This window comes from Mytilus trossulus, chromosome 11, assembly GCF_036588685.1.
Source record: "Mytilus trossulus isolate FHL-02 chromosome 11, PNRI_Mtr1.1.1.hap1, whole genome shotgun sequence".
Lineage (NCBI taxonomy): Eukaryota > Metazoa > Mollusca > Bivalvia > Mytilida > Mytilidae > Mytilus > Mytilus trossulus.
In genome coordinates, this window is record NC_086383.1 from 8,698,700 (window position 1) to 8,770,788 (window position 72,089).

The 72,089-nt window shown below is 35.2% G+C and overlaps 7 protein-coding genes across 7 annotated transcripts in view; 2 read left to right on the forward strand and 5 right to left on the reverse strand.

Moving 5' to 3' along the window:
* Window positions 1–6,403: 6,403 nt before the first annotated feature.
* On the reverse strand, window positions 6,404–9,642 carry LOC134689691 (uncharacterized PE-PGRS family protein PE_PGRS54-like). Its single transcript, XM_063549656.1, has 10 exons — window positions 9,626–9,642; window positions 9,587–9,591; window positions 9,124–9,537; window positions 8,854–9,027; window positions 8,476–8,808; window positions 7,990–8,430; window positions 7,801–7,947; window positions 7,315–7,515; window positions 6,697–6,891; window positions 6,404–6,621 (listed from the first exon to the last, which is right to left on the reverse strand). The coding sequence occupies exons 1-10, from the start codon at window positions 9,640–9,642 to the stop codon at window positions 6,404–6,406; spliced, it is 2,145 nt and encodes a 714-aa protein (XP_063405726.1).
* Window positions 9,643–9,716: 74 nt separating this feature from the next.
* LOC134689692 (mucin-2-like) lies at window positions 9,717–11,928 on the forward strand (the record flags this gene model as incomplete). The annotated part of the gene is made up of 4 exons (XM_063549658.1): window positions 9,717–10,010; window positions 10,066–10,153; window positions 10,309–11,306; window positions 11,902–11,928. Coding segments are annotated over 4 exons (1,407 nt in total), but the record flags the coding sequence as incomplete, so codon positions are not given.
* Window positions 11,929–11,943: 15 nt separating this feature from the next.
* On the reverse strand, window positions 11,944–14,205 carry LOC134689693 (uncharacterized PE-PGRS family protein PE_PGRS54-like). Its single transcript, XM_063549659.1, has 9 exons — window positions 14,189–14,205; window positions 14,150–14,154; window positions 13,822–14,100; window positions 13,579–13,776; window positions 13,147–13,536; window positions 12,904–13,101; window positions 12,580–12,861; window positions 12,089–12,348; window positions 11,944–11,967 (listed from the first exon to the last, which is right to left on the reverse strand). The coding sequence occupies exons 1-9, from the start codon at window positions 14,203–14,205 to the stop codon at window positions 11,944–11,946; spliced, it is 1,653 nt and encodes a 550-aa protein (XP_063405729.1).
* An 11-nt stretch (window positions 14,206–14,216) lies between these two features.
* On the forward strand, window positions 14,217–14,558 carry LOC134689694 (integumentary mucin A.1-like; the record flags this gene model as incomplete). Its single annotated transcript, XM_063549660.1, has 1 exon — window positions 14,217–14,558. A coding segment is annotated over one exon (342 nt), but the record flags the coding sequence as incomplete, so codon positions are not given.
* A 28-nt stretch (window positions 14,559–14,586) lies between these two features.
* On the reverse strand, window positions 14,587–23,179 carry LOC134689695 (uncharacterized PE-PGRS family protein PE_PGRS54-like). Its single transcript, XM_063549661.1, has 17 exons — window positions 23,153–23,179; window positions 21,166–21,634; window positions 20,842–21,015; window positions 20,275–20,664; window positions 20,032–20,229; window positions 19,654–19,989; window positions 19,222–19,611; window positions 18,979–19,176; window positions 18,655–18,936; window positions 18,223–18,315; window positions 17,494–18,018; window positions 17,197–17,289; window positions 16,846–16,992; window positions 16,333–16,425; window positions 15,361–16,041; window positions 14,780–15,156; window positions 14,587–14,613 (listed from the first exon to the last, which is right to left on the reverse strand). The coding sequence occupies exons 1-17, from the start codon at window positions 23,177–23,179 to the stop codon at window positions 14,587–14,589; spliced, it is 4,500 nt and encodes a 1,499-aa protein (XP_063405731.1).
* A 15,612-nt stretch (window positions 23,180–38,791) lies between these two features.
* Window positions 38,792–48,183, reverse strand: LOC134689696 (uncharacterized). The gene is made up of 9 exons (XM_063549662.1): window positions 48,099–48,183; window positions 47,111–47,572; window positions 46,695–46,894; window positions 44,993–45,190; window positions 43,998–44,073; window positions 41,483–41,524; window positions 40,243–40,755; window positions 39,844–39,900; window positions 38,792–38,878 (listed from the first exon to the last, which is right to left on the reverse strand). Exons 1-9 carry the CDS (start codon window positions 48,181–48,183, stop codon window positions 38,814–38,816), a joined length of 1,698 nt encoding a protein of 565 aa, XP_063405732.1. The 3' UTR covers window positions 38,792–38,813.
* Window positions 48,184–71,792: 23,609 nt separating this feature from the next.
* LOC134689697 (collagen alpha-1(I) chain-like) overlaps window positions 71,793–72,089 on the reverse strand; it is a 4,510-nt gene continuing 4,213 nt past the window's right edge. The window contains exon 5 of the mRNA XM_063549663.1: window positions 71,793–71,860. Coding sequence (XP_063405733.1) covers window positions 71,793–71,860 — 68 coding nt within the window. The remainder of the gene's footprint in view (window positions 71,861–72,089) is intronic.

The following is a 72,089-nucleotide window of genomic DNA, read 5'->3' on the forward strand; positions in this document are numbered from 1 at the left end:
TATGCAACTTACATAATAATTGATAAGGGTTTATATTCGAGGACAACCAGAGTTTAGGACAACATGAGAGGGTCATATAAAACGATTTCCTATAATCTTTTCACTCCTTTAAGCTATGAAAAGCATGCTTTTAATGTTATCAAATCTTACTTTTTTTTAATGATTTTCAACTAAATTTGAATATCGAACCGACTGCAGAAGCGGGTTGAAATATCGAATATCGAATAACGAACCGGCTGCTAACTGTACATCCATTAAAAAAATGCAATGATCCACAAATCTTACGATTGCAAAGCGTCTTCCTGATTGGTTAAACACAATGCAACGATCCACAAACCCTAAGATTGCGAAGCGTCTTCCTTTTGGTTAAAAAAAATGCAATGATCCACAAACCTTAAGATTGCGAAGCGTCTTTCTGATTGGTTTAAAACAATATAATGATCCACAAACCTTAAGATTGCGAAGCGTCTTTCTGATTGGTTAAAAACAATACAATGATCCACAAACTTTAAGATTGCGAAGCGACTTATTCATGAATGGCCTCTAATATTATTTTTTTAAAAATATCGATTTATACTTTTCATGATCTATAGAATAAATATTCCTTTCGAAAACAGGTTGTAGACCGAGTAAAAAGATACGACTACACAGACTATGTTTATGTGGATCTCGGACAAGGACATATCCAAGGTAAATTAATTAAGTTATATAACATTCCGTGTACTTTGGGATACATTTTTATGATGTGTTTCAAAATTGCAAGGACATACGTTTCCCAGAAAATGAAACACTCAAGGAAAGAACATTTTTTTTTATCTGTGTGTAATCTGTAATTTTGTCAACAAATAATTTAATTTTATTTCAGATGAACACTATTTTTCAGTAAAGGAATTTGTTTTAAACCTGTTTACATCACTTTTAATAAAATGAGTAAACAGAAGGTGGATTATTTTTTTGTTTATTTTTACAGATGAAATTTATGACGTCGTTGGTAAGTTATTTAACACCTCTCTAGTTCACACACTGTATATGTTGGTAAGTTATTGAAAATCTATCTAGTTCACATACTGTATATTCAATGCTAAACAATATTTTTATTGTTATTTATCTGGCAAGTTTAGCCTTTTTTTACTGACTTGTATAGTTCTTTCTTATGTTGTACTATAACACCACTGTCCAAGGTTAGGGGGGATCCCGCTTAAATGTTTAACCTCGCCACATTATGTATGTATGTATTTGCATATCCCAGGTAAGGAGCCTGTAATTCAGGGGTTGTCGTATGTTTATGTGTTACATATTTATTCATCGTTTATGTTTTTTTACATAAATTAGGCCGTTAGTTTTCTCATTTGAATAGTTTTACATTGTCATTTCGGGGCCTTTTAAAGCTGACTATGTGGTATAGGCTTTGTTGAAGGCCGTACGGTGACGTGACCTATAGTTGTTAATTTCTGTGTCATATTGTCTCTTATGGAGAGTTGTCTCATAGGCACTCATACCACATCTTCTTTTTTTTAGTACCAAATTCGCTGTTCAATAAACTAATACAAGGCTTATTCTAAAATGAATAAAGCAAATTTTATTCCGAAGTAGAATTATTATCGTTGTTTCTTCATCTCCATTTAACATTGACAAGACCTTTATCAACATCGAGTTTGGTTGTTTTCATTGTGGTCTCATGTTAGCGTTTTTGCATTTAACGCTGGTGATCATGGGTTAGGTCTCTGATGACATCAAACCAACGCCTTAATGTAATTTGTTAAAACATCCATTTCACAAACTTATGAATGGCTATAGTAAAACGTGGTATTGACTAAAAATATAACTATAGACTATGGTATACATGGACCAAAACACTGCGTGGTCAATCGAGGACAATTTTTATCATGAAAACATTTATGATGAAAAAAAGATCGTTTACACATAATTGGCAAATACAAGGTGAAATTTAAATCGCATGTGAATATAAGTTCTATTTTGTGCTATTTTGAACTTCTTTGAAGCGGACTCTGTTTTAAATATTTGATCTTATTTGAAATTTATAAATCTTGCATGTTTGGGTCGAGTTTTTAATCTAAATAACGTTTGTACTGTTTAACGAGTATCATCATAATATGAAATGGTCTATGCTGTCTTTAATGCGCATTTTGAAGAAATAATAGTCGGGTAATGCAGAGTGGTTAATGATCATGCAGGTGAATTTAAGCACCTATTAAATTGCATGGTCAATATCCTCTTTGAGTTTTTTGCACTCATAATATGAAATGGTGAATGGTAGTGCAAAATTATAAGCATGATATCTTTGATGATTTATTTTACCTTATAACAATTTAGTGGTATATTGTTTCTGGTTTTTGGTACTATGAACTGGTATTATTCCACTGTTTATACATGTTGACAGTTTTAATCAATATTTGATAGGTTTAGACTATCCCACGTGAAGGCACAGGAAATAAATAAATAATGTTCTAAACTAGCACCAAGATCATATATAGTGCAAATAGTTATTCTACAGAATTTGGGAGGATTTTGGACGAATTTTCAGAATGGAGAATGATGAGTTAAGTCTTTAGAAAAATAAACATTGAAAATTTATGAAAGAAAAAGACGTTAACAATCCAATAAAAAGAAATGATAATGCTGGTGATAAATAGTAAAAATAATACCAGAATTGCCATTGCAAGCAATAGCGTATGTCACCCTTCCCCTATTGCCACTAAGTGGCAGCCATTTCAAAAGCTTTTGACAGTCAATGCAGATCTATGAATTGCGGTATATCTTTCTGTAAATTTTCAGTACATTTAGAGCTTTGTTAAAAGTTTCATGTTTCTGCTGTTTTCATTGCAACGGCAGCCAGTTTGAAAATTCCAAAGACAACAGTTTCATCTTTACATGCCAGTTAACAATAAGAGTAAGTTTCATTAAGCTTGGAGCATTTTGAACATATTTGACATTTTTGCAGTGTCCATGGCAACGGTGGCCATTTTACAAATTCTAACTACAAAAGTCTCATGCAGACTTGACAGTCAACAATCATATTAAGTTTCATCAATTTTGGAGCATTTTGAAAGTTTTGAAATTTTGGCTGGTTTTTATTGTAACAGAGACCATTCCAAGATTTTTAATGACAAATGCGGCTTTGTTACATGGGAGGGAACATACCATCAAAGTTTCAATGGATTTGACCTACCATTTTAAAAAGGTAAATGCCCCTTTGAAGTGTTTGAATCATTGTGACCACTTTTGCATTGTTTCCATGGTAACAGCAGACATTTTTGAAATTCCAACGCTAAAAAGCACATCTACCGATGTTGCTCATCGTTACTGTGAAGTGTTATTAAATTTTGATATTTTTGAAATTTTGGTGTAGTTTCCATGGCAACATGATATTTCCAATGATTGCTAAATCATCCAAAACCAGTAATAGTGGGCACCTACATTGTATCAAAATATAGTGATTCTAATTTAAAGCATATCCAAATAATTCACCAAAACCAATAAGTGGAATTTTTCACATTTGTTCCATTTCCATGGTAACGGCTGCCATTTTTAATGGTCTTGAGACCTACTGCAACCCGAAATTTTGTATTCCTCATTATACTTAACTATCATTAGGATTGGTTCCATTGCTTCCGAGAAAACTGCAGGACAAAATAGGTGGAAGTATAATAATAATAATACAGAAAAAGAAACAGAGGAAAAGCAATATGTCACCCGACATTGTCGAGCGGGTGATATAATAAACCAAAAATATCTGAAATAACGGTATCAAATAGAGGACAATTATCGAAAAGAATGAAAGATATATAAATAGAAAATACATAATCCCAACTCAATCTAACACTTCTCATATACATACACAAATAAAATATAGGGGAAAAATCGCCGTTTAAAATTCTAATGTTCTTTGTACTATTTTGTATTTTTCAAAAGCGTTTAGCAAAACGTTTTTTGTTGGTAAATTTAACCCTTTACAACGGAAAGCCTTATAATGTCGTGATGTCATGTTCATGTGTCAGATAGAGGAAAGTACTAATAAAAGGTTAGAGTCTAAAAATACATACAGACTGCATATAAAATGATAATTCTAAATGTAAACCAATATAAAAAGTAGCACTCTGGGTAATTGAACAATGAACTCCCTTGTAAAGATTCACATTCTTTGAAAATGCACTATTTTTACTTTTACACCGTACCTGGTATACAACATCATGGGGATTATCTCAGCGCACGTTATAGTATTTCAAATAATCATTTAAAGTAAAGTAAAAAATGGGCAATACTATAGAGAAAAGAGGGCCAAAAATATAGAAAAGAGAAACAGGGTATGCATAAATATAAGGAATATCAATAGGCAGTTAAGGAAAACAGGGGGAACAAACATATGTCTCGTGTTGCCGTTCATTTGTGTGTAAGATTTCTAAATTCTATATATTCTCCTTTGCATTCGAGGCAAAAAAATCTTCCAATTAAAAAGATGTTTATTGTCAGTGTCAACAAAGTCAAGATGGCATACTTTCATATAACGAATATCTAATTCTACATCACCACTTATAATATGAATGTGCAAATTTTTAAACAATATGGATGATCATTTCAATAAGGAATAACAGAACAATAAAAATACATTTTTAATTGCCTATTTTCAGGAATAGAAGTACCTGGTCCTCCTGGGAAACAGGGTGTTGAAGGTAAGACGTACTGTAGATTTATTGATAATAATCAACGGGAACCACGAATTCCAATGTCAAACGAATATACAAGTTTTTGACCGTTATGGAATAACAATTCACAAATGATATCGGATATGTTCCTCACTTCGTTACTACAATCCCCTTCCTTTCATGAATGTGATCTACCGAATAAGACTATTTACCGGATTTGTTATCACATAAGCAACACAACGAGTGCCACATGTGGTGCAGGATCTGCTTACCCTTTTTGGTGGGGTTCGTGTTGTTTATCCTTTAGTTTTCTATGTTGTGTCATGTGAACTATTGTTTGTCTGTTTGTCTTTTTCATTTTTAGCCATGTTGTTGTCAGTTTATTTTTGATCTATAAGTTGACTGCCCCCTTTGGTATCTCTCGTTAATCTTTTAAAGATTCGTGATTTGATAGTTATAGATATGTATGGCAAAATAACGTCGAATTTCGAATTATTCATTCACTACATATATGTATGTATTATCATCAAAATTTTAAATGCTGCATGAAAGTATTCAAATGTTTTTAAATACAAACAAATAAGCAATCCAAGTAACCGGTATGTCCTTAATCTTAGCTACTGTTTTCATTCTATTTACTCGAATGTTTGACATTTTGTAGGAAAGAGAGGATATCCTGGCCGAGCTGGATCTCCAGGATCAAAAGGAGTCAAAGGAGACCCTGGAAAAACAGGACGTGCTGGACCCCGAGGGTTCAGGGGGTTTCTAGGGGCATATGGTCAGATGGGAGATTCTGGCAAAACTGGTAAGACTGGAAGAAAAGGACCCGCTGGACCCTCTGGACCAACCGGACCTTTAGGACACTCTGGTCCCCCCGGAATGGATGGAACACAGGGACCACCCGGTTATGATGGTGTCCAGGGAGAACAAGGAGAAAGAGGACCTGCCGGAGAAACCGGATCCGCTGGAGCAACTGGACCTTCTGGACCGTCTGGTCCGACTGGACCTCGTGGACCAAAAGGACATAAGGGATTGAGAGGACACAAGGGAACAAAGGGATATGCTGGTCGAACAGGAGATCGAGGAAACAGTGGACGTCGTGGAGAATCTGGACATTCAGGGCCACCTGGACCCACTGGTCCTAAGGGAGATACTGGTCTGACAGGATGTAGTGGTATTTAAAATTTAGAATATTTGTAGTTCGGTATGCAAGGGTATTTAATTGTATAATGTTATCATATAATTCTGTTATTACAAAATATTTTTATCTTATGATTACTAAATTTGTTTCGATTGTTTTACCCAAGTATATGTTGTTGTTCTGATATTAAAGTAATATGTCGCGATATCTTAAACTCTATCATAATTAATGTTTGTTTTAATGATGCTTTTTCCAACAAAAGTTTTAAAAGAAATAAACGTCCGGATTTTAACGACTAGTCACTTCACAATTCTACTTTAAACGTCAACATCTTTTTATTGTAAATTGAAATTGTTAAGTATATCTAGCTAATAATTAAATATATCGTTTCTTTCATTAAACAATATTGATTTTATTTCTTTTTTTTCAATAAAGCCGTGGTTTTACATTTTTCTTTACCATCTGAGAAGTTATAAAAATCAGATAACAAGCCCTTTTCCAGACTGTTATAGATAGAAAGATTAAAATATTTTAAAAAAAAGGTTCCAGATATAAACCATTTAAAATTTTGCCGAAAATATTTCGCTGTCGTGTTTTCTTACATTAAACACTGGCATTTTTTTTGTTTAACTTTTCCTTTAGAACTACCTGCTGAAACAACATCGTCTGAACAACCTGCTGCTACAACACTATCCGTACCTACAACAGCTACTACACCATCAATACCACTATCTGCTACAACACCATCAGTATCACCATCTACTACTACACCAACAGTACCACCATCGACTACTTCACCACCAATACCACCATCTACTACAACACCATCAGTACCACCATCTACTACTACACCATCAGTACCACCATCTACCACTACACCATCAGTATCACCATCTACTACTACACCAACAGGACCAACGTCTGCTACTACACCATCAGTACCACCATCTACTACTACACCAACAGAACCACCATTTATTACTACATCAACAGGACCAACGTCTGCTACTACACCAACAGGATCAACGTCTGCTACTACACCAACAGGACCACCATCTACTACCACACCATCAATACCACCATCTACTACAACACCATCAGTACCACCATCTACTACTACACCATCAGTACCAACAGCTGCTACAACACCAACAGGACCAACGTCTGCTATTACAACATCAGTACCACCATCTGCTACTACACCATCAGTACCACCATCAACTACTACACCATCAATACCACCATCTACTACTACACCATCAGTACCACCATCTACTACTACACCATCAGTACCACCATCTACTACTACACCATCAGTACCACCATCTACCACTACACCATCAATACCAGCATCTACTACTACAACATCAGTACCAACATCTACTACTACACAATCAGTACCACCATCTACTACTACACCATCAGTACCACTATCTACTACTACACCATCAGTACCAACATCTACTACTACACCATCAGTACCACCATCTACTACTACACCATCAATACCACCATCTACTACTACACCAACAGTATCAACATCTACAACTACACCATCAATACCACCATCTACTACTACACCATCAGTACCACCATCTACCACTACACCATCATTACCACCATCTACTACAACACCAACAGGACCAACGTCTGCTACTACACCATCAATACCACCATCTACTACTACACCGACAGTATCAACATCTACTACTACACCATCAATACCACCATCTACTACTACACCAACAGTACCACCATCTACTACTACACCATCAATACCACCATCTACTACTACACCGACAGTATCAACATCTACTACTACACCATCAATACCACCATCTACTACTACACCAACAGTACCACCATCTACTACTACACCATCAATACCACCATCTACTACTACACCAACAGTACCACCATCTACTACTACACCAACAGTACCACCATCTACTACTACACCATCAGTACCACCATCTACTACTACACCATCAGTACCACCATCTGCTACAACACCAACAGGACCACCATCTTCTACAACACCAAAAGGACCAACGTCTGCTACTACAACATCAGTACCACCATCTGCTACTACACCAACAGTACCACCATCTATTACTACACCATCAATACCACCATCTACTACTACACCAACAGTACCACCATCTACTACTACACCATCAGTACCACCATCTGCTACTACACCAACAGGACCAACGTCTACTACTACACCATCAGTACCACCATCTGCTACTACACCAACAGGACCAACGTCTGCTACTACACCATCAGTACCAACATCTACTACTACACCATCAGTACCACTATCTGCTACTACACCAACAGGACCAACGTCTGCTACTACACCATCAGTACCAACATCTACTACTACATCATCAGTACCACCATCTACTACTACACCAACAGGACCAACGTCTGCTACTACACGAACAGTACCACCATCTGCTACTACACAATCAGTACCACCATCTGCTACTACACCATCAGTACCACCATCAACTACTATACCATCAATACCACCATCTACTACTACACCATCAGTTCCACCATCTGATACAACACCAACAGGACCAACGTCTGCTACTACAACATCAGCACCACCATCGACTACTTCACCATCAATACCACCATCTACTACTACACCATCAATACCACCATCTACTACTACACCAACAGGACCAACGTCTGCTACTACACCATCAATACCACCATCAACTACTACACCAACAGTACCAACATCTACTACTACACCATCAGTACCACTATCTGCTACTACACCATCAATACCACCATCTGCTACTACAACAACAGTACCACCATCTACTACTACAACATCAGTACCACCATCAACTACTATACCATCAATACCACCATCTACTACTACACCATCAGTTCCACCATCTGATACAACACCAACAGGACCAACGTCTGCTACTACAACATCAGCACCACCATCGACTACTTCACCATCAATACCACCATCTACTACAACACCATCAGTACCACCATCTACTACTACACCATCAGTACCACCATCTACCACTACACCATCAGTATCACCATCTACTACAACACCAACAGGACCAACGTCTGCTACTACACCATCAGTATCACCATCTACTACAACACCAACAGGACCAACGTCTGCTACTACAACATCAGCACCACCATCGACTACTTCACCATCAATACCACCATCTACTACTACACCATCAAGACCACCATCTACTACTACACCATCAGTACCACCATCTACTACAACACCATCAGTACCACCATCTACTACTACACCATCAGTACCACCATCTACCACTACACCATCAGTATCACCATCTACTACAATACCAACAGGACCAACGTCTGCTACTACACCATCAGTATCACCATCTACTACAACACCAACAGGACCAACGTCTGCTACTAAACCATCAGTACCACCATCTACTACTACACCAACAGAACCACCATCTATTACTACATCAACAGGACCAACGTCTGCTACTACACCAACAGGATCAACGTCTGCTACTACACCAACAGGACCACCATCTACTACCACACCATCAATACCACCATCAACTACTACACCATCAGTACCACCATCTACTACAACACCAAGAGTACCAACAGCTGCTACAACACCAACAGGATCAACGTCTGCTACAACACCAACAGGACCACCATCTACTACCACACCATCAATACCACCATCTACTACAACACCATCAGTACCACCATCTACTACAACACCAAGAGTACCAACAGCTGCTACAACACCAACAGGACCAACGTCTGCTATTACAACATCAGTACCACCATCTGCTACTACACCATCAGTACCACCATCAACTACTACACCATCAATACCACCATCTACTACTACACCATCAATACCACCATCTACTACTACACCAACAGTATCAACATCTACAACTACACCATCAATACCACCATCTACAACTACACCATCAATACCACCATCTACTACTACACCAACAGTATCAACATCTACAACTACACCATCAATACCACCATCTACTACTACACCATCAATACCAGCATCTACTACTACACCATCAGTACCAACATCTACTACTGCACCATCAGTACCACCATCTGCTACTACACCAACAGGATCAACATCTGCTACTACACCAACAGTACCATCATCTACTACTACACCAACAGTACCACCATCTACTACTACACCAACAGTACCACCATCTACTACTCCACCAACAGTACCACCATCTTCTACTACACCATCAGTACCACCATCTGCTACAACACCAACAGGACCACCATCTGCTACAACACCAACAGGACCAACGTCTGCTACTACAACATCAGCACCACCATCGACTACTTCACCATCAATACCACCATCTACTACTACACCAACAGTACCAACATCTGCTACTACACCAACAATACCACCATCTACTACTACACCAACAGTACCACCATCTACTACTACACCATCAGTACCACCATCTGCTACAACACCAACAGGACCACCATCTGCTACAACACCAACAGGACCAACGTCTGCTACTACAACATCAGCACCACCATCGACTACTTCACCATCAATACCACCATCTACTACTACACCAACAGTACCAACATCTGCTACTACACCAACAGTACCAACATCTGCTACTACACCAACAGTACCACCATCTACTACTACACCATCAGTACCACCATCTGCTACAACACCAACAGGACCACCATCTGCTACAACACCAACAGGACCAACGTCTGCTACTACAACATCAGCACCACCATCGACTACTTCACCATCAATACCATCATCTACTACAACACCATCAGTACCACCATCTACTACTACACCATCAGTACCACCATCTACTACTACACCAACAGGACCAACGTCTGCTACTACACCATCAGTACCACCATCTACCACTACACCATCAGTATCACCATCTACTACAACACCAACAGGACCAACGTCTGCTACTACACCATCAGTATCACCATCTACTACAACACCAAAAGGACCAACGTCTGCTACTACACCATCAGTACCACCATCTACTACTACACCAACAGAACCACCATCTACGACTAAAACATCAGTATCACCATCTATTACTACATCAACAGGACCAACGTCTGCTACTACACCAACAGGATCGACGTCTGCTACTACACCAACAGGACCACCATCTACTACCACACCATCAATACCACCATCTACTACAACACCATCAGGACCACCATCTACTACAACACCAACAGTACCAACAGCTGCTTCAACACCAACAGGACCAACGTCTGCTATTACAACATCAGTATCACCATCTACTACAACACCAACAGGACCACCATCAACTACTACACCATCAATACCACCATCTGCTACTACACCAACAGGACCACCATCTGCTACTACAACATCAGTACCACCATCTACTACTACACCATCAATACGACCATCTGCTACTACACCATCAGTACCACCATCTACTACTACAACAACAGTACCACCATCTACTACTACACCATCAGTACCACCATCTACTACAACACCATCAGTACCACCATCAACTACTACACCATCAATACCACCATCTACTACTACACCATCAATACCACCATCTACTACTACACCAACAGTATCAACATCTACAACTACACCATCAATACCACCATCTACTACTACACCATCAATACCACCATCTACTACTACACCATCAGTACCAACATCTACTACTGCACCATCAGTACCACCATCTGCTACTACAACAACAGGATCAACATCTGCTACTACACCAACAGTACCATCATCTACTACTACACCAACAGTACCACCATCTACTACTACACCAACAGTACCACCATCTACTACTACACCATCAGTACCACCATCTACTACTACACCATCAGTACCACCATCTGCTACAACACCAACAGGACCACCATCTGCTACAACACCAAAAGGACCAACGTCGACTACTACACCAACAGGACCACCATCTGCTACTACACCAACAGTACCACCATCTACTACTACACCATCAATACCACCATCTACTACTACACTATCAGTACCAACATCTACTACTAAACCATTAGTACCACCATCTGCTACTACACCAACAGGAGCAACGTCTGCTACTACAACATCAGTACCACCATCTGCTACTACACCATCAGTACCACCATCTACTACTACACCATCAATACCACCATCTACTACTACGCCATCAGTACCACCATCTACTACTACACCAACAGGACCAACATCTGCTACTACAACATCAGTACCAACATCTACTACTACACCAACAGGACCAACATCTGCTACTACAACATCAGTACCAACATCTACTACTACACAATCAGTACCACCATCTACTACTACACCAACAGGACCAACATCTGCTACTACAACATCAGTACCACCATCTACTACTACACCATCAGTACCACCATCTACCACTACACCATCAGTATCACCATCTACTACAACACCAACAGGACCACCATCTGCTACTACACCATCAGTACCACCATCTACTACTACACCATCAAGACCACCATCTACTACTACACCATCAGTACCACCATCTACTACTACACCATCAGTACCACCATCTACTACTACACCAACAGTACCACCATCTACTACTACAACAACAGTACCACCATCTACTACTACACCAACAGTACCATCATCTACTACTACACCATCAGTACCACCATCTACTACTACACCATCAGTACCACCATCTGCTACAACACCAACAGGACCACCATCTGCTACAACACTAACAGGACCAACGTCTGCTACCACAACATCATTACCACCATCTGCTACTACACCAACAGTACCACCATCTACTATTACACCATCAATACCACCATCTACTACTACACCATCAGTACCACCATCTGCTACTACACCAACAGGATCAACATCTGCTACTACACCAACAGTACCATCATCTACTACTACACCAACAGTACCACCATCTACTACTACACCAACAGTACCACCATATACTACTACACCATCAGTACCACCATCTACTACTACACCATCAGTACCACCATCTGCTACAACACCAACAGGACCACCATCTGCTACAACACCAAAAGGACCACCATCAACAACTATACCATCAATACCACCATCTACTACTACACCATCAGTTCCACCATCTGATACAACACCAACAGGACCAACGTCTGCTACTACAACATCAGCACCACCATCGACTACTTCACCATCAATACCACCATCTACTACAACACCATCAGTACCACCATCTACTACTACACCATCAGTACCACCATCTACCACTACACCATCAGTATCACCATCTACTACAACACCAACAGGACCCACGTCTGCTACTACACCATCAGTATCACCATCTACTACAACACCAACAGGACCAACGTCTGCTACTACACCATCAGTACCACCATCTACTACTACACCAACAGAACCACCATCTATTACTACATCAACAGGACCAACGTCTGATACTACACCAACAGGATCAACGTCTTCTTCTACACCAACAGGACCACCATCTACTACAACACCAACAGTACCAACAGCTGCTACAACACCAACAGGACCAACGTCTGCTATTACAACATCAGTACCACCATCTGCTACTACACCATCAGTACCACCATCAACTACTACACCATTAATACCACTATCTACTACTACACCATCAGTACCATCATCTACTACTACACCATCAGTACCACCATCTGCTACAACACCAACAGGACCACCATCTGCTACAACACCAAAAGGACCACCATCAACAACTATACCATCAATACCACCATCTACTACTACACCATCAGTTCCACCATCTGATACAACACCAACAGGACCAACGTCTGCTACTACAACATCAGCACCACCATCGACTACTTCACCATCAATACCACCATCTACTACAACACCATCAGTACCACCATCTACTACTACACCATCAGTACCACCATCTACCACTACACCATCAGTATCACCATCTACTACAACACCAACAGGACCCACGTCTGCTACTACACCATCAGTATCACCATCTACTACAACACCAACAGGACCAACGTCTGCTACTACACCATCAGTACCACCATCTACTACTACACCAACAGAACCACCATCTATTACTACATCAACAGGACCAACGTCTGCTACTACACCAACAGGATCAACGTCTGCTACTACACCAACAGGACCACCATCTACTACCACACCATCAATACCACCATCTACTACAACACCATCAGTACCACCATCTACTACAACACCAAGAGTACCAACAGCTGCTACAACACCAACAGGACCAACGTCTGCTATTACAACATCAGTACCACCATCTGCTACTACACCATCAGTACCACCATCAACTACTACACCATCAATACCACCATCTACTACTACACCATCAATACCACCATCTACTACTACACCAACAGTATCAACATCTACAACTACACCATCAATACCACCATCTACTACTACACCATCAATACCAGCATCTACTACTACACCATCAGTACCAACATCTACTACTGCACCATCAGTACCACCATCTGCTACTACACCAACAGGATCAACATCTGCTACTACACCAACAGTACCATCATCTACTACTACACCAACAGTACCACCATCTACTACTACACCAACAGTACCACCATCTACTACTCCACCAACAGTACCACCATCTTCTACTACACCATCAGTACCACCATCTGCTACAACACCAACAGGACCACCATCTGCTACAACACCAACAGGACCAACGTCTGCTACTACAACATCAGCACCACCATCGACTACTTCACCATCAATACCACCATCTACTACTACACCAACAGTACCAACATCTGCTACTACACCAACAGTACCACCATCTACTACTACACCAACAGTACCACCATCTACTACTACACCATCAGTACCACCATCTGCTACAACACCAACAGGACCACCATCTGCTACAACACCAACAGGACCAACGTCTGCTACTACAACATCAGCACCACCATCGACTACTTCACCATCAATACCACCATCTACTACTACACCAACAGTACCAACATCTGCTACTACACCAACAGTACCAACATCTGCTACTACACCAACAGTACCACCATCTACTACTACACCATCAGTACCACCATCTGCTACAACACCAACAGGACCACCATCTGCTACAACACCAACAGGACCAACGTCTGCTACTACAACATCAGCACCACCATCGACTACTTCACCATCAATACCATCATCTACTACAACACCATCAGTACCACCATCTACTACTACACCATCAGTACCACCATCTACCACTACACCATCAGTACCACCATCAACTACTACACCATCAATACCACCATCTACTACTACACCATCAGGACCAACATCTACTACTACACCATCAGGACCACCATCTACCACTACACCATCAGTACCACCATCAACTACTACACCATCAGTACCACCATCTACTACTACACCATCAGTACCACCATCTACTACTACACCAACAGGACCAACGTCTGCTACTACACCATCAGTACCACCATCTACCACTACACCATCAGTATCACCATCTACTACAACACCAACAGGACCAACGTCTGCTACTACACCATCAGTATCACCATCTACTACAACACCAAAAGGACCAACGTCTGCTACTATACCATCAGTACCACCATCTACTACTACACCAACAGAACCACCATCTACGACTAAAACATCAGTATCACCATCTATTACTACATCAACAGAACCAACGTCTGCTACTACACCAACAGGATCGACGTCTGCTACTACACCAACAGGACCACCATCTACTACCACACCATCAATACCACCATCTACTACAACACCATCAGGACCACCATCTACTACAACACCAACAGTACCAACAGCTGCTTCAACACCAACAGGACCAACGTCTGCTATTACAACATCAGTATCACCATCTACTACAACACCAACAGGACCACCATCAACTACTACACCATCAATACCACCATCTGCTACTACACCAACAGGACCACCATCTGCTACTACAACATCAGTACCACCATCTACTACTACACCATCAATACCACCATCTACCACTACACCATCAGTACCACCATCTACTACTACACCACCAATACCACCATCTGCTACTACACCATCAGTACCACCATCTACTACTACAACAACAGTACCACCATCTACTACTACACCATCAGTACCACCATCAACTACTACACCATCAATACCACCATCTACTACTACACCATCAGTACCACCATCTACTACAACACCATCAGTACCACCATCAACTACTACACCATCAATACCACCATCTACTACTACACCATCAATACCACCATCTACTACTACACCAACAGTATCAACATCTACAACTACACCATCAATACCACCATCTACTACTACACCATCAAAACCACCATCTACTACTACACCATCAGTACCAACATCTACTACTGCACCAGCAATACCACCATCTGCTACTACACCAACAGGATCAACATCTGCTACTACACCAACAGTACCATCATCTACTACTACACCAACAGTACCACCATCTACTACTACACCAACAGTACCACCATCTACTACTACACCATCAGTACCACCATCAACTACTACACCATCAATACCACCATCTGCTACTACACCATCAGTACCACCATCTACTACTACAACAACAGTACCACCATCTACTACTACACCATCAGTACCACCATCAACTACTACACCATCAATACCACCATCTACTACTACACCATCAGTACCACCATCTACTACAACACCATCAGTACCACCATCAACTACTACACCATCAATACCACCATCTACTACTACACCATCAATACCACCATCTACTACTACACCAACAGTATCAACATCTACAACTACACCATCAATACCACCATCTACTACTACACCATCAATACCACCATCTACTACTACACCATCAGTACCAACATCTACTACTGCACCATCAGTACCACCATCTGCTACAACACCAACAGGACCACCATCTGCTACAACACCAAAAGGACCAACGTCGACTACTACACCAACAGGACCACCATCTGCTACTACACCAACAGTACCACCATCTACTACTACACCATCAATACTACCATCTACTACTACACTATCAGTACCAACATCTACTACTAAACCATCAGTACCACCATCTGCTACTACACCAACAGGAGCAACGTCTGCTACTACAACATCAGTACCACCATCTGCTACTACACCATCAGTACCACCATCTACTACTACACCATCAATACCACCATCTACTACTACGCCATCAGTACCACCATCTACTACTACACCAACAGGACCAACATCTGCTACTACAACATCAGTACCAACATCTACTACTACACCAACAGGACCAACATCTGCTACTACAACATCAGTACCAACATCTACTACTACACCATCAGTACCACCATCTACTACTACACCATCAGTACCACCATCTACTACTACACCAACAGTACCACCATCTACTACTACAACAACAGTACCACCATCTACTACTACACCAACAGTACCATCATCTACTACTACACCATCAGTACCACCATCTACTACTACACCATCAGTACCACCATCTGCTACAACACCAACAGGACCACCATCTGCTACAACACTAACAGGACCAACGTCTGCTACCACAACATCATTACCACCATCTGCTACTACACCAACAGTACCACCATCTACTATTACACCATCAATACCACCATCTACTACTACACCATCAGTACCACCATCTGCTACTACACCAACAGGATCAACATCTGCTACTACACCAACAGTACCATCATCTACTACTACACCAACAGTACCACCATCTACTACTACACCAACAGTACCACCATATACTACTACACCATCAGTACCACCATCTACTACTACACCATCAGTACAACCATCTGCTACAACACCAACAGGACCACCATCTGCTACAACACCAAAAGGACCACCATCAACAACTATACCATCAATACCACCATCTACTACTACACCATCAGTTCCACCATCTGCTACAACACCAAAAGGACCAACGTCGACTACTACACCAACAGGACCACCATCTGCTACTACACCAACAGTACCACCATCTACTACTACACCATCAATACCACCATCTACTACTACACTATCAGTACCAACATCTACTACTAAACCATCAGTACCACCATCTGCTACTACACCAACAGGAGCAACGTCTGCTACTACAACATCAGTACCACCATCTGCTACTACACCATCAGTACCACCATCTACTACTACACCATCAATACCACCATCTACTACTACGCCATCAGTACCACCATCTACTACTACACCAACAGGACCAACATCTGCTACTACAACATCAGTACCAACATCTACTACTACACCAACAGGACCAACATCTGCTACTACAACATCAGTACCAACATCTACTACTACACCATCAGTACCACCATCTACTACTACAACAACAGTACCACCATCTACTACTACAACAACAGTACCACCATCTACTACTACACCATCAATACCACCATCTACTACTACGCCATCAGTACCACCATCTACTACTACACCAACAGGACCAACATCTGCTACTACAACATCAGTACCAACATCTACTACTACACCAACAGTACCACCATCTACTACTACAACAACAGTACCACCATCTACTACTACACCAACAGTACCATCATCTACTACTACACCATCAGTACCACCATCTACTACTACACCATCAGTACCACCATCTGCTACAACACCAACAGGACCACCATCTGCTACAACACTAACAGGACCAACGTCTGCTACCACAACATCATTACCACCATCTGCTACTACACCAACAGTACCACCATCTACTATTACACCATCAATACCACCATCTACTACTACACCATCAGTACCACCATCTGCTACTACACCAACAGGATCAACATCTGCTACTACACCAACAGTACCATCATCTACTACTACACCAACAGTACCACCATCTACTACTACACCAACAGTACCACCATATACTACTACACCATCAGTACCACCATCTACTACTACACCATCAGTACCACCATCTGCTACAACACCAACAGGACCACCATCTGCTACAACACCAAAAGGACCACCATCAACAACTATACCATCAATACCACCATCTACTACTACACCATCAGTTCCACCATCTGATACAACACCAACAGGACCAACGTCTGCTACTACAACATCAGCACCACCATCGACTACTTCACCATCAATACCACCATCTACTACAACACCATCAGTACCACCATCTACTACTACACCATCAGTACCACCATCTACCACTACACCATCAGTATCACCATCTACTACAACACCAACAGGACCCACGTCTGCTACTACACCATCAGTATCACCATCTACTACAACACCAACAGGACCAACGTCTGCTACTACACCATCAGTACCACCATCTACTACTACACCAACAGAACCACCATCTATTACTACATCAACAGGACCAACGTCTGATACTACACCAACAGGATCAACGTCTTCTTCTACACCAACAGGACCACCATCTACTACAACACCAACAGTACCAACAGCTGCTACAACACCAACAGGACCAACGTCTGCTATTACAACATCAGTACCACCATCTGCTACTACACCATCAGTACCACCATCAACTACTACACCATTAATACCACTATCTACTACTACACCATCAGTACCACCATCTACTACTACACCATCAGTACCACCATCTGCTACAACACCAACAGGACCACCATCTGCTACAACACCAAAAGGACCACCATCAACAACTATACCATCAGTACCACCATCTACTACTACACCAACAGAACCACCATCTATTACTACATCAACAGGACCAACGTCTGATACTACACCAACAGGATCAACGTCTTCTTCTACACCAACAGGACCACCATCTACTACAACACCAACAGTACCAACAGCTGCTACAACACCAACAGGACCAACGTCTGCTATTACAACATCAGTACCACCATCTGCTACTACACCATCAGTACCACCATCAACTACTACACCATTAATACCACTATCTACTACTACACCATCAGTACCACCATCTACTACTACACCATCAGTACCACCATCTGCTACAACACCAACAGGACCACCATCTGCTACAACACCAAAAGGACCACCATCAACAACTATACCATCAATACCACCATCTACTACTACACCATCAGTTCCACCATCTGATACAACACCAACAGGACCAACGTCTGCTACTACAACATCAGCACCACCATCGACTACTTCACCATCAATACCACCATCTACTACAACACCATCAGTACCACCATCTACTACTACACCATCAGTACCACCATCTACCACTACACCATCAGTATCACCATCTACTACAACACCAACAGGACCCACGTCTGCTACTACACCATCAGTATCACCATCTACTACAACACCAACAGGACCAACGTCTGCTACTACACCATCAGTACCACCATCTACTACTACACCAACAGAACCACCATCTATTACTACATCAACAGGACCAACGTCTGATACTGCACCAACAGGATCAACGTCTTCTTCTACACCAACAGGACCACCATCTACTACAACACCAACAGTACCAACAGCTGCTACAACACCAACAGGACCAACGTCTGCTATTACAACATCAGTACCACCATCTGCTACTACACCATCAGTACCACCATCAACTACTACACCATTAATACCACTATCTACTACTACACCATCAGTACCACCATCTACTACTACACCATCAGTACCACCATCTACTACTACACCATCAGTACCACCATCTACTACTACACCATCAGTACCACCATCTACTACTACACCATCAGTACCACCATCTACCACTACACCATCAGTACCACCATCTACTACTACAACATCAGTACCACCATCTACCACTACACCATCAATACCACCATCTGCTACAACACCAACAGGACCACCATCTGCTACTACACCATCAATACCAGCATCTACTACTACACCATCAGTACCACCATCTGCTACTACACCAACAGGATCAACATCTGCTACTACACCAACAGTACCACCATCTACTACTACACCATCAGTACCACCATCTACTACTACACCATCAATACCACCATCTACTACTACACCAACAGTACCACCATCTACTACTACACCAACAGTACCACCATCTACTACTACACCATCAGTACCACCATCTACTACTACACCATCAGTACCACCATCTGCTACAACACCAACAGGACCACCATCTGCTACAACAACAAAAGGACCAACGTCTGCTACTACAACATCAGTACCACCATCTGCTACTACACCGTCAGGACCACCATCTGTAACTACACAATCGGGACCACCATCTACTACTACACCGTCAGGACCATCTGATAAATCAGAGGAATCAGAAGAATCAGCAGAATCGGAAAAATCAGAGGAATCAAAAGAATCGGAAGAATCAGAAGACTCAGAATTATCAGAAGAATCGGAAATATCAGAAGAATCGGAAGCATCAAAAAATTCAGAAGAATCAGAAAAATCGAAAGAATCGGAAGAATCGAAAAAATCAGATATATCAGAAGAATCGGAAGAATCGGAAGGATCAGAAGAATCGGACGAATCGAAGAAATCAGAAGAATCAGAAAAATCAGAAGAATAGAAAAAATAAAAAGAATGAAAAATCGGAAGAATCTGAAGAATCAGAAAAATCAGAAGGATCGAAAAAATCAGGATAATCTGTAGATTTATTTTGAAATGTAGATTAAACGAATTCTTCTGAAAGATATATTTTAGTTTAAACATATTTTATTTGCGTAAATGTGCAAAAGGATTGAGACACAAGTTAATCAAACTTATATAGTCATCTCCCAGAAAGATATGTTCTGACGGTATATATTGATGTAGAATAAGAATAGAATAATAGCACGCCTTAATGCTTTACTTGATTGTCTATCAATGTTTATTTTTTTTATAGTGTTGTCTGTGTTTTCTACATTTGAAAACCCCAGTACCAAATCAGGAGTTTGATGTGTGTTGTCATTTGATCGGGGACCAGTCTGATTAAAACCAGCCCCCACTATCCACTTGCGTTTGTAGGTAGTTTTACTTTTTTAAATTTTTGCAATCTTGTTTTTTAAAGCTTTAAAATAACTGTCTAAAAGCATTCCTAATGAAGGTTAATTCTGGAAAGCGCTAAGAGTACATGAAATTTATTATATCTTGTTTTCTTTTTTTATCTACTTATATTTACACACCATGATATAAAGTATCAGTTGCATAAGTATGAAAACAAATAATCGTTGCTATAGCAAGAAAATACTACAACCCTAACCGCTGATATTACAGACATTATATACAAACAGAGTTGAGTATTTCGAAAGCTAAAAAGCAAACCAAGGACCGTGACCAAACCAATTAGTACTTGTAATTTTCGAAAAGGGAATCTCGTGAACTATTCGATTATCTTATATACATGACAAAGAAAGCGGTTGTCAAATATCCGTAATGCATTGGCGGATCTAAGGGGGTCCGGGGGATTTGAACCCCCCCTTTTTGAACGATCAATGCATTTGAATGGGAGCATATAGTTGGAACCTGACCCCTTTTACTCTGGGTTGGGACCCCACCCCCCTTTTCAAAATGGCTTGATCCGCCCCTGGTAATGTTATGTATAAAACGTATCGTCTTTGTAATAGTGCGAATTCGTTTATGAAATATTATTTCATTCATTCATTCAACCTTTGTGTTCCTAGATATATATACCATTACCTTAATCAGATATAAGAAGATGCGATATGCGTGCAAATGAGACAACTTTCTATCCAAGTCATAAGTTGTAAAGTAAACAATTATTGGTCAAATTATGGTTGTTAATATTAAAAAGAAGATGTGGTATGATTGTCAATGAGACGATCCTCCACAAGAGACAAAATGACACAGAAATTAACAACTGTAGATCATCGAACGGCTTTCAACAATGAGCAAAGCCCTTACCGCACAGTCAGATATTAAAGACTGTAATGACAATGTAAAACAATTCAACCTAGAAAACTAACGGTATAATTCATGTACAAGAAATGAACGAAAAACACATATGTAACACATAAAGAAACGACTAACACTGAATTCATACTTGTTTACACAAATACCTAATTTTGCGATAAATAAAACCAACAGAAGCGCCATTTCTTTTTCTTTTTGTCTTTTTACTTGACATGTGATCTCTTTATACCACATTTTAACATGGAATGACGTCACAAGAACAGTGCATGTCAATCGACATGACCTGTTTTTACTACTTTTCTAAGATAAAACAAATGCCAAATGCTGAAAACAGACAACGATATATTTGAGAGGCTTAGCGCCATAAACCAGGTTCAATCCACCATTTTCTACATTTGAAAATGCCGGTACCAAGTCAGGAATATGGCAGTTCTTGTCCATTCGTGTTTGATGTGTTTTGTCATTTGATTTTGCCATGTGATTAAGGACTTTCCGATTTGATTTTTCTCTGAGTTCAGTATTTTTGTGATTTTACTCTTCTTTTTTTTTTTTTTTTTTTAAATCTGAGCATGTAAAATGAAGATAAGGGTCCATATTTTATCATTCGTCCGTTTTTCAATTACACTTATGAAATTCGATTGTAAAAATACACAAATGTTGATTCAAGATTTATAAGGAAAAATGGCGTTTCAACCTAATTCAACATGTTTAGATTGATAGTAGACTCAATGCATTTTAGTATCTTGTGTCGATAGTAAGTTTCTCATGAATATATTTATATTTTATTTCAGGAAGTTACTATTAAAAGATTTCTAGCGTCGAATTTTTATTGATAACAATTTTTTTCATTGTGCGTTAAACCATCCGTTATCATTATCTTTATGTGGGTTTTTTGTCAAGTACTAGTAAATCCCGTGATGTATATTATGTAAATAAGCAGATGGAGATCTATAACATGTTGTGCTTTCATGTTCTTAGCATTAGTTATACACATGAAAAACATACCAAGAAGGCAAACTACGTCCACTCTTTGTTTTTGTTAGATTTATTATTACTTGTATACCATCTGATGAGTTGAGCCTTTTTTAACTGATTTTAATAGTTCGTTCCTATGGTGTAGTGTTACATAACTGTCCAATATTAGGATATTGTTGGGACCCGCTTACATGTTTAACCCCGTCAAATTCTGTATGTGCCTGTCCAAAGCCAGGAGCATGTTATTTCATGGTTGCTGTTTGTTGCTTGGTTTCCTATTTTTTTCGTCATTATTTATGCCGTTTGTTTTCTCGATTGAATTGTTTTAACATTTGTCATTTGTCATTTCGGGGCCTTTCATAGCGGAATATTCGGTATTGGCTTTGCTCATTGTTGAAGACTGAGCGGTATTCTATAGTTGTTAATTTCTATGCATTTGGTATATTGTAAAAGGTTTTCTCAATTGCAATTATATCACACTTTTTTTTTATTCTCAAGACTAATTAAAAGATTGGCCATATCAGATCTCGGCACATTGGTACATGCCTATAGAAATTGCGATCGACTACATAAAAAAGCATACACTTGGATTCAATGGAAAAAAAACACAAAATACAACATAGATGTGGACAACCTAATAAAGAAAATAACGGGGATTCATTAATATTCGTTGGATACCAATTTTCGTAGATTCCGTTGGAACAGGGGAACCACGAATTTCAATATCCACGAAAATGCAAGTTTTCATAAATCCACGAAAATAAAAGGGTCCACAGTAGTAGGATAAAGATGAGGGTATGGTTGTGCTGTGAAAGATAAAAAAAACAAACCAAGAAGAATATGAAAGAAGCTTGATCATTTGTTTCCAACATAACTGATACCGTTATGATTTCCTCTCCATTAATAACTCGAACGTTCATACGTGGGTCCCATAAAGATATACAATTTAACTAGAGATTGAAGGAATCACAAACTTAAACACGCCGTGAGCTATATCACAAACTTAAACACGCCGTGAGCTATATCACAACAAAGTAAAGCCAAATCGATATAATGTAAACTTTGCAAAATGAAATTGGTTATGTCTGAAAATATCATTACGGTGCATTTTCAATGCAATTCAAGCATAAAACATGTAAAACCGTTAGATTGTTTTTACATAAAATGCACAGTTATGATTTAAGAAACTTAGACAAAACTTCCTATGGGAATTGGTTAAAGAGGGTTTTTAATGCCACGACGTAAAAAAAATTAAAAAAAAAAAAAAAAAAAAAAAAACACACCCACACAGAAATTTACCAAATACCACACAAACCAAGTTTGAACAATAAGAACCCAAATATTTCACGATTTACAAATGATAACTGTATGAACAGAAAAACGAAACTCCTAGGTCAATCCATAAAAACTGACAAATCAAAATCAGCTACACACACAACGAAACAGCTAATAAACAACTATCATATTCATGATACATGTATGTTACAGGCAATTTTAGAAGAATGTGATAGAAAAGAAATTGAAGATGAAAATGTAAATGGAGAATATGTCAAAGAAACAACATTTCAACCAAAGAGATTCAGTCATGGTTTAAGTGTTAATAAAAGAAAAATAATAATCGAAGTATCGGTTTAGACAATATGTAAATATCAATCAAAAGTATTGAATTTGTGATCATTTATAACTTTAAAAATTAAAGTAATTCAAATGATAGAAATTACGTTGATGTTACCTAAATGTTCTCTATACAACATAGCCCGAAAATTAGGATATGCTATTGTGTGATACATCTGTGTGCTAAATAAAACGAAATAAAAAACAAACAAACAAACAAAAAACAGGCAGACAGCCAGCTATTTTTATTCATAAAAGATATATAGGTGTAATACCACCATTGATTTTCCCCTATTAGTCTTTGTTCAATTTGCGCTTTTCAAAAAAATCTGTAGAATTTATCTTTGTTTCAAATAAAGAAATGCTTGGCATGAGTAAAGTTTTATCCTGTCCAGTACTATAGAAAAAAAATCACATAACATTTCATTGCAGATAAGAAAATAATCATCACTTGAAGTTCACCAATCAAATTTCTTTCCTTATTTTATCTGTGTACAAGGTTTTGTCACTATGTGACCTCAAGATTACAAAATATTCTATAGAAATCCCAAATAAAAAAATAATGGTGCTTTGAAATACCCAAGATATATGTTTATGACACAGAAATCTTTTACTGCAATGAAATGAAGGATTAATTACATACAACTGTCAAATTCAAAGGAATATTTTTTTTCGACCTATTTTCGTCCCAACCGGATGTGACGTACCATGATTTGGTGGTATTACACCTATAAGTACAAAAAAGACTTATATAAATGTTCTATACACAACATACCCCGAAAAAATGAGGATATTCTATTGTGTGATACATATGTGAGCTTATTCAAACGAAATAATAAAACCAGCAAACAAAAAACAGGCAGACAGCCAGTATTTTTATCCATAAAAGGTATCTAAGTACAAAAAGACAGATGGATGCTACCAAAGGTGTATGAAAATGTATTAAGTCATAATCTATGTATGGTTGCCGGTGATCTCAAAAGATGATTGGATTAGTTTAAGGGTCATAACCTTTATCAGCTCATTGGATGTAGTTCAGTTTTTCTATTAAAACAGTTTTTGGAACACAATTCATGGTTCTACACATGTCTAAGATAGGTCCTTAAATGTTTTGCTTCGCACAAGTCCCCCCCCCCCCCTTAACCTATGCCAAGACAGGAATATGACAGTTTCTATCAATTCGTTTGTTGTGTTTGATGTTTTCATTTAGCCATTTGATAAGGTATATATGGACATGCTTGAAACCATTGTTTATGCTTAAGTACGTACAGCCAATCACAATGTATATAGGTTCTCAAACCACGCCCTTTAGGATAGATATGTAATATTCATAGATACTCTACGTTTCATCACATAAAGACATAACTGTTGAACGTTACCAGTAAATTTACATAATAATACAGTCAAATTGAAATATATGGAAAACCTATCGTCAAGGTAGGGCTAGTACAGAATTTATAGTGCAAGTTCTAACTCTTAAAAGTTCGAGGCAACTGAGGAAATTGTAAACAGGATTTATTTGGAAAAAAAAAGTATTTATTAAAAAAAATAAAGTTCAGGCATATAAACGTTGAAAATATACCACACAGCACTATATGGAGACCTGTAAAATAAAAATTATTGTATGTGAACTTTACACACTAGGATATATATTTTTTTTAACAAATTATCATAGCATTAATGATGCAGTTTAAGCCGTTAAAAAGAGTTCCTATAGAAAGTTATTTACAGAAATACAAATTAAAAGGATGAAAGTGTTGACCAAGTTCTAATATAAACCATCCTTTAAATTGTCTCTGTAAAATATAATTCTCCAAGAAAATGTACCAATCAGATTGAATAAATATTCATAAAAAGTGAAATAACAAAAATAAAACAGGTAAGATAAAATTCAAAACGGAAAGTCATTTATCATATGGCAAAATCAAAACATTAATAACATAAAACTAATGATAAACAACTGTCATATTCATGTCTTGGTACAGGTAAAAGGAAAATCATAATAAGAGGGACGATAGATACCAATTACACATGCAAACACGTAGAAATTTAAAGACTAAGAAAACACAAACCACCACATCAAAAGGTGGATCTCAGGTGCTCTGGAAAGGTAAGAACATTCTGCTCTACATGTGGCACCCTCGTGTAGCTCATGTTAGTTCAACCCCGGTAGCAAGTCTTTATTCTGTATATCACATTGGTAGAAAAGGGGCGGGATTGTAGTTATGTCGTTAGGAACATATCTGCTTTCATTTGTAAAAACAGATATTTCATAACGGTCAACCAACTCGTGATGGCGTCCGTAATATTTACGAAGAGGGATGATTTCAACTTCAACATTTGGAACTCTTGGTTTAATAGCTTTCTTGTCTGATACTTCCGCTTTCGGCAGCATGGCGGAATTATGTCAGCTCTAAAAATAATGGACTAAGTGAACAGAATCCTGTCATAAATCAGTAATATAATACAATATAAACATCCCAAAATGTCCCGAAAAAACTTTTACAATGTTGCCAAAGGTACAAATACTGGCATATTTACTTTATGGAACAAATGTGAGGCAAGCGTTCACAAATTTCACAACGCTGTTTTTAAAGGTTTTCATTATATTGACCACGCTATTGTCTTTTAATTGGCAGATGGAACTTATAAATCATGCAATTCCATATCAGTATAAGACGAAACAACTACCGCCAAATCCCCTAAGGATTATGGCCACAATTGCGATAGTAAATTATGTAATACAGAAAATCTTGATTTATCAATATTGAAAGAAGACTCCGACATGTGTAGTAATGGTGATCCTTCTATTAACGACGAAAATGAAACTGCAGTAAAACAAACTGCACACTTATGGTGTAACACCACTAATTCAGGCCCGGCCAGAAAGCACATACCAGAAAGTAGTACATATCTAACACAAAATAGTTCCTAAGCATGAGTGTAACTTTCAAAATATGTAGAATATTTAGGTATTTTTGGTATCAAATGAAAGCTGAAGGCCTGGTGATCATTGTAGAACACTTTTGGACTTTTAATTTTGAATATTAAAAAAACTGCACCAAATTTTAAAAAGAGGGTACATTTTGTCTGTTTGTCAGATCTGAAGTACCTGTTTTGGTACATCTGAGGTTCCGGGAACCAGTTCTTTCTTATATGCCATGTAAGGTATGTTGATTTTTTCAGTAAAAGACACCATAAAGTGTTGCTTTGAAATGCAATGATTGCCACTTTATTTGAACTTTAAATAAAAGAGGTGTGCCTGCTTGAAACGGAGGAATTTAACATAGAAAGCAATGGGACCATGAATTAGTGGTGTACTTCCTTATCCTCAAACACTGATACGTGTACCACTGATATGCAGTCTCAATCAAATTCTGATGAGACACAACAGCTGTCCAATAACAATGACCCTAAAGTTGAATCTAAACAGAAAGCTACGGCTAACAAAACTACATGTACCCAATCCTGCAAGTATGAAACTTATGAACATATGATGCAGTGTAATAGGTGCCAGGGATGGACACATTATGTCTGTACAAAGCTCCCTGTCTACCAACTTTACTTACTAGTCCATACCTCCCGTAGATATACTTGTGTGACTTGTTCTAATATAACGACTTCTTTCTATGAAAAATGGACAAACAAAGGAGGAGTAGAACCATCCGATAACCCAAACTTGAGTTACAAGACCCTCTAAATTGTTTCTCGAAAAGAAAATAGTGTAGTGCAAGCAATAACATCACTCAATCAATCAAATCAAGATGAGAAAATCAACAACTTGCAACATGAACTTCAAATCACGAAATCAAACTCTAAATCAATTGAAGGTGTTGAAAAAAAGTTACAAGATTTGACACAAATAATGCACGAGAGTAAATATTTGATCTCTACAAGATGCACATCTGAAGAAGTAACAAAGATCAGTGAACAAATTAAAAAAGACAAAGTAGCAGTCATTAATCACCTAAAACCATTACAGGAAAACATGAGCACTGAACTAGAAAGCATAAATAAAAATTTAGAACAGACTTACAAATCAATTGCAAAAAGTGTTACGTCAAACTTTAACATCACGAAGAACATAAACCAGATTTCTTCACAACTTCAAAAGTCCATACAGAAGAATCACTACAATTGGCGAATCAGCAATCTCAGCACTTTGAACTTGAGACTTCCAACCGCTTTACACAACTATCAGATGATAAGTTTCATATGAAGAATATTCTTCGGGTTACTGAAACACTAAAAATGAGACAGCAGGCGTCAAAACCTGAAAGAGGGCTTAAGCAAACAGACATGAACGGTCATGCTCAAAACAAAATTATAGTGCATTTCAGAAAGCTAATGACCAATCACCTATGTCCACCTTTTTCACCTTTTTCATGTATCCGTGCGGACCAGGATATAATTATAACCAAATGATGTATCCCCCTCAAATGAATGACTTTCATAGAAAATGGTAAATATACATGTATATTTCCTAAATTTAGGACTTTATGATTTTATATATCATGTTGATAATTTAAGTAAAAAGAATCCTTGAATATTGATCATGAGTTTAGTGTTGTGTGTTATAATATTTGGACATTTTGGGTACCAATAAATCGTACGTTATAAAGGTAAAAAAATGTATAATTTTATTAGAAAAAGTTACATCTATACTGATTATATATATGTATATATATATTTACATATAAATTGCACTCTTGTACATGTATGGTATTGTTATAAAAATTTGAAAACTTTATTGTCATATCAATTTATTTAAACAATATATGTAAAGTTAGTTTAGAAAGTTAGTGAAAACTGTTTCTTCTAGATTTTTTATCAGAAACATTTAGATTATTATTCATGATAATAAGAACCAAGTGATGGTAGGGAGTAATACAGTTACAAGACCACCCCCAGTTTCTTTTCATTGTTATTATTATTAAAAATCTTTTTTTTTTTATATAGAAACATGATAAGCTATAGTTTTTAAATTTTGATTATCTCCCTTATACCATGCATACCAGGGATTGGTGGTGTGTAGTCTTATTTTTCATTATTCAATTATTATGCAAGTATATGTAAAACAAATAGTTTATATGTGCCAGGTTCTGTTCCATTTGTTTTGTTCATTATTCATATTGACTCAAATGTGTTCAAAAATAGCAAAAAAATCACAATTACACATTGGTTGTTGGAATATAAATGGTCATAAAAACAAGGGCTTTGACAAATACAGTGACCCAATATTTGTAAATGAAATATGTCATAAAGATAGTATTTATTTAATTCAAACTCATTGCTCTCTAGAAGAATCCCGTTCACTTGATGGTTTTACACCAGTTCATCTTACTACACCTAAATCTAAAGGCACTTATAAACGTTCAGGAGGAATCTCAATATTTGTTAAATCAAAGTTACGACCAGGGGTAAAATTTTTGGAACATGTAAAATAATGATTACATATGGCTGCAATTGTGCAGTAACTTTTTTAGATTGAAAGATGATATTTTTATTTGTTATATCTATAATTCTCCAGAAAATTCTTCATTATAAAATCTCTACAAGAAAATATTTTTGTCCTTATTGAGAAAGACATTCCAAATACTCTGATACTGGAAAAATTCAATTAGCAGGGGATCTAAATGCTAGAACTGGTACCCAGGTCTTAGCCTTTATAAATAATGATGAATCACTTGATTATATACCAGTTTTTGATAACATTTCTCCAGATCTTAACCTTCCTGTACGTTACAGTATGGATGAGGTATTGTCCACACGTGGCAAAAGTTTAAATAAGATTTGTATTCAATCTGGATTGAGAATATTAAATGGTCGTACCCCTGGTGACTTGACTGGCCAACTCACTTGTTATACACCAAATGGTAGCAGTGTTGTTGACTATTTTATAGCCTCTGAGAACCTAATGGAAAATATCTTATTTTTTAAAGTGCATAAATTTTTGGGCGAGCTTTCAGATTACTGCCAAATTTCAGTAATGCTAAAAATAGATTGTAAAATTAAGAATAATGTTGATGAAAAGACACAAATCCCCCCATCAACTTATATTGGATGAAACTTCACCTCAAGAATTTCAAACTGCCTTATCATCAAATAAAATACGAAATAAAATAAAATAAGTTAATGATAATGTTTATGATAATATTGATAATTTTGTTTCTGATTTAAATTCCATCATAACAGAAGCAGCTGACATCTCCCTTAAACTTAAACGTCCAAAAAAGAAAACCCAAAATTTTAAATAATATAAGATAACCTTAATGGTTTGATATTTCACTTACAGGCTTAAGACGACAATTAGATAGTAAGGAAAAACTCATTAAAAAGTTTAGGAAAGATCCTATTTTTAGGACATCTTATTTTTCTCCATTAAAACTGTACAGAAAACTAGAAAACAGAAATTAAAGGAATTTAGACGAAGTGTTATGGATGAACTTGACAACCTTCATGAAAATAACCCTAATACATACTGGAATTTACTAAAGGATTTATCTAAAGATACAAACAAATCTACATCTCCAGACATTCCATGTAATACATGGTTTGATTATTTTAAAGAGCTATATAAAAGTGAAAATAATACAATCGATAATAATTTTCGATTTAAGCAATTGGAAAAGGAAAAAATATTCTCAGAACTTGACTTCCAAATTAGTGATAAAGAAGTAATTACAGCTATATACACATTAAAAAATAAGAGGTCAAGTGGCTTTGACATGATCCTAAATGAAATGCTAAAATGTAGCCAGTCATTTGTATTAACAAGTTTAAAAAAAATATTTAATCATATTCTTTTAACTGGCTCCTTCCCTACTATGTGGGCAAAAGGATTTATAGTGCCAATATTTAAAAGTGGTTCTACTGATGACCCCTCAAATTATAGGGGTATAACCATTTGAAGTGCACTAGGAAAACTATTTGCAAAAGAATTAAACATAAGGCTAGAGAATTTTTTATCAAAGAGAAATATAATATGTAAAGAACAGATTGGTTTTTGCAAGAAAAAAAGAACAAGTGACCATATGTTTGTTCTCAAAACATTAATAGAAAAATGAACTCAAATGGGCCCTAAGCTTCTCTTTTCTTGTTTTGTCGATTTCAAAAAGGCATTTGATACAGTTTGGCATATGGGTCTCTTTTATAAACTAAGACAATATGGCATCAGTGATTTATATTATAATGTTATTAAAAGCATGTATAAAAAGACTGAGTTGAATGTGAGAATTTAGCAAATCTCAAATGACAGACTCCTTTACATATAATATAGGGGTTCGCCAACGGGATAATCTCAGCTCTAACCTTTTTAAATTATTCATTAATGACCTCCCTGAAATATTTGATAAAACTTGTGACCAAGTTCAACTTGATTCAATTCAGTTGAACTGCTTATTATATGCTGATGATGTAGTTTTGTTATCTGAAACTGCAGAAGGCTTACAAAATAGTTTAGATAAGTTGTGCGCCTGTACTGTAATAAATGGGGATTAGAAATTAACCTTAAGAAAACAGAAAGTTTGGTTTTCAACTGTACAGGAAAAATTAATCCTTTATCTTTTTAATTAAATAATTGTCCTATTGACAAAGCTAGACAGTATACATATTTAGGGATACGCTTCAGTGCCTCTGGAAGCTTTACAGAGGCTACACATGATCTATTATAAAAGAGGACTAAAAGCTCTTTTTTTTAAATTTATAAAATATTTAAAGGTCATAAACCCAAAATTAAAACTTTACTTCATATATTTGACCACACAGTTAAACCAATTTTAACTTATGGAAGTGAAATTTGGGTTGCTTTAGATTCAAAAAAGTTAACTGAAAAAGGAGATTGTTATTTTGAAAATTATGTCAAGAACTGCAAACTGAATCAATTCATTCTAAAATCTGTAAATTTTCACTGGGAGTAGGAAAGAGAAGCACAAATATGGCAGTGATAGGTGAGCTTGTGAGATATCCTTTATTTATTGAAGTTATAGTTAATATGTTTTCGTACTTCAGATGACAAAATTCAGAAGTAGTAATCAAGATTTAGAAATAGAGAGAGGCAGATACAGGGGACTTCAGGCAATGGATAGAATTTGAAATCTTTGTAAAAAAGAAGTGGAAGATGAACTTTTTACTTAAATGTTCATCTTTGGAAAGTGAGAGAGTTTCCATTATTTCCAATTAGTTAAAAGTTACAAAAACACAGATTATTTGGCTAATGTCCAATGCAGATAGTCACGTTTTTAATCAAGTAAGCAATTTAATTAATAATCTAAATGTTGTTCGAAAACAACTATTAGAAACGTAGTGAGTTTATATATTTTACTGTAAAAAGACAGAGGCATAATTTAGAAATTTAGATATTTATAAAGCTTCTCATTTTAAAAGTTGAAACATGATACATTTTATAAATACACATTAGTGTGTCTTTCTTGTCTTTTCGTTGTAATCATTGATTTAATTGTATTCAAATAATTGTAATCATTTTGTATTCATTGTACCACATTTACCTTGTGATTATTCTGCCTGTAATGGGCGTCTTTAATTGACAATAACATATATTTGATTTGATTTTGATTTGTGAGCAGCAACCCTCTATCAAGAACATCATGATAGGAAATACAAGCACAAGAATATCGTATCAATTGGGAGATATATACCCCGTATGCAGGTGCTGCTGGAATGTAGCTACTAAAAAATAGAAAGTTCACAATTGGAAAGCTGAAATCTTCTCTTTTGTCGTAAAGTTTTGTTTTCAACCGACCCTCAATATCATTTGCTATGTGTAAGTCAAGATATTAGGCTCACTTAACTGTATCTGTTGTATTCTTTATCTCTAGTTCGATTGGATAGATGCGTTCAACATAGTCACCAAATTTTGAATTATTTAGTGAGAGAACATAGTTATCATGCCTAATCTATCATGCCTAACATATCACGTGGTGTGTTACAACTCTATATTCTACTGACGCGGAAAGGTAACACTAGGCAAAAGAATGTTGAATGTAAACGTTGTTCAGTCTATGTAGTGGAGTGGTCTAAAGCGATGGACACAGTGCCGGTGGTGTTGTCTCGATATCCCAATCGCATTCCATGATTGAAATTGTCACCAGGAGAAATAAGATATCAATCATTGTTATAAGAAATACTACATTCCTTTTACTCAATTCCAAACAATAATGATAATCAAACTATTTACCAAGTTTGGAATAATATGAGCAAAACGACGGGTGCCACATGTGGAGCATGATCTGCTACCCTTCTGGAGCAATTGAGATCACCCCCAGTTTTTGGTTTGGTTCGTGATGTTTGGTCTTTAGTTTTCTATGTTGTGTCTTGTCTTCTATGATTTGAATATCACTCTCGGATTTTTTTTGTCCTCTTTTATCTGAAGTATTTAGCCTTAATAATGACAAAAGAAGGTCAGAAAATTACTTAATATGCTATAAGTCATAAGAATGATTTGAGAGTGCATTTACCACGTTTACGGACATTTGACAACCGCTTTCTTCATTATTTTAACGAGTTAATTTACAAGTCCAGGAGCTTTTCTTTAGGAAATCTGAATGCAAGTACAAATACTACTCGTTTTGGTCGCGGTCCGCTGTTTCGCTAGCGAAAAACAAAACTTTGTCGTTTTTTAGCCATAATTTATATGAGTGGTGATGGTTTGAGTATTGCAAACACTATTATTTTTACAATAGCAACACTCATTTGCTTATCTGAGCATCTAACTGATACTTTATACCTGTAACACTCTTAAATAATTATAATCACACCAGACGTAAAGCTGAGATGAAATCGTCTTACTGTAATCTGTAATAAATTGTGTAGTATGTTTCCTGTCATAAATGCAACCTACCGAATTAGACCATTTACCGGATTTGTTATCTCATAAGCAACACGACGGGTGCCACACGTGGAGCAGGATCTGCTTACCCTTATGGAGCACCTGAAATCACCCCTAGTTTTAATGGTGTTCGTGTTGTTTATTCTTTAGTTTTCTATGTTGTGTCATGTTGTTTGTCTATTTGTCCTTTTCATTTCTAGCCATGGCGTTGTCAGTTTCTTTTCGATTTACGAGTTTAACTGTCCCTCTGGTATCTTTCGTCCATCTCTGTTATTGAAAAACGCGTGTTTTCAATTCTTAAACAGGCAGCGGACAATCATCCATTGAAACTTCTTCAATGGATTTATCTTTGGCCGGGTAAAAAGAAGTAACGGAAAAACCATCATTTCCCATAACCATAAAATGAGGTGTACTCGACCATTGTATGGAAATATTAAGCTAAATGCGCTAAGAACATACACTGTATGTGTCCTACGCGCTTTTCTGGATTAAATTTCATCGGGAATGTCATCACCAAATATTTTAAGGCTTAAAAAAAAAAGACCAGACAATATCATATAAAATATACATTGGATAAAACGGGAAAAAGCTGACAAAAAATCTTTGGACCCTTTTTTTAATTCAGTAATTAAGATAGTTGATGTACGTATTCAACATTTTAAAGAACATTTTACTATTAGCAATAACCACAATAAACCTATTTCTCGTATTAAACATAAACTAAAAGAACTAGCCAAGGAATTTGTTTTTGTCCCGGCCGATAAAGCTGCTAATAATATTATTATTGTTTGACGTAAATTTTACCCTGAGGTTCTGAAAAAGGAAATCACCAATTCACCAACATTCCAACTGACTCTATTTTCAGAAAACGAAATCTGTAACAAACATAAACTTTTAGCAACCGCTTTACAAGCAGAGCCAAATACAATGAAAGTCCCAAGCAGAGCCAAATACAATGAAAGTCCCAACTATGTATTGGCTTCCGAAGCTACACAAAACCCCTTACAAATATAGATTTATTTCGTCTTCTAGCCATTTTTCAACTACTACATTGTCTATTCTTCTTACCAGCACACTTGGTACAATTAAAAACCTTATGATAAATTGTTCAAATAAGGCCTTCGAAAATAGTGGAATAAATTACTTTTGGAGTGTCAAGAACTCGTTGGAAGTACTTGATAAATTGCATGCTAATATTGGTGATTTTGAATCTGTTCAAAGTATTGATTTTTCTACCCTGTATACCACATTGCCTCACATTCTCATTAAGAAAAAATTCACACACCTAATTAAATGGGCATTCAAAAAATCAGAATGTGAATATATATGTTCAAACTCTTTTAGGTCATTTTTTAGTAGCAATAAACAAAAAAAACTATGTCAATTGGACATACTTTGATACTATATATGCCCTTTAATTTTTACTAGATAACATTTTTGTTCGCTTTGGGGGTTCCGTATATCGTCAGATTATCGGAATTCCCATGGGGACTAACTGTTCACCACTTATTGCGGACCTCTTTTTGTATTGTTATGAGTTACAATTTATGACAAAAATAAGCAAAGACTCATCAAAACAACATCTGATAAACAAATTTAATATTACTTTTTGATATTTGGATGATATTTTGGCTCTCAATAATGACGACTTCAGTATGTATATTAATGAAATTTATCCTGCTGAACTTACTTTAAATAAAGCTAATACTAACATCGACCACTGCCCTTTCCTCGATCTTGATATCTATATCACTAACGGAAAGCTGAATACTAAAATTAATGATAAAAGGGATAATTTTTCATATCCTATCGTTAATTATCCGTTTTTAGATGGTGACGTTCCCTTGTCACCATCTTACGGTGTTTATATATCTCAACTTGTACGATTCGCTCGTGTATGTAACAATGTTTTAGATTTTAACGAGAGAAATTTATGTATTACTGAAAAATTATTACACCAGGGTTTTCGATATCACAAACTAGTCAAAAAGTTTACTAAATTTTATCATCGGTATAAAGACATCATTCGTAAATATAGCTCAACATGCAGACTTCTTATACGTTCAGGTATTTCACATCCAATTTTTTATGAAAATATTCTTTATAAAGCACAAAGGTGTCAGTATTCACCTCAGAAACTTACAAAATCTTTGAATAGAATTATTAAGAAGGGATATAATTACGATACTGTTGTCAAGTCATTAAAGATTGCATATTTTGATGTTAATATTGAGTCACTGATAAGGTTTTTGCGTCGGAACTAAACACATTTTTTCTACAAACAGTTGTTGGCATGACAGTTGTTATGTTCTTCGCATATATGTTATGATGGTATGATACTAAACCCCTAACGGGAAGGATTGTGCCTAATGTTCATATGATGAAATCATAATCGTTCAGTCAGTTTAATTGAAGTCTGGAGCTGGCATGTCAGTTAACTGCTAGTAGTCTGTTGTTATTTATGTATTATTGTCATTATGTTTATTTTCTTTGGTTACATCTTCTGACATCAGACTCGGACTTCTCTTGAACTGAATTTTAATGTGCGTATTGTTATGCGTTTACTTTTCTACATTGGTTAGAGGTATAGGGGGAGGGTTGAGATCTCACAAACATGTTTAACCCCGCCGCATTTTTGCGCCTGTCCCAAGTCAGCAGCTCCTGGCCTTTGTTAGACTTGTATTATTTTAATTTTAGTTTCTTGTGTACAATTTGGAAATTAGTATGGCGTTCATTATCACTATTATTATATACTAGTATATATTTGTTTAGGGGTCAGCTGAAGGACGCCTCCGGGTGCGGGTATTTCTCGCTACATTGAAGACCTGTTGGTGACCTTCTGCTGTTGTTTTTTTTATTTGGTCGGGTTTTTGTCTCTTTGACCATTCCTTTATTGAAGGACGAGAAATCACTAAGACGCGTGTGTGTATAAAGGCAACAGTAGTATAACGCATGTAACGAATAAAGGAGTGCCAATGAGAATACTATCGACCCAATTCAAATGAAGTGCAATTATAGGTAATTTAAGGCTAATCACGGCCTTCAACAATGAGAAAATATTGTACTGTATAGTCGGCTTTGAAAGGCTCTACATAGAAAATATCAAAACCCTCATTTGCAAAAAAAATCTTATGGCCTTATTCATAAGAAAACAATTTACGAAAAACTAATACGACTGACATAAACCAACCGAAATCACTCAACTAGAGGCTTTTGGCTTGGGACAAGCACATATACAATGTGGCGTAGTCAGACCAGTGGCATACATTGTGACGTAGTTACAATACTTTAAGCTGATTTGACACTGATACAATTGTAATCAGTATAAATGGGAAAATAAATAGATAATAAAAAGTTGACTTATATTTTATTTTGTGCTGCATCAATTGATAATGGCAGCAAACTTGTTTTTAAGACTTAAGACACTCGGTACTATATGGGTGCGTCACCTGGTGGATCCTTAACTTCATCTCCTTCTTTTTCCCTCGGGTTTTTAACTGTTTAAAACAAAACAAAATTGGATTATTTTAATCTTCAGCTACCGATATAGTTAAATAAGGTATAATACCAAATTATAATAACAGGTCAATACATTCAACAAAGTGTTCAAATAATCGGATAAAATATATCGCAAATATAAGTTTAAGTGTATAAGGGTATCATTTCCTTATTATTGTATTTTGATATTCGCATATCATCTTTAAAAAAAACTTATTGTGAGTTACACAAATACTATTAAGAATAATCAATTCGTTTGATCTACAGTTCAGGGTGTATTCAGCTCAAAATTTAAAGGACGTAAGTACTATCGTAATGAATCACAATGTTTCTACTTTTTTGTGATATATATTTCTCAACATTTTTTAGAATCGAGCGTCATTGATGGTTCCTCTGTAGACCAGATGCGCGTGTGTAGAGAAACCAGTACTTACAAATGGTCGATAACAGTACAGAAAAAGTTTGTGGTGAACAGTAAAGTAACGAAACCAGTCCTTAAGTAGTTGGATGTGAACAGTAAAGTAACAAAACCAGGACTTAAGAAATTGGTAGTGAACAGTAAAGTACAGAAAACAGTACTCAAGAAGTTGATAGTGAACAGTAAAGTAACCAAACCAGTCCTTAAAAGTTGATAGTGAACAGTAAAGTAACGAAACCAGTCCTTAAGTAGTTGGCAGTGAACAGTAAAGTACCGAAACCAGTACCTAAAAAGTTGGTGATGAACAGTAAAGTACTGAAACCAATCCTAAAGAAGTTGGCAATGAAAACCACGAAAAGCGGTATGAAAACACAATAGAAAAAAGGAATAAAATCAATATTGAATTGAAATTGACAAATAAAGCCCGTCAGCATTCGATTAAACTGGTTGAGAAATGATATTGTATTACGGTATATCAATTTGTTTAACTTATTTAGCGATAAGCAGGTGCTTTACTAGTAGCGAGAAGATTAATACGTATATTACCTCCTTCTCCATCTCCTCCTCTACCACCTCCTCGACCTCCTCCTCCATGGCCACCACCTGAACAAATAATTATGTACAATAAGAAGAAGTTGGCGTTTAAAATAAAATTATTTAGTACATAGGTATTTCTATTACTTTTTATAATCTTGATGAGTTACATTTTTTTTGACAGACAATATTTAAAAAATACGACGAAGGAGTTAAAGGATCTTAAATCTATCAAAGTGAAGTACTTCTTAAAACAACATCAGAAACTTGGAAGAAATAAAAAAAAATCATCAAATTCAAAAAAAAGATATATTGCGATTAATAATATAAAATTTGTATCAAAGTATTTATATAATCACACATTTGGAAGCATGTGCCTACACCACAAGAAATGTTTAAAATTTTAATTACCCCCTGATCCTGATGAACCAGGATCTCCTTTTGGACCAGTGGGTCCAGATGGACCTGTTTGTCCAGAATCTCCACGTTGTCCACTGTTTCCTTGATCTCCTTTGCTACCAGGTTTTCCTTTTTTTCCCTTTGGTCCTGCTAATCCCATATCTCCTTTTGGTCCGGGATGTCCAGTAGAACCAGACGGTCCTTCTGGCCCAATGTCTCCATCGATTCCATCGGCTCCAGTAGCTCCTATTTCACCTGGTTCTCCTTGAATACCATCCTCTCCGGGTGGTCCCTGTGATCCATTCTTTCCATTTTTACCAGGGGCTCCATCCATTCCCTTTTCTCCAGTTGATCCAACAGCCCCTTGTTCACCAGTTTTACCTTTTTCACCAGGATGTCCCATTTCACCTTTTCTTCCTGGAGACCCACTAAACCCTTGAGGTCCAACACGTCCGGTTTTTCCAGGGTCTCCTCTACCTCCTTTAGATCCAGGAGATCCAGCTCGGCCAGGATATCCTCTCATTCCTACAAGATGTCAAACATTAATGGAATGAAAACAGTAGCCCGGACTTAATAAATACCTGTTATTTGGATTACTTATTTGTTTATCTTTATTGACAGACATTTAAATACTTTTATTCAGACTCATTAAGAATTTTTAAGAAAACAAATATTGGTAATACATAAATGAACTAATGATTTAAAATTAGTCATTTAATTTTCTCTTATAGAACTTTACATTCAGAAATCTTAAAAACTAGCGATTCTTAAAATTAATATCACATGGAACTTTCTATACAAAACATATATTTACAGTCTATAAAATTGAGAATGGAAATGAAGAATGTGTCAAAGCGACAATAAACCGACTATATAGTAGACAACAGCCGAATGCCACCAATGGATCTTCAATGATGTGAGAAACTCCCGCACATTCATTTCTTGCACTGTGTGCTTGAATTATTTGTTAATATGGAATATGTTAATGAATTAATGTGTAAATTTTGTTGTTTTGGAGATGTTAATAAGTTGTAAAACCTGTGTCTGGTCCATTTTTCATTTTAAACAAAAAGATATTTTTTAACTAAACTGTGGATTGATTTATTTTCATGGCAAATATTTGTGTGTATTGATGAATATTTCGTGGATGTTTCGTAGTTTGCTTCACTTGATATAGAAAGACAAAAAAGTATATTAGTTTGACATTGTTGTTCCACGTGATACTTATCAATGAATCTATAGTACGTCTTACCTTCAACACCCTGTTTCCCAGGAGGACCAGGTACTCCGATTTCTGAAAATAGACAATTAAAAAAAAAATGTGTTGTTTTATTATTTAATGACATAATCATTTTATGCATCGCAATGAACACCTTCATGGACAGATTGATTTCTAATCTTTGTATCTTGTTTTCATTGAAGATAACTGTTGTAGGTTACGGTTGTTTTTTCAGAATCTTATTTTTCATGACTGCTTTTCTCTAGATGTACCATGAACATAACATCAATATATTAGCTAGATATTAGACATAGCTATCCAATAACAATATCTTGTTGAAGGCTTTTGAAAATAGTACCAGGAATTAATTAGATTTTTAAACGGTCAAAAGATTACTATATTAAGACTGCATGTATGTAAATTACTAAGGTTGTATAATGTCTCACCAACTACTTCATATGGTTCATCTATAAAAATAAAAAATAAACACAATTAAAGTTAATGACGAGATATTCTTGATTCCACGCAGTCATTCTTTTAATCATTTCTGTAAAAGGTTCCTCAAATGTTACTTTTGATGTTACTAAATTGAAATTGAAATGATCTACCAAAGTAGAATGAGCAACGGGTCTACGTGCAACACGGGGGGTGTTATATTTGGAGCAGAATCTCCTTACCCAGCAGCTGAGACCAACATAGTTTGTTTGGGGAGGGTGATTGCACAGTCTTCAGTTTTCTACATTTTGTTATGACTACTTTTATTTGTCTTTTTTGTTTCGTTTACTGTCAGGTGTATTTCTACAGGTATATATGTCAAAGAATCACATGATAACTTGTTAATAGGTATGTAAGTGACGAACGTCCAATCGGATGATAAGTCTCAATTTTGGACGCTCATTGAAAATGCGGGAAATTTTTAACAGAGCAATCATAAATACAATTTAGAATGGGAATTGGGAATTGAGAAAATGTAAAAGAGACATCAACCCGACCAAAAAGCACACAACAGCCGACGGCCACTAATAGGCCTTCAATGCAGCGAAAAATTCCCGTACCCGAATTAAGACTTGAAAAAGGTTCACCTACTAGGTGCAACAGTTTTTAATTTGCAAGAAGCATGGCGCCCTACGTATATAAGTAAACGTTCCCGTAATGACCTGATACTGCTCTATCAAACGGACGCCCAGTTTTGGCAAATTTGTTATTGCCGTCCAGACGGTGACAAGAAGTAACCATATTTTCCCTATTTGTTCTTTCTCTGGTATAACATGAATAACATCCCAGGTCCTTTGTTTTATCAGGGATGATCTGAGCCGGACCACCCGGACCACCCTACCAGATATGCCAAGGTTGTTTTGTTTGCTCTCCTTTGTTCTGTAACAATTTGGCGGGTATGTCAAATCAAATATATAACTTATAATTAATTATACGGAAAAGACTATCTATCAAAATTTACGGAGAAAAAATCCAGTGATTATGGTAGGATCGGTATAGGTATAAAGTGACGACCTAATGAGGGCCGATTTTTTATAAAGTGGCGATCAAATGAGGGTCGATTGGTCAGTGGGGCGAGTTTACATTGTTTCATATCTAATCATCGTGTTCGTGGGCCATAAATGGTATACATTATATAGTAATATATAAAGTATAGTATAATGGTTGTGTGCATGGCGTGTAAAACGTGATCATGGGATAACTATCACTGATTCGAAATCGACCATTGTTGTTTATTTGATAAATATAAAATGTTCATTATAATTGTTACTTTTTTAATAACATGAACAAAAATTAAATGCAATATACGAGCAATAACCGCGTATGAAGTGATTTACAAATAAAAAGAAACGAAAGTTCTATGATATAGATGTAAAACAAATCGTTTTGTTCTATGATATAAATTTAAACCTAATACATTGTAATAGTTTTCATAGTTTATGAATAATTCAATTTCAGTAAGCTAAAATGATTCGATTCATCTGCCATTCCTAACTCGTGATATGTTTGGTATATTCAATATAAAGTTAAGCAAAATATAATGTAAAACAACTATTAACATCGATTTTGTAAGCTAGAAAAACAATAAAACGTTAAAAACATATTGAAAAGACCCGTTAAAATCAAAATCAAAATATAACAGGCAGATAAATCTCTTTCATATAGCTATTCATTTTCCAAAAAACCTTTTTAAAGTTCCTCTTATAGGAAATTACTTGTATTAATGAATCAAACGTTAAAGGGTAACAATAGGCACTGGAAAAATTACATTTTTTTTTATCTAGTCTGGTTTTTTTTCCACAAATCGCTGTCAAAATAATGGAATTTAATGAGACTGTCATACAAATGAGAAACTACGCTAGCTATAGTCCACCATTTTCTATATACAGAAGAAAAAAATTAAATCACAAAAATACTGAACATAAAATCTCTGTATCAAGTCATACATATGTTTGATGTGTTTGAGTTTTTAATTTTTTTCATTGATTTTGGACTTTATCAGAGATCAGTATTTTGTATTTACACTTTTTTTTATGACAAAGAAAATATTTACCTTGTTTAACTTCTTGTCCAAGATCGACATATACGTAGTCTACGTCGTTAGTATATCTTTTCACACGATCTACAACCTGTTTTTTTAATGTAATATTTCATTTGTAAAGATAATTTATAAGTATACATCATATTTGTAAAAATCATTATAAATAAAAATCATTATAAATAAAAATCATTATAAGTAAAAATCATAGTTACACGGATGATTATAAATACAAGGCATATTTGACAATGTCATAATAAATATAAATCAAATTTGTAAATATAATTTAAGTATAACATTTACAAATCAATATTTCAATAAAGTACTATCATGAGTTCGCTGCTCCAGAAACTTATGTTTGTTGGATCATTTCCCTGTACATACCCAAAAATTGAAAATAATATCACTTCATTTGTTGAATTAAAAACGTTTAGAACGTTGTGATCGAATCAAAGCATGCAATTAATTGATCATAAATATTCTGTATCAACTTCATATGTTATACAAGATGGTCTTGCAGAATAGAGTCTTTTATTTGACTTTATGAATATTACTTTTACTGTTTAGTTTTTTTTTGTGAGGTCCATTTGACGGTATTATATTCTTATACAAGTAACAGGTTAAGCTAGCTATAAAACAAGGTTTAATTCACAATATTTTTCACACACAAAATGCCTGTACCAAATCAGGAATATGACAGTTGTTATCCATTCGTCTGATGTGTTTGAGCTTTTGATTTTGCTATTTGATTTATCAAATATGTTATTGTCTTATAAACTTTACAATTTGTGACCAACTCGACTTTTTGTTGTGAATTCTGTTCGGATTTTAGTATTTTTTCGACTTTACTTTTTATGTACCAGTTGTATTGATTTCACCGCAAATTAAAGTTTCCTTTGAATAAAAATGCAGTTAAAAGTTAAAAAAAGGAAAAGTGAAGAAATACTTGACAAGGGATAATGCAAATCATTTTGTTTAAAATAAACGTGATTAACTCATCAAAATCAAACCTCATCTTTATCTTGTGGTTCTGTAAGTTTGCCTGCAAAAACAACAATTTTGAACTTCAAAATTTGTCTATGCTGCTGTCTGAAAAAACTTTTACCATGTCTTATAGTAAGACATTTTAGATATGCTAAATAGTTATCATTTGTAAGCAATCGCCTCATCAGCCCATAATTCAGCACTTCTGATACACAAGTATGTGTCTGAGGTTATGAATAAAATCTTGAAATCTTGAATCTTGATAGTTCTGTGTTGACTTGAGCTTGAGCTATTATTGATATGCAGGGTTTCCGCTGGCGTTTTTTATAATTATGGCTATTAAAATTCGTCATAGGCGAAAGAATTGGCGAAAGAAATATATATAACAATTTTTTTTAGCCATCTTGTTTGTTTACTTTTTTCGGGTTTCTCTGACTTTACCGATCAGACAATATTTGGAATTCACCTTGAACGCGTTAAGATTTTGACAGAAAATCAATAATCAGTTGATTGCATTTATAGCTATCGACATCAAAGAACTAATTAATAAAGGTGTTGATTGTATGATATGACAAAATGATATGGTTAAATGGCTCGTGTCACATGTCTCAAAAGGGATTTATTTACCACTTTGCGACGCACGTGTGTGAAGCAAAATTTACGCTTCCTCTCCTTCTTTTGAAAAGAATATTATTGTTATGACGAAAAATGTTTAAAAGCTAGGAGGGTCTCTGATGTTAAACTTTATCATTAAACTTTCATATAGATCATTGATTTGAGTGGGTACTTCAAAGCCGTTTCAGTAACACAGGTGTTTCAAGCATATAGTTTGACTTATTTACGATGGTCTGGAAAAGAAAACTGTCGTTATGAAGAAATCTATTTAAAAGGTTGGCATGAGAGAAACCCTTCAATGTAATGACTACACCTTACACGGGGATCAATTCCAAGTAATAAGATTCTTCGTTTTGTTTAAAAAAAAAACACTTCTTATTTAGGAAGGGGGGGGTGGGGGTGCTGGAAAAAAAGAAAATTTTGAAGGAGAAATATATTTGGCAAAAAAAATAATAAAGTGGCGAAAAATATATTGTTTTGGCGAAAGAGGTGGCGAAAAAAATAATTGACCCAGGGGAAACCCTGTTGATATGTTCATAATCATAAATTAACTGTTTACAAAACTTTGAATTTTTTAATACTAAGGCTTTTCTACCTCAGGAAGAGATTACCTTAGCAAACTTTTGGGAGTTGTTGGTCTCTTGTTGAGAGGTGTCTAAGTGGCAATCATACCAAATCTACTTTTTGTATATATGATGATACATCGGTTTCACCTTAACAATAGCTGTACCTTTACAATTTCATATTTAACCATTTACAAGTTTTGAAGTTTCTATTCTTTGCGTTACATTTCAACTGCTGAGTAAAAAAACCGAAATTCCTTGCTTATTAATTAAAGGAAGAATAAAAAACAAATAAATATGTCCCAAATAAGTGATGCAGAAACTATTGTGTAAGCTACTAATTTTCTCCCCAACTTAACTAGTTGTGTTTTTTTTTAGTGAAGTAGAATATATAAGGCTACTGGTGCAGTGTAAGGAGACTAAAAGGAACTACCAAATTGAAAAAAAGATAAGGCTACTGGTGCAGTGTAAGGAGACTTAAGAAGAACTACCAATAAAGACAAGGCTACTGGTGCAGTGTAAGGAGACAAGGAGACTTAAGAAGAACTACCAATAAAGATAAGGCTACTGGTGCAGTGTAAGGAGACTTAAGAGGAACTACCAATAAAGATAAGGCTACTGGTGCAGTGTGAGGAGACTTAAGAGGAACTACCAATAAAGATAAGGCTACTGGTGCAGTGTGAGGAGACTTAAGAGGAACTACCAATAAAGATAAGGCTACTGGTGCAGTGTGAGGAGACTTAAGAAGAACTACCAATAAAGATAAGGATACTGGTGCAGTGTAAGGAGACAAGGAGACTTAAGAAGAACTACCAATAAAGATAAGGCTACTGGTGCAGTGTAAGGAGACTTAAGAGGAACTACCAATAAAGATAAGGCTACTGGTGCAGTGTGAGGAGACTTAAGAGGAACTACCAATAAAGATAAGGCTACTGGTGCAGTGTAAGGAGACTAAAAAGGAACTACCAAATTGAAAAAAAGATAAGGCTACTGGTGCAGTGTGAGGAGACTTAAGAGGATCTACAAATAAAGATAAGGCTACTGGTGCAGTGTGAGGAGACTTAAGAGGAACTACCAATAAAGATAAGGCTACTGGTGCAGTGTAAGGAGACTTAAGAGGAACTACCAATAAAGATAAGGATACTGGTGCAGTGTAAGGAGACTTAAGAGGAACTACCAATAAAGATAAGGATACTGGTGCAGTGTAAGGAGACTTAAGAGGAAATACCAATAAAGATAAGGCTACTGGTGCAGTGTAAGGAGACTTAAGAGGAACTACCAATAAAGATAAGGCTACTGGTGCAGTGTAAGGAGACTTAAGAGGAAATACCAATAAAAATAAGGCTACTGGTGCAGTGTAAGGAGACTTAAGAGGAACTACCAATAAAGATAAGGCTACTGGTGCAGTGTAAGGAGACTTAAGAGGAACTACCAATAAAGATATGCATAATGGTTAAATTTAGAATGAACAAGAGAAAGTTGAGTTATATGATTGCCAATAAAACTCTCCGCAAGAGCTCAAACCGCAAAGCAAGCTATAAAAGGCCCCGAAATCACAAAGGTAAAACAATTCTAACGAGAAACCAGCCTAATTAATATACAAAAAAAAACGAAAAATAAATATGTAACACAGCAATAAACGACAACCATTGTTATTAGAGGATCTATACATGGGACAGACACATTCAAAGAGAATGTGGCGGCTTTAAATATATTAGCGAAATCCCTGCACCGTCAAAATCAAGAATAAAATTGGGACAATTAAATTCCATGATCCAAAGACAGACCAGCATCATCAAGCCATAAAAAACAGATAAAAAACAACCAAAGAGACAACAGACTATAAAACACTGTAAATCAAAAACACAAAAACAAAATTTCAGAAATACTGAGCAGCACAATTTCAACGTTGACATATCAAAGTAAAAATTCATTTTCGAAAGTTAGAACTTACCGAGTATCTTTTGCGTAGATTTAGCATCAGTATGAAGAGCAACAAGTGCTGCTAGGCAAAACCAAAGACACATATACATTGACATCTTTTTCTGTGGTTGAAGTCTATGCAGAATACACCCAAAGTGATCCGTTTAAATACTTCTTTTAAGCATTACAATTCTTTTGTTGAAACATTTATCCTTTTGAAAAATAATCATTTTGAGGTCTTTAGCAACATGCCCTCTTTGTGTTTCTAACTATAAACACAATTTTTGACTTAACATTCATTTAAAAACATTTAATGAATTATAAATAGAATTGCAACATATAATATATAATGTTATAGCCTTGAAAAATGAAACCATGTCAATAAAAAAATGCAAAGGTACCACGTTTACAAATCAAAGGCATCAAAGAGCAAAGTATGCATTATGTTTTATTTTAATGTGGTTGAGTTGGTGAGTGGAATTTTATATGTTTAATACAGAAAGAATGTATGTGGGCCGTTTGAAAGCTTTCAAATGCAGTTTGATCTTGAATTAGCAGAGGGTCCAACATTCTATACTATTTTGTAAATATGTGTATTATCACAAAGGACTTGGATTGATGTAAATATGTGTATTATCACAAAGGACTTAGATTGATGATCAGAACTAACTACATTTTCCAACGTTAGGGTTAATGACTAAAATTGATAACCAGCCCTAAACGAGTGGAGTGGAAATTGTTTGTTAAACACAACGGGTATCACATTAGGAGAAAATATGATAACCCTTTGGGGTTCGTAATGCTAAGTATATATAGTTAAATTCTATCTTGTGTTTTCTATTCGATTGTTTATCTTTTGATGTTTTATTTCGTTTTTTTGCATTTTAGTATTTATTTACTTATGAGTTCAAACTTGTTTAATTTCAATATTCTTGTGGTATCTCGTTAAACCATCAGCAATTTATTTCGTTTCTATGAGACTTAGAAAAGAAGCCTGCTGATGATTAGTTAAACCATTCGCGCCTTTCGTCATAACCATTGTTTTCCTATTGGAACTTAAGAGCATCCAACAGCTTAGCCACAGTTGTATCATTTTTGTGCTGACATGTGTTTTTTGTTAATTCAATATTAGGTTGATCATTGTGTTGACATGCGTAGTAGTAAATACGAGGGATGGTTCTTACTTCTGCATGTTCTAGCAAGGTTATTCCAGATACCCAGGCTTTAAGTAAATACTCTAGACGTTCGATTCTTCTGTGTATGCAACATAAGACTCAAAGGTCGCATTCCAGTCAAAACAATAAGGAAGAAACTAAAATCAATAAAAACGTTTATTAACCACTTTTATTCCCCTTTAAAAGTGTCCTGTACCAAGTCAGGAAGATGGCCATTGTTATAATATTGTTCGTTTCTGTGTGTGTGTTGCATTTTAACGTTAAGTCGTTTCTGTTTTCTCTTATTTTTGAGATAAGACGTGGCACGGTACTTGTCTATCCCATATTCATGTATTTGGTTTTGATGTTATATTTGTTATTCTCGTGGTGTATTGTCTGTTGCTTGGTCCGTTTCTGTGTGCTGTTGCGTTTCGGTGTTGTGTCGTTGTTCTCCTTTTATATTTAATGCGTTTCCCTCGGTTTTGGTTTGTTGCCCCGATTTTGTTTTTTGTCCATGGATTTATGAGTTTTGAACAGCGGTATACTACTGTTGCCTTTATTTGGCATCATTCATAAAAATTTGTTCTTTAAAAGTTATGAAAAATCCATATTAACGTAGTCAGGATACATATATCTACTATCTATAGGTGTGAGTTTTTGCTCAGTGTTGAAGGGTCATAGTGAACTTGAGAGGAAGAACATCTACAAATCTGTTCCGTGGCTTTTCGTGTGTTTATTGCTTTGTATGTTCTGATTTTCTGTCATTGATGGATACCCCATATTCTTTGTTTTACTATTATAATATGACGTGCTTCTTTCGCTTTGTAAACAACACTGTCATACAATTCTCGATATATCTATCCTTAGCGCAAACTCAAAGATATACATTACAATGGCTGTTACAATATACTTCCCACGTAAATCTACATGTACTGGAATCTATTTGCAGACCCTTTGCCGATTTTTTTTTTATAAAAAGAGCAGTTAAAAAAGGTATTCTTATTCTGATGAATAATAAAAAGAAGTAATGCACAAGAGCTCGGAGAAATCAACAAAATTAAAATAAAATAAAATTCCGCGAAAGTCTAATAATTTTTTGGCGCATTTAAGTCATTTCAAAACATGACGTCATACAAATGAAACCGCTAAAGTTAAACGTTTTCTGTTACGTGATCCATTGCAATTCGTATGATATTGTATTAAAACTGGTTTTTGAGGTAGGTTTTGTTTAATTTTCATTCTATTGCATTATTTGCATATTTACTAATTTCAGCAAGTGAACATGGCGGCTCCTGAGTTACAAAATGTAAACTTTGGATTTGACGGAAGCTTACGAGAAAAATCATGAAAATTAAAATTGATTTATGTTGGGTTTGAAAATGAGAAAAATTAAACAGTTTTTGTTCTAGCGGTTATTCGCGAAATTACACATGCAAGTTACGGATTTATTCAGATATGTGTGCTTTATCTAACAGAGAGTAACATGAATCAGCCACACACACACCAAATTCTCTCTCGCTTCAGTATTAAATGGCCATATTTGTCCTATTAGAATCGATATAATTCAGGATAAAATTCGAATATCACGGCCCATGTCATGTGTAAATTTCCAACAATCTATGGCTTCCATGAATTATTTCTTTATTTTAAAAGTCCGTTGAATATGAAAAATATAACAATAAAATCGGGTGCATGCTCAATTGGATTTTAATACAAATAAAGTAAAACATTAAGTGCAGTACAAACCCATATTTCTTCGATTTCCAGATTTGAGTAGAAATAATTTTAAAAGTGTAAGAGCATGTACAAAAAATCTGTTGTTTTACAGAAATGGCTTTTAACTACTTTTCAGTGACTGTGAATACTCTCAAATTGTCTTAATTTGACCTGAAATGTATTTTTTGTATAATGTTTACTTATTCAAGATTATATCTGGTCGTTCTATTTCTTAAATTAAGCACCTTTGAGAAGTCTTTAGTATTCCTATACATTTTCACTTCTTATCTAGTGCTATTAACAACAAAATAATTCATTTTGTAAAATATATTTCCTTTCTCAAGTTATACTGTGTACCTTACAACAAAATTATTCTCATTTACAAGTTAACGTTATTCTTTTTGGATGCAAAGTCATTTATTCAGGGTAATGGTTGACTTTCTGAAATCAATCAACATCTCACAGTGGTATACTAATGTTGTCTTTAGTTATTTACCCAATATTCTAAATTTATTTTATTTACATTGTGTCCTAGATCAAATATATTCGTTCAGTATATCGTTACTTTTGTTTAACAGATTTGTTTTGTGAACAGATCCAAATTTGTTGAATGAAGATTGTCATGTATCATCAAAAGTGTCAGACGTTTCAATATTCATCGGCAGATCCAATGAAAACAGAATATTCAAGAAATTTGCAGGAATAATTAAAAAGAGAATATCTATCGTCATGGCTATCCGTTCAATATGGGAAGTGCGTTGGATGTCATTATGAACATGATTCAACTGACAGTGATGTATTCAAATATCATTCAGCAACCTGTCACGGATGTGCCCAGCAGCTACAAATTGTTTGTCATTAACTGTTGGTTTCCCTACAATGAACAATGGTCATCAAGTTTTAACATGTTGGTCAGTTTGTTGATGTTTGTTGTTTGTCGGTTATATTTTTTAATATTGTTGAATAAATGCCATGCCAAATAATCAGCCAAATTTCAAATGTTTGTTTGTTGTTTATATTATTTTTGAGAAGGAATGAAACAAAACTAATCTGCAGTTGTATATTCATTGTGCACATTGAATATGCAATAACTGTTTATGCAAATATTTTTTTTGGCACAAATTAAATTATTTAATGGAAGAAAACAATGAATTGTGTTATCTTAATGTAAAACGAGAAGATGTGGTATAATTTCCAACAAGTCAGGAATATAACAGTTGTTATCCGGTCGTTTGATGTGTTTGAGCTTTTGATTTTTCCATTTGAGTTGGGGCTTTCCTCATGAATTATTTTGGTAGTTTTCATTTCTTTTTGTTTTTACATATATACTCTTAAAACCAAATTCAAAACATTTGTTTTTCTATTTAAAATCGTAAATGAATATAATGACATAATGTATAATAAAAGATGTATGTCGCTATCAAATATAGCCCAGATCCTTACATGAGTATTTTTATAGAAATAACCCTTTTAATAAAAATATTTAAAATTTTATAAAGACATTTGTGTCAGGTATAATATATAACTAGAAAGGGAATATCAAAACACAATATGCTGTTTCTTCTCTTTGACGTCAAAATGAGGTCTAGTTTTTATATTCATTTTCGAATCACAAATATTACCTTTGATAAGTGCTGTGAGGTGAAAAACGTGCGGTTTTGTTTCTTAAACTTTAAAAGACATTACATATGTTTGAAACATTTAAACACATTTAATATGAATGTATATGCAATCAAAGCTTTATTTCATTATTTAATGGATCATTTAATACTTTTGAATACAAATATATATATAATTTTTAATTTTTTGCATAATTTGTGTTTATTTCAATTTATTGATATAGTTTTATTACAAGGTTATTTGTTCAATGTCCCAAACATTATTTTATATTTTTTCTTTTTCAGACGTAAATGATAATAACAAAATAGCAGCTTTTACAAACTATTTGTACTCTTTTACCTAAAAAAAAGTCTTGTTTTTATATTAGTTTTTGAATCACAAATATTGATGTCCAAGCAAAGTTCTATTAGAATATAAAAACTCAAAAAAAAAAATTCAAAAAAATTGTCCAGACGTAAAATCACATAAATATGCAGTTACCTTTACTATTAAGTATCTTACATGCTATAAGTCTTAAAAATTTCGGAATGATAAAAATTATCGCCGATATAAATTCGACGTTTGCAGCAACACCAAATTCTCAAAACTACGAAGTCTTCAAATAAGAAAAATCCTTGAGGAATGACAAAAAACATCAATTGACAAGGTGCCTGGACTTGAATGCCACATGTCAAAAGACATCCACTGGCAAGGTGCCTGGTCTTGAATGACACATGACGAAAGACATCTACAGGCAAGGTGTCTGGACTTGAATGACACATAACGTTAGACAACCAATGACAAGGTGTCTGGACTTAAATGACACATGAAGAAAGACATTCACTGACAAGGTGTATGGACTTGAATGACACATGACGAAAGACATCAACTGACAAGGTGTCTTGACTTGAATGACACATGACGAAAAACATCCACTGACAAGGTGTCTAGACTTGAATGACACATGACGTTAGACAACCAATGACAAGGTGTCTGGACTTAAATGACACATGACGAAAGACATCCACTGACAAGGTGTATGGAATTGAATGACACATGACGTAGACAACCAATGACAAGGTGTCTTTACTTAAATGACACATGACGAAAGACATTCACTAAAAGGTGTATAGACTTGAATGACACATGACGAAAGACATCCGCTGACAAGGTGTCTTGACTTGAATGACACATGACGAAAGATATCCACTGACAAGGTGTCTAGACTTGAATGACACATGACGTTAGACAACCAATGACAAGGTGTCTGGACTTAAATGACACATGACGAAAGACATCAACTGACAAAGTGTCTTGACTTAAATGACACATGACGAAAGACATTCACTGACAAGGTGTCTGGACTTAAATGACACATGAAGAAAGACATTCACTGACAAGGTGTATGGACTTGAATGACACATGACGAAAGACATCCACTGACAAGCAGTCTTGATTTGAAGGACACATGACGAAAGACATCTACTGACAAGGTGTCTGGACTTGAATGACACATGACGAAAGACATCAACTGACAAGGTGTCCTGACTTGAATGACACATGACGAAAGACATTCACTGACAAGGTGTATGGACTTGAATAACACATGACGAAAGACATCCACTGACATGGTGTCTGGAATTGAATGACACTTGCACTTGACAAAAGACATCCACGGACAAGGTGTCTGGACTTGAATGACACATGACGAAAGACATTCAATAACAAGCTGTATAGACTTGAATGACACATGACGAAAGACATCCACTGACATGGTGTCTGAACTTGAATGACACATGACAAAAGACATCCGCTGACATGGTGTATAGACGTGAATGACACATGACGAAAGACAACCACTGACAAGGTGTCTTGACTTGAATGACACATGACGAGAGACATCCACTGACAAGGAATAATTGACCACAAGATGATACTAAATGCAAAAAAAATCAAACAAAATTATTAAAGAATACATAAATGAAGAAACCCCATATCCCCTGATACAGCTTAATGAATGTCTTAAACTAACATAGTTGATGAAAATATAAATTGTCAATGTAATGGAATTTAATGCTACTATCAAACCAGTGAGAGGTTTAACTTACTTTAAGACCAGGTTTAATCTACAAGTTTCTACATATGAAAATGTCTATACCAAGTCAGGAATATGACAGTTATTTCATATTCGTTTGATGTTTTGAGCTTTTCATTTTGCCATTTGATTACGGACTTTCCATTTTGAATTTCCTTTGGAGTTTTTTTGTGATTTTACTTTTTAGTAAAAGAAATTTAATTTACAATCAATTCACGTCAAAACTCTTGGTATACCAAATTAAGTACATCGTATCTGAGAAACAGTCATACTATATCCCTCCTATTTCGATTTATTTGTACAAGCTTGTATCATTTAAAGATATCAGTCAATATGTGTTCTGAAGGAGAACCAGTTTGTCAACTTTCATTTGATACCTACATTATCAATATTCAACTTTTCAGGTTTTTTTTTTATCGAGATTTATATCGTAGTGTTACACCTTAAAAAGTCTTCCGGAATTATTTTTCAAAGAATTTTGATCTGTCCATTGCTTGTGGTCGTCTTTAAGTTAGTGAGGTGTAAGTATAAAAAAAGAAGATGTAATATGATTGCCAATGAGACAACTGTCCACAAGAGACTAAAATGACACAGACATGAACACCTACATGTCACCGTACGGTCTTCAACAATGAGCAAAGCCCAGACCGTATAGTCAACTATAAAAGGCCCCGAAAGGACAATGGAAAACAAAACCAAACGAGAAAACAAACGGCCTTAATGAAGTCTTTGCTCAGTGTTGAAACATAATTGTGAAATTGAGAAGAAGAGCGTCAATACAAATATTTTACGTGGATTTTCGTGTGTTTTTTACTTTGTATGTTCTGATTTTCTGTCATCAATGAATACCAAATTTTCTTTGTTTTCAAAAACTCGTTGAATATGAATAATATAACAATAAAAAGCTGGATCATGCTTCTGTTTGCACCTGTCCAAGTCATGAATCTGATGTATAGTAGTTGTCGTTTTTTTATGTAAATTATACGTATTTCTCGTTTTTCGTTTTTTATATAGATTATTCCGTTGGTTTTCCCGTTTGAATGATTTTACAGTCTTAATTTTTGGGCCCTTTATAGCTTTATGTTTGATGTGAGCCAAGGCTCCGTATTGAAGGCCGTACATTGACTTATAATTGATTATTTTTAAAAATTGTTATTTGGATGGAGAGTTGTCTCATTGGCACTTACACCACATCTTTTTATATCTATTCATTGGAAGTTAATAACAATAAAGTAAAATATGATGTGCAATACAAACCCATATTTCTACGATTTCCTGATTTAAGTAAAATAATGTTTAATATGTAAGAACATTTAAAAGACTACTTTTGTTTTACAGAAATGACTTTATTTCATACAATTTTCTGGATGAGTTAATTATAAATTATGATAAACATACAGTTTTAACCTTTAAGACCTTTAACTAACTTATAAGTAAAGTTTATATTACAAATGTTGTAATTAGAACTTTGATTTCAGTTGACTTTATAAAAATATCGATTTTGTCTTCAACAAATTAAAACTTTGGTTTTTTTTCCAAACTGGGTGTATAAATACACGTCAACGTTAATTTTGCTATAAAGAGGTTAACACATAATATAACTATCATACATAATTTCGATATTTTTTTTTTTTGTATTGCACAAACCTTTTCCTCTTTGACTGTCCAGGACGTTGAAATACTAAATCTTTGGTATGTGTTTTTGTTGATTCTATAAAAAAGAAGATGTGGTATGATTGCCAATGAGACAACGATCAACAAAAAGACCAAAATGATACAAACATTAACAATTATAGGTCACCGTACGGCCTTCAACAATGAGCAAATCCCATACCGCATATAGTCAGCTATAAAAGGCCCAAAAAAGACAATGTAAAACAATTCAAGCGAGAAAACTAACGGCCTTATTTATGTAAAAAAATGAATTTAGTTTATTATAAAATTGAGAATGGAAATGGGGAATATGTCAAAGAGACAACAACCCGACCAAATAAAAAAACAATAGCAGAAGGTCACCGAAATTACCGCACCCGGAGGCGTCCTTCAGCTGGCCCCAAAACAAATATATACTAGTTCAGTGATAATGAACGCCATACTTATTTCCAAATTGTACACAAGAAACTAAAATAAAAATAATACAAGACTAACAAAGGCCAGAGGCTCCTGACTTGGGACAGGCGCAAAAATGCGGCGGGGTTAAACATGTTTGTGAGATCTCAACCCTCGTCCTATACCTCTAACCGATGCAGAAAAGTAAACGCATAACAATACGCACATTAAAATTCAGTTCAAGAGAAGTCCGAGTCTGATGTCAGAAGATGTAACCAAAGAAAATAAACAAAATGACAATAATATATAAATAACAACAGACTACTAGCAGTTAACTGACATGCCAGCTCCAGACTTCAATTAAACTGACTGAAAGATTATGATTTCATCATATGAAAATCAGGCACAATCCTTCCCGTTAGGGGTTATAATTAGTATCATACCATCATAACATATATGAAAAGAACATAACCCGAGTCATGCCAACAACTGTTTTTAGAAAAAATGTGTTAAGTTCCGACGCAAAGACCTTATCAGTGACTCAATATTAACGCCAAAATATGCAATCTTTAATGACTTGACAACAGTATCGTAATTATACCCCTTCTTTATAAGTCTATTCAAAGGTTTTAAGTTTCTAAGGTGAATACTGACATTTTTGTGCTTTATAAAGAATATTTCCATAAAAAATTGGATGTGAAATACCTGAACGTATAAGAAGTCTGCATGTTGAGCTATATTTACGAATTATGTCTTTATACCGATGATAAAATTTAGAAATTTTTTTGACTAGTTTGTGATATCGAAAACCCTGGTGTAATAATTTTTCAGTAATACATAAATTTCTCTCGTTAAAATCTAAAACATTGTTACATACACGAGCGAATCGTACAAGTTGAGATATATAAACACCGTAAGATGGTGACAAGGGAACGTCACCATCTAAAAACGGTTAATTAACGATAGGAAATGAAAAATCATCCCTTTTATCATAAATTTTAGTATTCAGCTTTCCGTTAATGATATAGATATCAAGATCGAGGAAAGGGCAGTGGTCATTGTTAGTATTAGCTTTATTTAAAGTAAGTTCAGCAGGATAAATTTCATTAATATACATACTGAAGTCGTCATTATTGAGAGCCAAAATATCATCCAAATATCTAAAAGTATTATTAAATTTGTTTATCAGATGTTGTTTTGAGTGTTCTTTGCTTATTTTTGTCATAAATTGTAACTCATAACAATACAAAAAGAGGTCCGCAATAAGTGGTGCACAGTTAGTCCCCATTGGAATTCCGATAATCTGACGATATACGGAATCCCCAAAGCGAACAAAAATGTTATCTAGTAAAAATTCAAGGGAATATATAGTATCAAAGCATGTCCAATTAACATAGTTTTTTTTGTTTATTGCTACTTAAAAATGACCTAAAAGAGTTTAAACATATAATTCACATTCTGACTTTTTGAATGCCCATTTAATGAGGTGTGTGAATTTTTTCTTAATGAGAATGTGAGGCAATGTGGTATACAGGGTAGAAAAATCAAAACTTTGAACAGATTCAAAATCACCAATATAAGCATGCAATTTATCAAGTACTTCCAAATGGTTCTTGACACTCCAAAAGTAATTTATTCCACTATTTTCGAAAGCCTTATTTGAACAATTAAGTATAAGGTTTTTAATTGTACCAAGTGTGCTGGTAAGAAGAATAGACAATTTAGTAGTTGAACAATTGCTTGAAGACGAAATAAATCTATATTTGTAAGGGGTTTTGTGTAGCTTCGGAAGCCAGTACATAGTTGGAACTTTCATTGTATTTGGCTCTGCTTGTAAAGCGGTGGCTAAAAGTTTATGTTTGTTACAGATTTCGTTTTCTGAAAATGAAGTCAGTTGGAATGTTGGTGAATTGGTGATTTCCTTTTTCAGAACCTCAATGTAAAATTTACGTCAAACAATAATAATATTATTAGCAGCTTTATCGGCCGGGACAAAAACAAATTCCTTTGCTAGTTCTTTTAGTTTATGTTTGATACGAGAAATAGATTTATTGTGGTTATTGTTAATAGTAAAATGTTCTTTAAAATGTTGAATACGTATATCAACTATCTTCATTACTGAATTAAATAAAAGAGTCCAAAGATTTTTTGTCTGCTTTTTCCCGTTTTATCCATTTCATACAGTAAGTATGGAGTGGGTCGTGGATGATATTACGACACTCATTCCAATTAATAATTGACGGGGGACGATATTTAGGTCCTTTACTGAGGAATGATTTTAACTCTCGGTCTTGAACGATGTTAAGATCTCCTGTTACAACATGGGAAATGGGTCCATAAATATATTCTGAATTACTGCAATTACATGAAGTAGGTGTATTTTCATTGATATTAACATCTTTACACAATTGACTATAATTAAACACATATTTCCGGGTAGATTTCTTGTCAATATAACAAATTAGAGGTAGTTCAGTATTGTCAAAATATCCAGAAATTTGTTTTTTAATAGAATGGCCGTTAAATATACCGGCAATATTTACAAAATCAAAGCCTTTATTGACATACTTAATTTTAATCAAATGTTTTTTATGATCTTCAGGGCGATCAATTTTGGGAAATAATTTAGAATAACAATATGCCATAATAATTTGAACAATTTCATACTTAGGACTGCTATATGAAATTGTGTTGCAATCCTCCAAAATTTTATTTAACTTATTAACCGGTAACGAACAGAGTTTTGTTAACAGATAATGTCTGCCATTGTTTTTTGAAATAGAAATTAGGTCCGAAATATTGGTATGATTGGCCCGAAACTTTCTTTGATTGCGATTTGTTCTACGAACAGTTTTGGAAACTATATCCAAAATGTTAACGGAATTGGTTCTAGATATATTACCAATTCCCATGATATTATCATTAGACCGAGAGGGTAAACTGTCTGTAATTTTTTAATCCAATTTAATTCAATTATTTTCCGTGATCGTACAAACTTTGAATGCGATTCACCAGGCTGCTTATTTACTACTTCTAAAGGTTGAACTGCTAAATATTTAGAAGGATGGTTGTGCTTCTTAAGGTGTTGGTAAATGATACTTTTGAATTTTTTTGGTATTTTAAAACGATACAGATGTTCTTGAGTGCGTTTTTATAAATATCGTCCAGTTTCTCCTACGTACTGAATACCACACCCCGGTTTGTTTCATGTGAGTAAATAAATAATACTGTTTGTCTTTCAAGTTATATCAGTTTCAAAATTTAAGGAAAATGTGCGACCATTAAACAAGGACCTTACTATATGCATTGTATTATTGATTGTTTTTGGCTTTTAACTAGCTTTCAGTAACTGCAAATGCTCTCGTAAAATGGACAATGGAAAATCACAATTATACTGAACTCATGGAAAAATCAATTCGGAAAGTCCATAATCACATGGCAAACTCAAATCACAAAACACATCAAAATCCTGACTTGGTACAAGCATTTTCAAATGTAGAAACTGCAAGTGTGGGGTAATGCTTTAGCTTTCTATGAAATCAAGTTCACTCCACCATTTCTTACCTCAGAAAATTACTGTACCAAGTCAGGAATAGAACAGTTGTTATCCATTCGTTTGATGTGCTTGGGCTTTCCATTTTGCCATTTGATTTGGTACTGTCCGTTTTGTGTACTTATGAATAACTTTGCTTATTTCCATATTTTTTTAATATACGTTATCTTGAAAACTAATTCAAAACATTTTTGTTTCTTTTCATAATCTTAAAATAGAATATCCTGAAAAAATGTATAACGGAAGATGTATGTCGTAATCAAATATAACCCAGATACTTACGTGCACATGAGCACCTGATATCACCCCTGGTTTTTGGTGGAGTTTTTGTTGTTAATTATTTATTTTTCTATGTTGTGTCGTGTGTACTATTGTTTGTCTGTTTGTCCTTTTCATTTTTAACCATGGCGTTGTCAGTTTATTCTCGATTTGTGAGTTTGACTGTCTCTCAGGTATCTTTTGTCCCTCTTTAAGGTAGCACAATACAAAGATTTTATAACTCCAACTACCAATTTTTAAAATGCTGTAACTTTCTTAATAATGCTTGAAAATTTATAAAAGTGGTAGTTTTGGATAGCTAACAGATTACTCTTTCAAATTAGTGCAATGTTAGCATTATGCAACAATTATGTAACCAATTATAATGTTAACGGTGTCTAAAATATTTTTCACCAAATTTCCACTTTCAAATGAAATTAGCTTCTTCATAGGTATCCCTAGAGGCTTGATTTTATTATAAGTTGTTCCTATGGCCATTATCAACAAAAGGGTGTCTCAGATTTCAGATAGAATGTATAGAACAAATTTTACACCTAATTAAACATTATCTTCTTTTATGTGGTAAGGATGTTTCACTAATTGGAGATTAATGAGAGAATAGAATACCATAGCGACAATCTGAGACACCCTTTTGAAGCCCATGATGTGTTGATTAAGATTTTGTTAAAATTTTCTGTATAGTTAAAGAGATGAAAGAGCTAAATTCATTCAAGTGACGTTACCCAGATTTTGCCACTTATTACATAATAATTGATTTCATAATGATTGCATAATAAAAATATTACATTCATTTAAAAGATTAATCTTTTATCTATCTATATGTACATCTTTTATTATTTTCTATGCATTCATAAGAAAGTTACAGCATTTCAAATGTTAGTGATTGGAAGTAAAAAAATCTTTGTATTGTGCTACCTTAAGTGAGTATTTTTGTAGACATAACCCATTTAATACAAATATTCAATTTTTTTTAAAAGGACATTTGTGTCAGATATATGCAACTGTGAAGGAATATCAAAGCCCAATGTGTTGTTATTCCGTTTGTTCTGTGAACTGAAAAAGTTGCGGTTATGTTTTTTTCAAACGTTCAAGGACATGACATATGTTTGAAACATTTTAAGCACGTTTAACGTGCATGTATGTGCAATCAAAGCGTTATTTCATTATTTAACGGATCATTTTCTACTTTTGAATCATAGAAATATATATTTTTGTTTCAATTCATAAGGTGTGTTTATTTCTATTCATTGATATAGTTTTTGTTTAATGTCCAACTCATGTCATTGGATATAAGTGTATACATTTTTCCTTTTAAACCGTAAATGATCAACATAAAAAAAAGCTGTTAAAATCTATTTCTACAATTTTACCTAAAAAGGAGGTCTTGTTATTTTTTATAACAAAACAATCCATGAGACAACTCAATAACAAAACAATCCATGAGACAACTCAATAACAAAACAATCCATGAGACAACTCAATTACAAAACAATTCATGAGATAACTCAAAAACAAAATAATCCATGAGACAACTCAATAACAAAACAATCCATGAGACAACTCAATAACAAAACAATCTATGAGATAACTCGATAACAAAACAATCCATAATGCAACTCAATAACAAAACAATCCATGAGACAACTCAATAACACAACAATTCATGAGACAACTCAATAACAAAACAATCTATAAGATAACTCGATAACAAAACAATCCATGAGACAACTCAATAACAAAACAATCCATGAGACAACTCAATAACAAAACAATCCATGAGACAACTCAATAACAAAACAATCCATGAGACAACTCAATAACAAAACAATCCATGAGATAACTCGATAACAAAACAATCCATAATGCAACTCAATAACAAAACAATCCATGAGACAACTCAATAACAAAACAATCCATGAGACAACTCAATAACGAAACAATCCATGAGACAACTCAATGACAACTCAATAACAAAACAATCCATGAGACAACCCAATAACAAAACAATCCATGAGACAACTCAATAACAAAACAATCCATGATATAACTCAATAAAAAAACAATCCGTGATACAACTCAAAAACAAATGAATCCATGCGAAAACTCGATAACAAAACAATCCATGTGACAACAAATTACAAAACAATTCATGAGATAACTCAATAACAAAAAAATATATGGAAACTTTTACAAATATGTAATTGTCTGTACTATAGACAAAGTTATAAATATATTCCAATCTTTTGATGAACCCTTGTGAATAACAAAAAATCAACCGTTCGTGATTTGCAGCAAAACTAAATTCTTCTAAGAACTAAAATCTTTCAGTCATGACATACGACATCCATTGACAATGGTCCTGGACTTAAACAGAATATGACATGACAAAAGGAAAACAATGACAAGGTTCCTTGATTTGAATAGAACATGACAAATGACATCAATTCACAAGGTTCCTAGATTTGAAAGCAGCACGACATGATAAATCTTAGATGCATGATTTTTTTATTAGTTGTTAGTGGTTTTGAACTAGCTGTCAGACAACTGCGAGAACTCTCAGATCTGTTTCTTCTGTGTTTTTGTTAGAGGGATGTATAGGTTCGCGGCCAAGTCTACTTGTATTTTTGTCCATCCGATGAGTCTAGCCTGTTTCAACAGATTGTTATAATTCGTTCTTATGTTGTACTGTTATAACACTGTTCTATGTTAGTGGGAGGGTTGGGATCCTGCTAAAATGTTTAACCCAGCCATATTATTCATGTATGTGCCTCTCCCAAGTCAGGAGCCTGTATTTCAGTGGTTGTCGTTCGTTTATGTGTGACATATTTGTTTCTAGTTCATTATTCATATTAATAAGACCGTTAGTTTTCTCGTTTAAATTGTTTTACATTGTCATATCGGGGCCTTTTATAGCTGACTATGCGGTATGGGCTTTACTCATGGTTGAACGCCGAGCGGTGACCTATAGTTGTTAATGTCTGTGTCATTTTGGTCTCTTGAGGACAGTTATCTCATTGGCATTCATACCACATCTTCTTTTTTATATGACATGATAAAGGTCTCAACATGACAAGGTTCTTGAATTTGAACAGAACATGATATTGCAAAAGACATCCACTTACAAGGTTCTTGGATTTATACAGAACATGACATGACAAAAGACATCCATAGACAAGGTTCTTGGATTTATACAGAACATGACATGACAAAAGACATCCACTGACAAGGTTCCTGGATTTGAACAGAACATGACATGACAATAGACATCCACTGACAATGTTCCTGGATTTGAACAGAACATGACATGGTAAAAGACATCCACTTACAAGGTTCTTGGATTTATACAGAACATGACATGCCAAAGTGTATCAAATGACAAGGTTCCGAGATGTGAACAGAACTAGACATGACTTAAGACCAGGTTAATGACAAGAACTGAACATATTTGACAAAAGCTATTCACTCACAATATTTCCTGAATTGGAACGGAACATGACATGACAAAAGACATTAATAACAAGGTACCTGGATTTGAACGGAATATGACTTGACAAAATACAGCAAATGACAATGTTCCGAGATCTTGACGAGTCATGGTATTGCAAAAGACATCCACTGACAATGTTCTAGGAATTATCCGGAACATGACATGACAAAAGACAACAAATGACAGGTTTCCATCATTTGAACAGAACAAAACATGACAAAAGACACCAAATGACAAATTTTCGGAATTTGAACGGAACAAGACATGACAAAAGACACCAAAAGACAAGGTTTCGGGATTTTTACAGAACATGACATGAGAAAAGACAAGGTTTCGGGATAAGTACACAACATGACATGAGAAAAAACACCAAAAGGTTTTGGGATTTGTACAGAACATGACAAGAGAAAAGACACCAAAAGACAAGGTTTCGGGATTTGTACAGAACATGACATGAGAAAAGACACCAAAAGGTTTTGGGATTTGTACAGAACATGACAAGAGAAAAGACACCAAAAGACAAGGTTTCGGGATTTGTACAGAACATGACATGAGAAAAGACACCAAAAGACAAGGTTTCGGGATTTGTACAGAACATGACAAGAGAAAAGACACCAAAAGACAAGGTTTCGGGATTTGTACAGAACATGACATGAGAAAAGACACCAAAAGGTTTTGGGATTTGTACAGAACATGACAAGAGAAAAGACACCAAAAGACAAAGTTTCTGGATTTGTACAGAACATGACATGAGAAAAGACACCAAAAGACAAGGTTTCGGGATTTGTACAGAACATGACATGAGAAAAGACACCAAAAGACAAGGTTTCGGGATTTGTACAGAACATGACATGAGAAAAGACACCAAAAGACAAGGTTTCGGGATTTGTACAGAACATGACATGAGAAAAGACACGGTTTCGGGATTTGTACAGATCATGATATGAGAAAAGACACCAAAAGACAAGGTTTCGGGATTTGTACAGAACATGATATGAGAAAAGACACAAAAAGACAAGGTTTCTGGATTTGTACAGAACATGACATGAGAAAAGATACCAACAGACAAGGTTTCGGGATTTGCACAGAACATGACATGAGAAAAGACACCAAAAGACAAGGTTTCGGGATTTGTACAGAACATGACATGAGAAAAGACACCAAAAGACAAGGTTTCGGGATTTATACAGAACATGACATAAGAAAAGACACCAAAAGACAAGGTTTCGGGATTTGTACAGAACATGACATGAGAAAAGACACCAACAGACAAGGTTTCGGGATTTGTACAGATCATGACATGAGAAAAGACACCAAAAGACAAGGTTTCGGGATTTGTACAGATCATGACATGAGAAAAGACACCAAAAGACAAGGTTTCGGGATTTGTACAGAACATGACATGAGAAAAGACACAAAAAGACAAGGTTTCTGGATTTGTACAGAACATGACATGAGAAAAGATACCAAAAGACAAGGTTTCGGGTTTTGTACAGAACATGACATGAGAAAAGACACCAAAAGACAAGGTTTCGGGATTTGTACAGAACATGACATGAGAAAAGATACCAAAAGACAAGGTTTCGGGATTTTACCGACCATAACATGAGAAAAGACACCAAAAGACAAGGTTTCGGGATTTGTACAGAACATGACATGAGAAAAGACACCAAAAGACAAGGTTTCGGGATTTGTACAGAACATGACATGAGAAAAGACACCCACAGACAAGGTTTCGGGATTTGTACAGAACATGACATGAGAAAAGACACCAAAAGACAAGGTTTCGGGATTTGTACAGAACATGACATGAAAAAAGACACAAAAGACAAGGTTTCTGGATTTATACAGAACATGACATGAGAAAAGACCCCAAAAGACAAGGTTTCGGGATTTGTACAGATCATGACATGAGAAAAGACACCAAAAGACAAGGTTTCGGGATTTGTACAGAACATGACATGAGAAAAGACAAGGTTTCGGGATTTGTACAGAACATGACATGAGAAAAGACAAGGTTTCGGGATTTGTACAGAACATGACATGAGAAAAGACACCAAAAGACAAGGTTTCGGGATTTGTACAGAACATGACAAGAGAAAAGACACCAAAAGACAAGGTTTCGGGATTTGTACAGAACATGACATGAGAAAAGACACCAAAAGACAAGGTTTCGGGATTTGTACAGAACATGACATGAGAAAAGACACCAAAAGACAAGGTTTCGGGATTTGTACAGAACATGACATGAGAATAGACACCAAAAGACAAGGTTTCGGGATTTGTACAGAACATGACTTGAGAAAAGACACCAAAAGACAAGGTTTCGGGATTTTACAGACCATGACATGAGAAAAGACACCAAAAGACAAGGTTTCGGGATTTGTACAGAACATGACATGAGAAAAGACACCAAAAGACAAGGGTTTGGGATTTGTACAGAACATGACATGAGGAAAGACACCAAAAGACAAGGTTTCGGGATTAGTACAGAACATGACATGAGAAAAGACACCAAAAGACAAGGTTTCGGGATTTGTACAGAACATGACATGAGAAAAGACACCAAAAGACAAGGTTTCTGGATTTGTACAGAACATGACATGGGAAAAGACACCAAAAGACAAGGTTTAGGGATTTGTACAGAACATGACATGAGAAAAGACACCAACAGACAAGGTTTCGGGATTTGTACAGAACATGACATGAGAAAAGATCAGGTTAATGACAAGGACAATATGTCAATGATTAAGGAAATATCAAATATAAATAAAAGTGTTGTACAATGAGGTAATATGATTCAGAATAATATATATTTATACTAGTATAGAACCGATGATTCCGCTAAATCATGAAAGTGGTAAATATTTTACACGAAATGGTTTCTACATATAAAAGTTACACTTTTGTACAAAATGAGGGCTTTATGATCTAGGATTACTCTGGTTGAATAAATGAGAATGGGTATGGGGGATGTGTCAAAGAGAGAACAGACCGATCATGGAACAGACAACAGCAAAAGGTCACCAACATGTCTTCAAAGTTTAATTTTATTAATGAAAAGGTAATAAGCAATTGAATTACAACAAGTACAAGATCATGTTTTCTGTTTTTGATGTCCGTGTGTATACTAAAGATAAGATGGTACATTTCACATAGAAAGAATTTTAAATTATTCTTCTTTCATACCAATAAGTGTGTGTATGTGTATCTAAATAATTTACAGAAAAAATAGTAAAATACAATTGTAAAGCAAACAAAGACCTGTTACAAATGAGTCGACATATACATGTATGTCCAATAATCTACTTGACATGCTACTACTATATTAACAATACGTTGCTGTTTTCTGTATAAACCTCTATCATCAGTTGATTAAGCTTTGTTAATAGGAAATGATTTAATGATTATTTGAACATGAAATTGATTTTGATACTTATACATAATATAGTACGTTAATTACGGTTTACATCTTTGTAGTCGATTATTTTTGTTATTGTTTCGGGAAAAATAAAAGTCTCAATAAATAAATATACCCAGAGATATGTCTTTATATGTAGTTGGAATAACATTCGGAAATCAACAATCTAATGGACAGCAACATTGTATTTTTTCTCAGTCACCGGACAATGATCTTATGCACAGGTCATCAATAGTGTGGACAAACACAGATACACAAAAATCAATGCTATTTTATAGAAAATATCTAGCTCTTATTAATCTAACTTATACTATACCTGATCTATATCTATTCGCCGGAAGTGCAATTCCAATGTCTCATTTTCCGTGACTTTAGTCGCAGACGAGACAAAAACGATAACATCTGTTCGTACTTTACCAATAACTCGTTTATTTTGTTCTATAATAATTATCAAAAAATACAATATAAAAAATGGATCATCCTTCAAGCTACAGATTTATGAACAAAAAATTAACTATCAACAAATATGTAGCACATCGACAAACGACAATCATTGAAGTACAGGCTCCTGAATTGGGATAGGAATATGCATACAAAATGTGGCGGTGTAATACATGATAGCGGGGTCCCAACCCTCCCCTAACCTGGAACAGTGGTGTAATAGTACAATATAAGAACGAACCATACCAATCAGTTGAAAATGCTTAACTCATCAGATGGATACAAATAGAAATATATCAAACTGAAATACAGAGTTGACGAGGCCGGGTACTTGTATATCAAAACACTAAAAAGACACTTAGTACTGATACAAGTTGCGTGTTGTGTTACTTTGTCCAGTTTCATGTAGTGTGTTTCTGTTTTTTATAGTGTATGATTTTGTAGGTAGTAAATCACAATTTGTAGAACCAGCCGAAATCTGATAAAGCCCATCCTTTAAATTGACTAGATTGCCTTCTCTTGTTGTATTTCAAATGTGTAATTAATTCTAGTACATGAAAGTATAAGGTGTTATAGATCTTCATCTACTGATTTACATAATGTTCATTATTTTACAAACTTGGCAAAACCAAACACAAACGTATCATAGCAGATGGTTTCAAACACTATGAAAAAGGTTGTGACAACTAGAAATATGACATCAGAAATCAATTGCATATTAACATTACTTAAAAAAATATGAACATATCCATTAAAAACTGACCAATCAACAATGTAAACTAAATTGCATTGTGGGAAACGTCTGGTTTACTATTACTGTACAAACGTGGAACAGAGTTGAAAGGCATATTTTCATAATGAATATCAGATTGTCATATGTATTTATTTTTTTTATTTTAGTTGAATGTCATAAATGTTATAAAAAAGAACATGAAGAAGCGATACAGATATATATTCCACATGAATCATAATCTAGAATACGCATGCACATACTTTTAATGCTATATTCAATGCATGTAGTAAGACTAGAATGTTTCATATTCGATGCATGTGGTAAAACTAGAATATGCTATGTTAAATGCATGAAGACACGCTAGAATGTGCTGTGTTAAATGCATGAAGACACGCTAGAATGTGCTGTATTAAATGCAAGTAGACACGCTAGAATGTGATGTATTAAATGCAAGTAGACACGCTAGAATGTGCTGTGTTCAATGCATGAAGACACGCTAGAATATGCTGTGTTCAATGCATGAAGACACGCTAGAATGTGCTGTATATTTTATGCAGATGGAAACACAAGAATGTGATATGTTCCATGTACCTAGTTTACTTGAATGTTCTATGTTCAATGCATGTGGTAGCACTAGTATGTGCTATGTTTTATGCAGGTGGTAACAATTGAATGTGCTTTGTTCAATACAAGTGGTAACGCCAGAATATGATTATGTTCATTTGATGTGGTAACAATTGAACGTGCTATTTCTATGCATGGTACCACTACAACAGCTATGTTCTATGGACGAGGTTACACTAGAAAACATTTTTTTTATCACAGGTCGTTATTTCCCGTTACCGTATCTCGAATGATGCAGTCTTCTCAGTACTAGCATTAATAACAAATGAGACGATTTTAATTTTGAAATTATCAATATCCATAACCTTAGTAGCAATGTACCAACTAAACCTGCATATGAGAGAAACAATTCCCATCTTATTCGGTATTCGAGAGCATGCAGCAACTAATCAGAGTTCGTAAAATGTCATCAGTGTCTGGGCAGAAAGTGGACGATCAATGGGTATGTCTAAGAATGTCTCGTCCCTTCTCTTAAAAAGTTCATGGGGTGGAAGCAATATCTTGTTGATATATTTCTAGGTACCGGCATTGTTTACCATCTTAATATCATGTAATAGTACAGTGCAACCTGTTTAAACTGAACTTCCTCGGGACTTAGGATTTTATTCGGTTAAGGCCGATGTTTGGTTTAATCATATTAATCAGTTAATTAATCACAACGCATACAATTTGATATTACGTTGCTTAAAAACATGTTGGGTGTATACAGGTTTTCGGTTGATGCAGGATTCGGTTTAGCCAGATTTTTGAATGTCTTTTTTTAATTTTTAATGATTATGTCTGTTTGATTTGTTCACACATCGCTGTCAGTATAAGGCAATTGTATGCAACTGTCATACAAGTAAGAAGTTTAGCTAGTTTTAAAACAATGTTTAATCAACCAATGTCTAATGAAATCCGGAAGACGATAGTTGTTGTCCATCCGTTTGATGTGTTTGGATTTTTGATTTTGCCATTTAATAATGGACTTTTCGTTTTTGTAATTTTACTTTCTACCGTAGTAGACCATTTACCGGTTTTTTTATAATGTTGAATCACGACGGTTGGCACATGTGTAGCAGGATCTGCTTACCCTTCCGGAGAACCTTAAATTCCCTCTGTTTTGGTTGAGTTCGTGTTGCTTAGTCTTTAGTAGTGTGTCTTATGTACTTTTATTTGTCTGTTTGTCTTTTCATAGTTTAGAAATTTCGTTTTCAGTTTATTTTAGATCTATGGGTTTGCATGACCCTCTGGTATCTTTGGCTCTTCCTTTGTCTGCAGCATCTGTCTTTAGTTTTTATGACAATGACCCATCTATTGACATTTGTGATGACTGAAGTAGGTCAGAAAACAGCTAAATATCCTCTGTGTCTTACGAATGAGTTGTGAGGTGATTCACATTTTACAGATATTTGACAACCGCTTTCCTCATTATGTAATTAACGAGTTAAATTACAAGTTCAAGATCTTTACCTTTGAAAATCAGAATGCAAGTGCAATACTAATCGTTTTGGTCGCGGTCCGCTGTTTCGCAAGCGAATAACAAAACTATGTTGGTAATTTATGGATGGTCAAGATTAGATTAATCCAAACACGTTTTTGTTTACAATAGCAACAATTATTCGCTTATCTGAGCATCTAACTGATACTTTGTATCTGTAACCATCTTAAATAATTATAATCACATCAAACGTAAAGGTAAGGTGGAATCGATTTTCTGTAATTTGTGATAAATTATGTAGTATTTTACTGAACAAAACGCCTGTGTTTGGCAATTCTTAAACAAACAGCAGCAATCAAGCATCGTAACTTCTTCAATGGATTTCAACCGGTTACAAAAGAACTACCGGGGCAACAGTTTATCTAAATAACCATTAAATTTAGGTGTACTCGACCATTGTATGGAAATATTTAGCTAAATTCGCTAGGAATATAAACTGTATGTGTCCTACGCGTTTTCCTAGATTAAATTTCATCAGGAATATCAACACCAGATATTTGAAGGGTTTTTAAAAACTGCAAAGTAAGACCAGACAATATCATAGACAATATACATTGAAAGACGATAAATCATTAAGATGACATGTTTGTATAAAGGCAACAGTAGTATAACGCATATAACGTATAGAGAATTTCAATGAGACAACTATCAACCAATTTCAAATGAAGTGCAATTATAGGCAATCACGGCCGCCGACAATGGGAAAAACAGGTACTGTATAGTCGGCATTGAAAGGCTCTACATAGAAAATATTAATTGCATAATCTTATGCCTTATTTATAAGAAAACAATTTACGAAAAACTAATACGACTGACATAAACCAACGGAAATCACTCAACTATAGGTTTTTGATTTGGTACAAGCACATATACAATGTGGCGTAGTTAGACCAGTGGCATACATCGTTACAAGCCTGTGCAGGTATTCTTTTACTATATTAGTAACGGACTTGACACTGATACAATTGGTATCAGTATAAATGGGAAACAGAAAATAAATAGATAATAAAAAGTTAACTATTTTATTTCAGGCTACAGCAATTGATACTGTCAGCAAACTTTGTTTTAAAGGCTGAAGAAACTCGGAACTACTTTCAATGTCCATCTTTAGGTTTATCTGGGTCCACACCATCCTTTACGTCATCTCCATTCGGATCCTTATCTGTTTAAAACAAAAACAAAATTATTTGATTATCGTAATTTTCAGCTACCGGATAGTTTCGTAAGACAGAATACCAAATTATAATAACAGGCATAACAAATACATTCCACAACATGTTCAAATACTTGAATAAAAAAAACCATCGCAAATAAATGTTTAAGTGTATAAGTGTATCATTTCTTTATTATTGTATTATTTGATATTCTCATATCATCTTAATGATTATTGT

Excerpts from the sequence above, each read along its gene's own strand:
- LOC134689693 (XM_063549659.1), bottom strand. Across the intron at positions 13,777-13,821 it reads TGGTGTAGTGGTAGATGGTG|TAGATGGTGGTATTGATGGT; the intron begins GTACTGATGGTG and ends ATGGTGTTGTAG. Across the intron at positions 13,102-13,146 it reads TGGTGTAGTGGTAGATGGTG|TAGATGGTGGTATTGATGGT; the intron begins GTACTGATGGTG and ends ATGGTGTTGTAG.
- LOC134689695 (XM_063549661.1), bottom strand. The coding sequence starts at position 23,179 with ATGTGGTATAAAGAGATCACATGTCAA. Across the intron at positions 19,990-20,031 it reads TGGTGTTGTAGCAGATGGTG|TAGTAGATAGTGGTATTAAT; the intron begins GTACTGATGGTG and ends CTGATGGTGTAG. Across the intron at positions 17,290-17,493 it reads TGGTGTTGTAGCAGATGGTG|TAGCAGATGTTGGTCCTGTT; the intron begins GTACTGATGGTG and ends CTGATGTTGTAG.
- LOC134689696 (XM_063549662.1), bottom strand. The coding sequence starts at position 48,183 with ATGTCAATGTATATGTGTCTTTGGTTTTGCCTAGCAGCACTTGTTGCT. Across the intron at positions 47,573-48,098 it reads ATCTACGCAAAAGATACTCG|TTCCTCTTAAGTCTCCTTAC; the intron begins GTAAGTTCTAAC and ends CTTTATTGGTAG. Across the intron at positions 41,525-43,997 it reads TGGACAAGAAGTTAAACAAG|AAATCGGAGTACCTGGTCCT; the intron begins GTAAATATTTTC and ends GTCTATTTTCAG.
- LOC134689691 (XM_063549656.1), bottom strand. Across the intron at positions 8,809-8,853 it reads TGGTGTAGTGGTAGATGGTG|TAGATGGTGGTATTGATGGT; the intron begins GTACTGATGGTG and ends ATGGTGTTGTAG. Across the intron at positions 6,892-7,314 it reads TGGTGTAGTAGTAGATGGTG|TAGATGGTGGTATTGATGGT; the intron begins GTATTGATGGTG and ends ATGGTGTTGTAG.